Raw genomic sequence first — 72089 nt, forward strand, 5'->3', positions numbered from 1 at the left:
CCCACCCACTCATTCATCACCCACTCATTCACTCACCCGCCCACACACCCACTCACCACTCATTCACTCACCCACTCATTAACTTACCCACTCATTCACTCACCCATCCACCCACTCATTCACTCACTCACCCCCACTAATTCACTCACCCACTCATTCACTCACCCATCCACCCACTCACCCACCCACACACCTACTTACCCACCCACTCATTCACCACTTACTCACCCACTCATCACTCACTCACCACACACACACCCACTCATTCACTCACCCACTCATTCATTGCCCTCATTCACTTACCCATTCATTCACTCACCCACCACCCACCCAACCACTCATTCACTCACTCACCCCACTCATTCACTCACCCACTCATTCACTCACCATCCACCCACACCCACTCACCCACCGACACACCCACTTATCACCCACTCACCCACTTACTCACCCACTCATTCACTCACCCACCACACCCACTAACCCACTCATTCACTCACCCACTCATTAATTTGCCCACTCATTCACTTACCCATCATTCACTCACCCACCCACCACCATTCACTCACTCACCACACTCATTCACTCACCCACTCATTCACTCACCCATCCACCCACACACCCACTCACCCACCCACACACCCACTTACTCACCATTCATCACCCACTTACCCACTCATTCACTCACTCACTCACCCACACACCCACTTACTCACCCACTTACTCACCTACTCATTCACTCACCCACTCACCAACTTACACCCACATTCACTCACTCACCCACCCCCACACCCACTCACCCACTTACTCATTCACTCACCCACTTACTCACCCACTCATTCACTCACCACTCACCAACTTACTCACCCACTCATTCACTCACTCACCCACCCACAACCCACTTACCCACTTACTCATTCACTCACCCACTTACTCACCCACTCATTCACTCACCCACTCACCCACTTACTCCCCACTCATTCACTCACTCACCACCCACCCACCACACCCACTCACCCACTTACTCACCCACCACCCACTCACCCACCCACCCACTCACCCACCCACACCCACTCACCACTCACACCCACACTCACCCACCACCCACTCACACATCCCACCCACCCACTCACCCACCACCCACTCACCCACCACCCACTCACCCACCCACCACGTCAGGCTAGAAGCCCACCACGCAACGCTGTGGGCGGGGCTTCGAGCTCCACGTCACGACCTCCACCCCTCCCTATATAAGCTCCCGCCCGCGGCGGCCCATCAGAGCTCCCTCTTCTCACCACCCTCCTCTCGATTTCCCGCCAACACCCACTCGCCTCTCCACTGCTACCGTGCGCCGTTGCCGCCTGTGCTTTTCCAAGTTATATTCTCCCTTTCTCGGCTATCGTTTCCTCATCTACCCAAACCTCACCACCAACTCCCCTCACTCGCGTGTTGCCAACATGCGGACCCGAGTTTCCAGCGTCATCGCCTGGGCTCTGCTCGCCGTCGTTCTGACAGCCTCAGGTGATTTTCCACCACCGTCACCCGTGCCGTGCCGTGCTAAGCGAGAACGCCTGACGAGGCTGGTGGTGGTGGTTCTTGTTGTTTGGTTGTTGTTGTTGTCGTCTGCCGCGGCGTGGGTCGCGATAATTTAAAAAGTTTTGAAATCGCCGCCCTCCTCGTCGCCGCGTTTGCGCTTTCGCGCGTGGCGTCGTGAGTGCACCTAGCCTGGCACGGGCGACGCAAATGAACGTGCGGATGCGGACTAAGGCAGGCGTCGGCAGGTGAACGGCGGGTTCACGCCGGGGCATCGGGAGATCGAATTGCAGGTGTGAGCGAGTGTGGGTGGTGAGTGTGTGATGTGAGCGAGTGTGGGTGGGTGAGTGGAGTGAGGGTGAGGGGGGGAGGGTGAGTGGTGGGTGAGTGGTGAGGGGTGAGTGGTGAGGGGTGAGTGGTGAGGGGTGAGTGGTGAGGGGTGAGTGGTGAGGGGTGGTGGTGAGGGGTGAGTGGTGAGGGGTGAGTGGTGAGGGGTGAGTGAATGGGTGAGTGAATGGGTGAGTGAATGGGTGAGTGAATGGGTGAGTGAATGGGTGAGTGAATGGGTGAGTGAATGGGTGAGTGAATGGGTGAGTGAATGGGTGAGTGAGGAGTAGTGGGGGTGGGTGAGGGGTGGGTGAGTGGGGGTAGCGAGTGTGGGTGAATGGGTGAGTGAGGGGTGAGAGTGAGTGGTGAATGAGAGTGAGTGGTGAGTGAGGGTGAGTGGTGAATGAGGGTGAGTGGCGAGTGAGTGGGGTGAGTGAGCGCGCGGGTGTGAGGGTGAGTGGTGAGGAGTGAGTAGTGGGTGGGGGGGTGGGTGAGTGGTGGGTTAGCGAGTGTGGGTGAGTGAGTGTGGGTGAGTGGTTGGTGAGGGGTGACTGAATGGGTGAGTGAGGGTGAGTGGAGTGAGGAGTGGTGAGTAGGGGTGAGGGGTGGGTGAGTGGTGGTTTGGTGAGTGTAGGTGAGTGAGTGTGTGTAGGTGAGGGGTGGGTGGGTGGGTGAGTGTATGTAGGTGAGTGGTGGGCTGGGTGGGTGAGTGTGAGTGAGTGTGTGTAGGTGAGTGGTGGGTGGGTGGGTGAGTGTGTGTAGGTGAGTGGTGGGTGGGTGAATGTGTAGGTGAGGGGTGGGTGGTGGGTGAGTGTGAGTGAGTGTGGTAGGTGAGTGGTGGGTGGGTGGGTGAGTGTATGTAGGTGAGTGGTGGGTGGGTGAATGTGTAGGTGAGTGGTGGGTGGGTGGGTGAGTGTGTGTAGGTGAGTGAGTGTGTAGGTGGGTGGGTGAGTGGTGGTGAATGAGGGTGAGTGGTGGTGAGTGTGGGTGGTGAGTGGTGAGGGTGAGCGCGCGGGTTTAGAACAACAACAACAACGCGCGCATGGTCAGTGACTCAGGTGCGTGTCAAAGGAGGAGGTGGAGGAGGAAGACGGTCCCACACCGCCCTTCCTTGACATTGTCTCTCTCTCAAGTATAACAAGTTGGCGTTACTAACACGCGGAGCAGCACTATGCACACCTTGGCTGTGTCGCCTGACGAAGCACGTTGTGGTTCCTGGCAGCGAAACGTCGAAACTCGGACCGGTGGTGCTGTACTCGTAACGAATTATCACGTTCTGTCTACGTGACACAAACCTTCAAGTTGCATTCATTAGGTATAGATAACCCTGGTGAGTCTGATGCAACCGCAACAAGCAAAATATGAACAGAGAACATGTTAAAGCGACTACGCGCTTCAGATACATCCTGGATAAACCTGGCAAATCTTCCAGAAAATAAAAAAACGTATTACAACGCTGTGTGCGAAAATCCCAGTGTAATGCAAGTCAAACAATAGCAACAATGAGACAATTTAGATTAAAGTTATCGGGCCAACTCCGCGTTTCCGCAAGAAACATGGCTTAAACCATATGTTTTAGAAATCAACAAAATAAAGTTATTAAATACAATGTAACAACAGTTATCGTAGGATTCTAGATGTGAAGCTTTCGTGACTGCAAGGATTCATACTCTTAGTTCTTTCGGTAAAGTCACGTAGGTAAAAAAAAATTAAAATTAATAAAAATTAAATACAAATCACGACGTTTCGGAGGCAACACAAGTCTCCGTCATCAGGGGGGACCGTCACAGCCAGATTTGCTGCATCAAGTGAGGCAGGGATTCAAGATGCAAGCTCTTAAATACAATTCTTTGGGTTTTTTGGTAAAGTCACGTATAAAGATAAAATAATAAATTAAATAAAATGCATGCTATTATTTAATTTATTATTATTTTATTTTTATACGTGACTTTACCGAAAAAACCAAAGAACAATTCCTGCAGTCACGAAAGCTCCAAAATTAAGATTGAACCTCATAAATACAAGTTAAGGGGGGAGGAGAGGGGGGGGGGGAGCTTATCAGAATGTGGTAGCCAATGAATCGTAGGAACTTTGATTCAAATGTAACAATAAACTATATACATAACATGTACGACCAAACTTGCAGCCATATCTGGCAGCTCATTGGCTTGTGGTGGCGGGTTCATCGACACATTTATATTTTAACGCGATCGAATCCCCCCAAAAAAAATCTGTATTATGGTTGATAAGTGTTAACTATCGGCTTGTCGCCTGACGAAGCTGGTTGTTGGTATGGTTGTTTGGTTGTTCGGTTGTTGTTATTTAAGGGAGTAGCGTCACGGTTGCTACTCGAGCTGTACACGTGGTGGGCTAAAGTAACAAAAATTGGCGCGTGTACTACATTTCTCGTGTTGGTGGCGGATTTAAAGACCACGATTATATATTTACTCGATCTAACACAACACCACCCTCGCCAAAAACAACAACGACCACCTCACGTATAATGGAAATAATAAAATAATAAAAATAAAACATAATAAAATATAGTTCTTTAGGTAAAGTCACGTAGAATGGAAATAATAAAATAATAAAAATAAAACATTTATTTGTATTATTTTTTATTATTTCCATTCTACGTGGCTTTACCGAAAGAACCAAGAAGATGAATCCCTGCAGTCACGAAAGCTTTAAATCGAAAACAACCACCTCTGTTGAGGACTACAAGTTGTGTGTTCGATGCGCCAATGCCATATCACAGCCGTGTCAATCAATATGGTTTACCCTGTATTCTTGTACAGGGAAATTGAGTTTTCAGGTCCATATGGTGTAGAGCCGTTTCATTACGGGCAACAAAAAAATAATCATATCAGTCTATTTGTTTGTGTGTATCTCCTTGTGAATGGGACTTTGTAGAATGAACGTTGAGATTTATGAAGGGGCACGGGGTGACCAATAAGGTTTGAATTGGTTGCTAATAATAAGGGCACTGATAAGGGGTTGACAGGTATGAACTACACTACTAAACGCTACACTATACACTACACTACTACATCATACGTGTCAACCGATACGGTTTAACCCTGTATTCTTGTACAGGGAAATTGAGTTTTCAGGTCCATATGGCGTACGGCCGTTTCATTACGGGCAACAAAAGTGGGTTTGTTTGTGTTTCTCTCTTTTGATGGAATTTTGTAGGATGAACGTTGAGATTTAAAAGGGGCAAGGGATGACCAATATGATAGGAATTGGCCTGTAATAAAGTAGGCACTAATAAGGGGTTGACTGGTATGTCATCGCTGTACTGTAACTCAAATAAACACAACCCGCTGCTTATTAAACTCGTTAGAATTTCGCGCATATGCCTACAAAACATTTTTTTTGGTGGTTGTGGGGCCGACAATTGTTGGAAATCTGTTGGATCAACTTTTTACCCCCCCACCCACCCACATCTGGGTCCACTTTCTATAACTTTTTGATTCAAGCCTTCTGTAAAGGCTCTCAAATCATTTAGTTGATGGACAAACGGAACGTTGGACTTTTAGAAGAGATTATGCCGGAGCGTTTTGGTTAATTCCAGTAGCACTACGCGGCCAATTTGAGAACAACAATGAACACACACACAAATTTAAGTCTTAAGAGTTCAGATTGTAATGGCTGGAGGCACCTTTTAAGGATTCTTAAGGAGTCGATGTTAATGTAAGGAGTGCTTCTCGGCCATACTAAGGCACGGTGAGGAATTTCACGGTTCATTGTCAATTGTTGAGAGACTCCAGGAGGCAATGCGAGGCAAAATTAATGGATTCTTAGGATTCGTGTTTATAATTCTTGAGGCTCATAGAGACGGACTAAGCCAACTTTAAGAATCTTAGATATGTATCCCACGTAACCAGAGCAAGGCATATTTAAGAGGTCCTGACGGTGTATTGTTTGTACTGTATAATGCTCATAGAGCCACACTTTGCATTCTTGGGGTACTGTACGTATTGTGTTAATGTCAAGGGCTCGCAGTGGCAAGGATATGTTTACAACTGCGTCTGGTATGCAGAAGATCGTGGGTTCGACCCCAAGCCTGACGCCTGCTGCTGTATATTTGAAGTTTGTGTGTTTCTCTCCCCGTGGTCGTGGGGGATTTTTCACCGGGTCCCCACCGGGTTTTTTCCCCCTCCAGATTTAGCATCAACATCATGCCTTTCGAGTATTTGGCAGCCGTCCTCAGGTGAAGACCAGGTCTGTCGGGGAGACAGCGTCTGAGGACGGCTGCTTGCGTTGTGGCCGAAACGTTGTGAGAATTATTTTATTGTGTTTTATTTTTATTATTTTATTACTTCCCTTCTACGTGACTTTACCGAAAGAACCAAGACGATATTTAAACGATTTTATTTTCCTAGGTAAGGCCCACTAAGCTATATAGTTATTTTTCAGAAGCGACCTCGCTATCACAAATTATAGCTCGGCGAAGTATACTTATACGATTATAACTTGTACTTATAATCGCGTGGAAATGTATGGCAGCCAAATACTCTAAACACACGTCGGTTCTGAACGTGGAGGGAAAAACCAGAGGACCCGGAGAAAAATCCACGCGAGCACGGAGAGAGACACGCAAACTCCAAATATACAGGCGGCAGGGTCGGGATCGAACCCACGGCCTCCTGTATACCAGGCGAGGTAGTTAACATCTCCTAGCCGCCGTGATGATGATGAGAGAGAGACACGCAAACTCCAAATATACAGCAGCAGGCGTCAGGGTCGGGATCGAACCCACGGCCTCCTGTATACCAGGCGAGGTAGTTAACATCTCCTAGCCGCCGTGATGATGATGAGAGAGACACGCAAACTCCAAATATACAGCAGCAGGTGTCAGGGTCGGGATCGAACCCACGGCCTCCTGTATACCAGGCGAGGTAGTTAACATCTCCTAGCCGCCGTGATGATGATGAGAGAGAGACACGCAAACTCCAAATATACAGCAGCAGGTGTCAGGGTCGGGATCGAACCCACGGCCTCCTGTATACCAGGCGAGGTAGTTAACATCTCCTAGCCGCCGTGATGATGATGAGAGAGAGACACGCAAACTCCAAATATACAGCAGCAGGCGTCAGGGTCGGGATCGAACCCACGGCCTCCTGTATACCAGGCGAGGTAGTTAACATCTCCTAGCCGCCGTGATGATGATGAGAGAGAGACACGCAAACTCCAATTATACAGCAGCAGGTGTCAGGGTCGGGATCGAACCCACGGCCTCCTGTATACCAGGCGAGGTAGTTAACATCTCCTAGCCGCCGTGATGATGATGAGAGAGAGACACGCAAACTCCAAATATACAGGCGGCAGGGTCGGGATCTAACCCACGGCCTCCTGTATACCAGGCAAGGTAGTTAACATCTCACCAGCAATCGTATAAACAATGAAAAAGCTTAGCTATGGAAGATATCTGTCGTAAGCGCACATCTGGAAAGTGCATCTGGCGGTGAGAGCAGTTTTTGTTTGTATTTTAGGAAAACGTATTTTTCGGAAAAGTTTGAACTTGATCATGAAAAGCGATAATCCTTTGTGTGCCTAAACAAGCACGTTTCATTTGGTGACTTCATTTGTTCATCATTGGTAAAAAATTAACCCGTAAAAACAAAGTTTTTCACTATAAATCCTTTATATGCGTGTTCAATGGGCCACACAACCCAGACCACATTGGTCTTTGAAACGGGTGGCTAGAGTCCTCTCGTCCTCTGGCTTGAGATGGCTGCCACCTATGGGTTAGATGATTGTGTGCCAGCATTAACCAATTGGTAAATAAATATTTTAAAAAAATTCCCTAAACAGTGTACAATTTTGGAAAAAAAATTTCACGAAAATGCATTGTCACGCACAACGAGTCTGTGTGCAAAATGTCAGCTCGATTGGATCACGGGAAGTGGGTTAAAAATGACCGAAAGATTTGCACGGTCGCAAGCAAGCACGCAAGCAAGCAAGCGAACTTAATATAAAGAATTTAAAAAGGGTGAAAAGTGTGCGGAGAACCGCGGAGAGCGTTGGACGCTTCGAGACTGAAATAGCAACATGTACATTGGAGAACGAACATGAGTTGTGTGTGTGTAATATGTAAGTTTTTACCATTCAGATCAGTGTGGCCTTGGACGAGGACACATCATGGCCATTATCATAATCTTTAGACTGTAGGAGAAGCTCTTTCACAGATTTCCAATGTTGGTGGTTCGGGAAAGTTACAACAAACATTAACAAGACGGTCCCAAGACCACACCAGGATAATAACACCACAGTGGTAGTCCCTCAATAAAAATGGCATATTAACATTGAACTATCGATACTACACGGGTAAGGAACGAGGTTACAAATCACATTTGCAAATGTGGCTGCTGTATTCAGCGCTAATCTTCTGCTTCACGATGTATTATGGTTGAGAATAATGATGGAGTGGCAGCTACGGGAGGCAACACACCCACCGCGATGAAACAACACCTTGTGGTGCCGGTACTTTATGGATCATCGCGTCATGAGAATTGTGGGGCGATTGTGATGACTTAAAGTTTCATTGATTAGGTACTAGCCCTGTGAGCCATGCGGCTCTTGAGTCGGGCGCAACCGCAACAAACTAAATATGAACACAGACCATCCCAAAGCGACGACGCGCAACAGAAACATCCTGGAATAAACCAGCAAATATTGCCAAAAAAAAACTTATTAAAACGCTGTGTGCAAAAATCACAATGTGGTACAAGCCAACAACAACAAACATAAGACAATTTAGATAAACCATATGTTTTCGAATCGCCAAAATAAAGCTATACAAACAATGACTTTTGGGGAGGGGTGGGGGTCTTCATCTAGCAGTGGATAAGTCTTGGCTGACGGTGGCGTCGAACTCATTGTTGAAACTAAAAGTTTCGTTTTCTAGGGAGAGGTGTGGGGGGGAGACGCGTTTTTTTATTTCATTGTACCAAATGGCGTGTGAATAATAAACTCTCCCACGTTAGGCGAGTTGTAACCTGCAACGTTTGCTAATGTTGTGATGACAGCGGTGTGGCGTTTTCAAGTCTGCAGGTAAAAATACGCCACTGCCATGGAAACCCTCGGTTTATTCAAGTTCTAAACCCTGCAGAAGGGGGTTGAACTGCGCAGTTGGCAGTCGGTACGAGTCGTCAACATGATACTGGTGTAGGAACCACCTGATTCCACCAGCCCACAGGGGATTATTGTGTCCGTCCGTCGTGCATCCAGAAATGGGAGGGGTGAGGCTGGGTGGAGAGGGAGGGAGGGGTGGGGTGCGGAGGGGCTGGGTGGGGAGGGTGGGGCTGGGTGGTGGGTGGGGCTGGGTGGTGGGTGGGTGGGGCGGTGGGAGGGGTGGGGCTGGGTGGAGAGGGGCTGCTCACCCCGTGGTGCCCTTATAAAACTCAACGTTTAACCTACTCACGCCGGCATGTGCCCGCCCTCACAGTTGGCCATATTTGCGGAATACACCACGCCGCCGTTGACCCTGCAGGCCATTGACCGAGCAACCCAACGTTCCTACCAGCTCCCTCCGCAGGAATGTGTTCATCGCCGATTCCCTTCCCAACAAGTTTACCGACCCGTACATGGATGATGCCGACTCCCCATCGGCACCCGTCGTGGGGGTTGTTACGCATACTTGGTATCACGCTGCTCGGTGTGGGTTTGCGGAAGGGGGAGGAGTTGGTTGCCCACGACCACTTCAGTTATCGCTCGCCGCTCACGTGAGCTGTGGTCAGGAATCTAATCTGGTTTTTGCCCCATTTTCGTATGGCCCAATGTGTTAACCACTTGGTCACCGCTCCCCACTTTAAAGAGCCTTTTGTTTGTCATCGATTGATAGCCGAGGTATTATAGAAATGTGTGGTTCACATGCCAGTGGAGAGAGACTCATTAAACGGCCTGGCGGAGCTGATGGAAAATTGCGTTAAAGGTTCTCGGCCAGTCTCAAATAGATTTCCGCAAACATTTTAAATTGTGCCCTGTCAGTCTAATCTCCTCCGACTGGGAGTCTCATCCACGCAGATTTTCGTTCGGGTTCACGGCACGGTGAGAGAAGCACCACTGCACTACACCATGGCAGCTTGATGGCAAATTAGTTTGGAATTTTGAGTGTTTGCGATCTCTGGTGTTTTTCTGGTTGTACGCCTCCCCTGTTGTCGTTCAGTTTCAGAAGAAGCTTCCAACGTCACACATGATGGCTGAACAACATACAGTACAACCCGAAAACAGAGAGAGACATACAGCACAACCGTGAAAACATGGTTGAGCGTTAGGCCCTCATACGTGTTTATCACATTGGGTTCCTCCAAAGCACATCCCGTGCCAACCCATACTGTTTACCCCGTATTCTTGAACGGGGAAATTGAGTCTCCAGGTCCATACGGTGTACAGCCGTTTTAGTACGGGCAAAAAAGTATACTTTTGTCTTTGCTTGCGTTTCTCTCTCGTGATGGGACTGTGTTGGATGAAAGTTGAGATTTTTAAGGGCACGGGGTGACCAATGAGGTCTGAATTGGTCTGTAATAAGGTAGGCACTGATAGGAGGTTGACAGGTAGGCACTACACCATTAAACGCTACATGACTAAACACCACTACTAAACGCTACGCTACACTACTATACCATACCTGTCAAGCCATACTGTTTACCCCAATATTCTTGTACAGGGAAATTGAGTTTTCTGGTCCATACAGCGTACAGCCATTTCAAAACGGGCAACAACCAAAAATGTCACTTTCTCTCTTGCGATGGGACTTTGTAGAATTAACGGGGTGACCAATCGGCTCTGAATTAGTCTATAATACGGTAGGCACTGATAAGGGAGTTGACAGGTTTGAAACGCAGAATAGTTAATAAAGGAATTGACCAACACATTGCAGTGCTTAGGACCCTATAAACAAAAATACTCGGTAAAGGTAAATTGACTTTACCGAAAGAACCAAAGAGTAAAGGTAAATTATTATTGACATTCAGGCGTGAATTCTGTGAATTGTGAAATTGTGTTTTTCTGGGTGACCACGTGCAGACACTTTTTTTTGTGTGACTGCTTTGGCATGATGACGCATAAGCACGCGTGTTGGTTTAACCAGAGCAACTGGGGTCTGTGCTTTTAAAAGCTCTGCACGAAAAACAATGTGCCATTTGGCAATGTCAGACGTGTAGACTTTGTTTGTATTGTTTTGAATTAGACCGTGTCTTTTACAGGAATTAAATCGATTTCTTGGGGGGGCACGGGTCGAATTCAAAGGTTGCAAACAATTCCCTCCTATTTGTTCTGGTACAGTTTTGTTTCAATTACACTCGAACTTGGAGTTGGCACGCAGCAAAAATAGTGTTGTCACGTGTTGTGTGGGTTGTTGCATGTCGCTGGGAGGGACTTTTCTCAATGCAGTGCTTGATTAAAATCCTGCCGGTAAGCTGGTCGTTGGGTGGTTTAAATACCAGCATGCAGTGTGGACCTAATGGCATTTGTGACATTGCTAATAGCACAAGGTTTACTGTCGGCGTCAAAGCCCAAATCGCAAGTTAAAACATACTTGTGACCCTGGGTGCAGCCACACTTTGGATGTTGGGTGCGTCCAACTAGTACAACAACAAGAGGAGAGCCATGTTCTTAGAATTCGTGTAAAAAAAAAACTACCCAAATACTTTGAGGGGCGCGTGAACGCGAGACTGGGCCGTATTTTTTTCGTAATCGCTATTTTAAGAGCAGCACACGCGCGCTCTCGATTGTTTGTAATGGCGCATTACAAATTATTGTTGGGCTTTGAGACATTTACCGTTTATCGAAAATGATTCGGAGGGGTTAGTTTTTTTTAAATTTACTTAACAATTATAGTGTCGGGAGCCATGAAGCAGTCCTTGAAAGAGCCGCAGGTTATCGACCTCTGAACTAGGAAATTCTTCGGTGGCTGTTACTTGAACTACAGATGAGAAGAAAACCCTGTTCTGGGGTGTCGAGTCTGCGGTATTTGGCATCGTGGCCCTCTGAACGCGAGTTTGATGCTTTCACACCATTGGAACCTTCTTTGCCAGTAGCAAAATATGATAATTGTTTTTTTACCCTTTTATCTAGCAACAAAACTGACACATTTTTTACAAGGAGTCATGTTTGCATTGACCACAATACCTGCGATCAGAATGCAAACAAAAAACACAACTCTTATGTATGCACTGTCCTTGAAATTGATTGGTCCACACCTGAGACAGCTTTTCTTAGAGCCTAGCCTTTTGGCGTCATCTGGTCCAACACCATGTGAGACTCGGCGCTAAGAAAAGCTGTCTCGGGTGTGGACCAATCAACATCAAGGACAGTGCATACATTATCAGAGTTGTGTTTTTTGTTTGCATTTTGACCGCAGGTATTGTGGTCAATGCAAACATGACTCCTTGTAAAAAAATGTGTCAGTTTTGTTGCCAGATAAAAGGGTTAAAAAAAACTCTTATTATTTGATGCTTTCGTTACTGCTCAAGTGGTGACATTTGAGCGTTGTTGCGCCGTTAATAGACGCACTTTTTCCTTGGGGCATGACAACAAAACAGGGGGTAACCTGCTTTGAGGCCTCTCTAAATTCATTAGTCGTGGAAATGGTGATGCAAATATTAACGCTCACACGATGGCCTGGTGACTGAGCGGCCTGTGTGAAGAGTGTGAAATCCTTGTTGGGCGGGGTGGTCGACTCTGCCCATTATCTCCCCAGGGGGGTCATAAAATAGGTACCACTTTGTGGAAAAGTTTAATGGTCGTTGCCTCAATGCTCATTTGAGCAGATTATTGTTTCGTCATTTTTTTGCTTTAAACTTATAACTCTAATGTCAACAGTAAGGCTTGTTTATATTACGATTGTATTAAGCAAGCTTTTTCATTTCTTTCTCTTAAATTGATTTAACCCGACCACCGTTTGTTTTAACTGCACGATGCTATGAATATTCTTACCCCACTGTACTTTGTCCACCCTAAACCGCATCCCCTGCACAAACCATGGCAGCAGATGCGGCTAGCTGATGCACAAATAGAACATTAAAAACTCTCCCGTAGTGGTGCGACTGGTCATCCAGAGCAGGACTGTGCAACGTATAACGACTCAATTCCCCGATCGACAGCGGCGATGATACACCGCTGCTCATGACGCAGTCTTAGCCACGTGAATGTGAAATTATAGTTGTTCTGGATCTACATGAGCCGTACGAAAGAAGAAGACCACTGTTACACCATCGCAAGGAGTTGTTTCACTTCTCCTAGCCACACGTTTGGGGTGTGTGCACATCTTTGCGTAACTTGGCACCTGTGTTTACACATGTAATTGTATACCCACTCGCACAAGCGTCTAGTGAAATGCTCTGGTGGCACAGTGGGTCGCAACGGCAGTCAAGAGTACCGAGTTGGCACCGCTGACACATCCAGGGTTCAATTATGGCTTTCATCATCAGCAGCAGCAATGGTCAAATCCACTGCTGAGTGAGGGCTTTCCCCAAGCCGTCGCCAGCTCTCGCAGTCTTGCAATTCAACAATCCATCTGGCACCTGCGTACGATCTGATTTAATCGACTTTCTGTTGGGTGTGTTCCTTCCCGGCTGCTACTCAGTTTCCACTTCTGTCACCCCCCCCCCCCAAGGCAGTCGGCCATCAAAGACATTATCATTAACCTTGAGTAAAGCAATCCAAATCGTTTGTCAAATTCTTAGGGCGGGTTGCATGAGTCATGTTAGTTTGAGTAAATATCCCCTTGATCTAGGTCATTCCCATCTACAGTTGACGTCTTAAAGATATCACTCACTGTACATGACCTTTACGGCCAGGTAAGAGTCCACTGGGACACCAAAAATAAAGCTCTCTCTGAGGGTGTGACCAGGTATGCTGGGTTAACGCCGTGCGTTGTATTTACCTAGCACAGAGGATTAAAAAAACAACAAGATATAAAATGTGTAAAAGGCACACGTGCGTATCATCTGGTATTTATTTTTTATGCAGAGGCACAATGTCTGTGTGCCTTTTTACCCTTTCACGTCTAGTTGTTAAACTTCTGTTTTTTGCACCCTCTGCACTATTATTCTGTTGTGGAATGTTTCATAATTTACACACAATTGATATCTGTTGACACTGACGAATGCAAATATAGCAGGGACGATGTTAATAATTGCCCTGGTGGTCTGTCTGGCATATACAAAATAAAATGGGTCGAAATAAATATAAAAAACATTCTAGACTTCAACATAGTTTCCGTATCTGCAGGCTTCCTTCCGTCTTTGGTAAAATGTCTTCTAAGTCTCCCTGTAAAAATATTCTGCGTTTGTGCGGGCAAGTGTGTGTGCTATTGCCACTCGCTCACAAAATTCAGTGAGCTTAAATGTAGTCTTCGCACATTTTTTGTGACGTAGGAAGTGGTTTATGATGCCTTGTATAAAGGTGTCAGTTTTGTACCAGTTTAAAGGGTAAAAACCTACTACTATAGTGGTTTATGATGTTTTCTGCTTGAGCTTCTCGTTGTATTGAGACCTGGGGTGTAAAAGTTTTCGTAAATAATTCTCCAGACCGATTTTCATTATCCCGACTGTGTATAGCACTTAGCGGCTATGGAGAACTGAAAGTGCTTCCCCTTGTACAGTGGTTGGTGCCAGCATTCCTGTAACTGCTTGGAACCCCTCAGAGCTGCTGTTGTATTAGTGTTAAGAAATACTGCAATCATAATAACTTTAATAATGTGTGTAATGTTGAAATACTTTCGCACCGTACGTAGCCAACTACGAATCGGAGGAAGGGTGAGTGTAGTGTGTGGGTGAGTAACCATCTGAATCTATGTATGTACGTTGAACTTCTTTTGATCTGTACGTACCCAACCGTGCTAATCGGACGATAAACTAAAGACAAAAAAAATAGTGGGGTGTTGCAACATACACTATATACTGGTCTGGCCTTCATCGATTCATCTTTTATAGAGGGATATTTCCCTTCTTAAATCACTCCTTGCATAATAAATGGTGCCGTGCCATAGTGACACACCGCTTGATAACGTAGGTTTAGTGAAAGGCTGCCGCAGGGTCTGTTCAGATTTCACCCGCCGCTAATATTACCAATGGCCTGGAATACAAACACAGGTAGCCAGATTCATGACGCTGGCTCTAACCCCCCCGAGGCCACCCATATTGGGCAGAGATCAGCCGGGGTTTGCCAACTTCTCTGTCGACTCTATTGAAACTTTCTTTGCCAGTAGCAAAATATGATAATTGTTTTTTTACCCCTTTTATCTGGCAACAAAACTGACACCTTTTTTACAAGGAGTCATGTTTGCATTGACCACAATACCTGTGGTCAGAATGCAAACAAAACTCTGATAATGTTTGCACTGTCCTTGAAATTGATTGGTCCACACCCGAGAGACAGCTTTTCTTAGAGCCTAGTCTCACATGGTGTTGGACCAGATGACACCAAAAGGGAGTCCAGTTTACCATGGGCATGGGTCGGCAACCTGCAGCTCTAGAGGCGTGTGCGGCCCTCTAAGAACTGATTTCGTGATGGTATTTTATTCAGGTCCACCGTCCCCTATTCACCAGGTGCTTTGGCAGCTCTTGAAATGATAATTGGTTTTTTACCCTTCTATCTGGCAACACAACTGACACCTTTTTACAAGGAGTCATGTTTGCATAGACCACAATACCTGCAGTCATAATGCAAACAAAAAACATAACTCTGATAATGTGCACTGTCCTTGAAGTTAATTGGTCCACACCCGAGACAGCTTTCCTTAGAGCCGAGTCTCACATGGGTTGGACCAGATGACGCCAAAAGGCGCACTTATCAGAGTTATGTTTTTTGTTTGCATTATGACTGCAGGTATTGTGGTCTATGCAAACCATGACTCCTTGTAAAAAGGTGTCAGTTTTGTTGCCAGATAGAAGGGTAAAAAAACAATTATCATATTTTTACTGGCAAATGAGGTTCCAATGGAGCTCTTGAAATGTTCAGGTTTCTGACCCCTGGGGCCAGACCAGGCGAGAGCTGGCATCTGAATCCTACATGGGGGTACCCTACCTTTGCCTTCATGAACCCCATGGTGCACCACTCCCCTGTGTTGTATGTTCCCCCTTAGCTGTTCGCATACCCTTAGGTTGTAATCTTTTTGCAACGGGTCAAGAGAAGCCATAACCGATCGGAGTTCAGCCGCGCGACACGTATCCGCTTCGGTGGGGCCATTCTCTTGTCGCGAAGGGTCGCGCTGCGCTGCCGGAGTTGCCGAACGGATGCTTGATTTTGGTGACGTGACACCGATAGCACGGGTCGGATCAAATCGAGACTTTGTTATTGTAATAGGTTTTTACCCTTTCAACTGGTACAAAAACTGACACCTTTATACAAGGCATCATGTTTGCAATAACCACAACACAAGTAGTCAAAATGCAAACAAAAAGAAACAACTCTGATGATGTTAATGATATGCACCGTCCTTGAAGTTGATTGGTCCACACCCGAGACAGCTTTTCTTCGAGCCTAGTCTCACATGGTATTGGACCAGATGACGCCTCGGGTGTGGACCAATCAACTTCAAGGACAGTGCATATCATTATCAGAGTTGTTTTCTTTTTGTTTGCATTTTGACTGCTTGTGTTGTGGTTATTGCAAACATGATGCCTTGTATAAAGGTGTCAGTTTTTGTACCAGTTGAAAGGGTTAAAACCTATTACTATATGTTGCCACTGGTAAAGGAGGTCTCATAGCGAGAATTTGTTGTTCGCAAACGCATCTCGAAAAACTTGTGTGAACGTATAAGGAACGAGTGCCCCACCCCACACCACATTTACTCGTGGTGCTTATGTAATGAGCCCATTGTACCTTGACCTGAGGCTCTCTTTGTGCTTGGGCAAACATAGGGTCAGCTCAGTTGAAACCTGACAGGTCGCAAGCATTTTCCAACAATGTCATCTGTGTATGGAGGTAATATCACTTGCACTGATATTACGTTTGTGATTGGGAAACGCAATTATGGGAACTGAAAACCAACTGTGTATTGTTTAGACTAAACAAGGTTGTGTTTGTTTTAAAACGCCCCATTAAAAAAAATACTTTATTTGACCTTAATGTCTTTCTAGGTTGTGCTGGTAACAATTTGTACCAGACAGTTCTAGTGAAAAGCAGCTGCTGCTGCTACTAAACATACCTGAGATGCCCTGAATGTCCAGAGAAAGATTACAGTTTTAAAAAAAGTATTGAAACATTTATAATTCAAACAGACTATCTATCGACACAAGAAGGCAATGTCTATCATGAGTTATTTTTTTTTAGGCTTGACCGATTTTTACAATCGATGCATGAACGATGCTATGTAAAACTAAACTTAATTATCTTCTTGGTTCTTTCGGTAAAGTCACGTAGAAGGGAAATAATAAAAATGAAACATAATAAAATTCTCACGACGTTTCAGCCACAACACAAGCAGCCGTCCGCAGGTGAAGACAGAGCTGTCTGAAAGACAACGCTCCAATGAACACTGCCAAGCTTGGCAGCGTATTTTAGTTATTATGATTGCACAGACTGAAATAATCTCCGCTACCATCAACATTCACACTGCTAGCAAAACACTCTACTTTCAACGAATGCTTTAAGGAATGGCCTTTCTTGACTGGCTCTTTGAGACCAGCTTGGGGGATGTCTTTCTGAGCAGCTGAGAATAATAATAATAATTTAATTTAAAGCGCGTGCAAATTTGCGGACGTAACGGCCGCAACTCGGAGGCGCGGAGCCAAGCTCAGAGTCGCTCAAGCGCGGTCATAGAGGTGAGTTTTTAAGTCTCTCTTCGAATGAGGCGATTGAGGTGATGCTGCGAATGTGCAGAGGGACAGCGTTCCAGACTGTTTGGGCTGCCACCGAGAAGCGGCGCATAGACACGATGGCCATCCTGGATCTTGGTATCAAGAGGAGGTCGTGAGTCGCGCTGCGCAGGCATCTGCCGTGTGCTGAGCTGCAAGTTGTCAATAATGAAGGGTCATTCCTCACAACGTTAACCTCGTGTCTTTGTTTCTGTTTAAAGGGGGGGGGGTGTCTTTAGCCACTGCCAACACGGTCCCTTTTTTAAATCCTTTATATTAAGTTCGCTTGCTTGCTTAGGACCGTGCAAATCTTTCGGTCGTTTTTTAACCCAATTTCCGTGATCCAATCGAGCTGACATTTTGCACACAGACTCGTTGTGCGTGACAATGCATTTTCGTAAAAAATTGGTCAAAAATTTTACACGGTTTAGGGAAATTTTTTTAAAATATTTAATTACTAATTGCTTAATGCTGGCAGACAATCATCTGACCCATAGGTGGCAGCCATCTCAAGCCAGAGGACGAGAGGACTCTAGCCGCCACGCATATAAAGGATTTATAGTGAAAAACTTTGTTTTTACGGGTTATACTTATTAAAAGTGTCAACGTAATCCATGTTAATCAGTTCTAAGTGCTATCGCCAGGCTTGCTTCAGACCCATTCCCTGGTGTGCATCCTCGTAAACTCCTCGGGCTGCCCTTCTTATTCCTTAGCTCCTGCTGCACGACCTTCCAGTCTCCTCTTTCTCTCTCATCATACGCTTCTTCTTCATTCGTAGGCGGCTGATCAGAGCAACGACTACGACTTCACATTCAGGTGGTCAAACCAGAAATAACCGCTTCGGCAGCAGCGGAGGAGTGTGTGTCGCCGTGACATCTCCGCATTTGTGGATCGGGCATTGCTGCGTTAGGCGTTGTCCGGTCCTGTTCTGGATGATCAGTCGTGCGTGCGTTGGAGTGTTTTTCATTTTTTAAATCCTTTATATTAAGTTCACTTGCTTTCTTGCTTACGACCGTGCAAATCTTTCGGTCGTTTGTTAACCCACTTCCCGTGATCCATTCGAGCTGACATTTTGCACACAGACTCGTTGTGCGTGACAATTAATGTTCGTGAAAAAAAATTCCCAAAATTTTACACTGTTTAGGGAAAACAAATTAAATATTTAATTACCAATTGCTTAATACTGGCAGACAATCATCTGACCCATAAGTGGCAGCCATCTCAAGCCAGAGGACGAGAGGACTCTAGCCGCCACGCATATAAAGGATTTATAGTGAAAAACTTTGTTTTTACGGGTAAATTTTTTATTTGCCGTGGTTTGTGCAGTGGATGCGATTTGAGGGTGAACCATGAGCTTCATACGCTCATTCCCTCCTTTGTATTCCTCCGGGCCTAGCGACCGACGCAGGGAAGGAAGGATACGTTCTTGTGGACTAGAGGCTCGGCAAGTTTGGGACATAGATGTACAGAAAACGGATGCTCGCTTGATTAAAAAAAACTAGTTTTGAAAGCGTAGCTCAGTCAGCAGGATAGATGAGGTATATCTAGAGGCCAATTTTAAACCAGACCCCTTCAAGAAAACACCCAAGGAGAGATCCAGGGTAAATTCTAAGAGATACAGGTGGAAGGGTGAGTGTACGAAATAAGTGCAAACTTAGAATGCATACAGAAAAAATAGTTTAAAGCGCCTATCCTAGCGTGTAAGTTTTTGTAAAAAAAAAATGACATTTTCAAAGGCTGGGCGGTACACATTTCATTGCAGTTTGGCTGAACATTAACTCTGCAAAACTGTAAAACACAAACATTACGCATTTGTGTGTTTTTACCAAGTCACTTTATGTCCAGCCACAAACTGGTGAACACCTTTCAATTTGGCAAGCTGTATGGCGCGGATGGCCAAATGTTTAGCTTCACCTTGGCGAATATTTGTTTAAAAACTCTTGACGGAACTAACAAGGGAACGAGTTTTGGGGGGTTAAGCTGTGCAGCTTTACTGGGGCACATTGTCGTGCTCTGGTTTGTCGCTTACCACAACTCGGTGGGGAGTGTTGTGGGGGGGAAATAGTTGCTGCGCGCGTGCGTTATGCAACTTTAAAACGTTGTTGTCGAGGTAGCCGGATGTGTGGCGCAGAGGTCAGAAGACTGAGCTTGGCACTGCCGAGACCCCGGGGAGGGGGGCGGTGGGGGGAGAGGTTCAAATCCTGCTTTGGCTATTAAATTGTTGTGAATGGAAGTTGTTCAGTCCGAGGATATTACTGGCCTTTCTCTTCATTGGCTTATGAAATGGTTTGGCGTCATCTGGTCCAACACCATGTGAGATTAGGCTCTAAGGAAAGCTGTCTCGGGTGTGGACCAATCAACTTCAAGGACAGTGCATATATTATCAGAGTTATGTTTTTGTTTTCATTATGACTGCAGGTATTGTGGTCTATGCAAACATGACTCCTTGTAAAAAAGATGTCAGTTTTGTTGCCAGATAGAAGGGTAAAAAACCAATTATCATATTTTTACTGGCAAATGAGGTTCCAATGGTGTAAATGCTTTACCCAGAGCTCTCATACTCTGATGGTGCATTGTCTTTGAGTTGTGCGCCTTTTGGCGTCATCTGGTCCAACACCATGTGAGACTAGGCTCTAAGGAAAGCTGTCTCGGGTGTGGACCAATCAACTTCAAGGACAGTGCACATTATCAGTTATGTTTTTGTTTGCATTATGACTGCAGGTATTGTGGTCTATGCAAACATGACTCCTTGTAAAAAAGGTGTCAGTTTTGTTGCCAGATAGAAGGGTAAAAAACCAATTATCTTATGAAATGTTGTTTTCATGCATCTTGAAACGTATTCTATTTTCTTGGTTCTTTCGCTAAAGTCACGTAGAAGGGAAATAATAAAATAATAAAAATCAAACATAATAAAATAATTCTCACGACGTTTCGGCCACAACGGCTGCTTGCGTTGTGGCCGAAACGTCGTGAGAATTATTTCATTGTTTTATTTTTATTATTTTATTTTTCTCCACGTATTCTATTTTTGACATCTAACATGAGCACTGGGCCATCGTGACCACACCTTTTGGCAGCACTGCGATGCCACGAAGGGCAATTGTTTTTGTCTCGGCTGTGTTGGAACTCGCCTATTAAACCACTGCAGTATTTTCCTTTTTCATTTTAATTTGCCGTTGCTTGATGGCGTTTCGGTCAGGATTGGGAATTTTTTCAAAGTTTTCACAACTTGATTTTAGAAGGTCGCGAATTCAAATCTTGTTTTTAAGGATCGGTTCATCCCATCATCGCTTTTGTGGTAAATTAAAATGAGCGCTGCATCTTGGCATGTCGGCAGTCGGTATGTGTATTGTGTTGAACTTCTTTCGCACCGTACGTAGCCAAGCGTGCTAATTGGAGGATGGGCGAGTGGTGTGGGTGAGTCACTGCGAGTGTGTGTGTGTACGTTGATCTTTTGCACCGTACGTAACCGACCGTGCTAATCGGAGGTACGGGGTTGTCTTAATGTACACACTGGCTCCTGTGAATGTACATTGTGGTGGCCAATGTTAAACGCCTGTATTCTTGCAGGAGTTTGTTTAATCCTGTTATGAAAAAAAAACACCAGAAAACGCAACACACGTATGAAGAAGTATGCATATTATTTGTAGACATACTTAACCGTCAGTTCTTGCGATGCTTGGCCCAGGTTGACGAGAGACTCAATTATGGACCATTGTTACAAAGCGGGGAGCAACAAAGCTGTTTACGCATGGATGTTGCCCAACTGCAACAGTGCGGGAAAGCAGTGGGGCAAGATGTTAGCTACCTCGCCTGGTACGCAGGAGGCTGTGAGTTTGATCCCGACCCTGACACCTGCTACTGTATATTTGGAGTTTGCGTGTCTCTCTCTTTCATCATCATCATGATGGCTGGGAGATGTTAACTACCTTGCCTGGTATACAGGAGGTCATGGGTTTGATCCCGACCCTGATGCCTGCTGCTGTATATTTGGAGTTTGCGTGTCTTCCTCCCCGTGGTCACGTAGATGGATTTTTCTCCGGGCCCTCCAGGTTTTCTCTTCACATTTTAGAATCAACGTGCTTTCGGCTGTACATACTTGTAACGTACATACGTTACAACATGATAATCATACTTCGTTGAGCTATCATTTGTGGATAACAGGTCGCTTCTGTAAAATAGCTGTAAAGCTCAGTGGGCCGTACCTGGTAAAATAAAAATAAAAGTTTTTCCAATGCCCTTAGGTTTTTGCACAGCTAATAACGTATGTCCCTATGTTAAAAATAGATTTTTTTTCCATAGCTAAGACATCTCTTGACGTTTTAAAAACTGCACTGTACAGTGTATTAAACAGCTTACCGCTTAGAACTTTTTGTACACTGTGTATGCAATATTTTTAGGTTTACGTAAATATATGTAGGTTGCACCTTTTTTAGGCAGAATACGGAATGTAAAACTTACAAGCCAGTACAAATGGGACTGTTTAAACAACAACATTATTATTTAATTGGGTACAGTATTTGACTTGTATGCACGACTGCTTGCAAATTTGTACAAGAATCGGCCAAAATCTGTTGTAATGTTTCTGTAACTTGTACCGGTGAACGGTTTTTAAAAGTACTAATTTTGTCCCAAGCCAAATGTCCCACGTCCATCCCCCCCCCCCTCATCCCGTATTTTTCCTGCTATGCTTGACCAGTTAAGGGTTTTTCTTCCAGTGAGCTGTGGCAGCATCAGAAGTAAAAAAAATACCACGCGTGTTTATGTTCTGTCGCGGCTTTAATCTGCACAGAGGGAAAAAAAACATGAGCAGAGGAGGTCTTTATGGATTCCACAACTATTGGCAATAGCAGGAAGTTAAAACTAAAACAAACAAAACTATTTTTTAATTTACCCAGGTAAGGGACCCACTGAGCTATGTAGCTATTTTCAGGAGCGACCTTGCTATCACAAATGTTGGCCCAGCGAGAAGTGGATTATCGTGTTGAATGTATGCCAGCCAAATACTTTAAACGCTTGATGTTGATTCTGCATGTTGAGGGGAAAAACCGGAGGACTCGGAGAAAAACCCACACGACCACGGGGAAGAACATTCAAACCCCAAATATACAGCAGCAGGCGTCAGGGTCGGGATCGAACCCACGACCTCCTGTATACCAGTCGAGGTTGTTAACATCTCACCACGGAGAGAGAGAGAGAGACACGCAAACTCCAAATATACAGCAGGTGTCAGGGTCGGGATCGAACCCACGACCTTCTGTATACCAGGCGAGGGAGCTAACATCTCCTAGCCACAGTGATGATGATGATGATGAGAGAGAAACACGCAAAATCCAAATATGCAGCAGGTGTCAGGGTCGGGATCGAACCCACGACCTCCTGTATACCAGGCGAGGTAGTTAACATCTCCTAGTCACCGTTATGATTGAGAGAGAGAGAGACACGCAAACTCCAAATATACAGCAGGTGTCAGGGTCGGGATCGAACCCACGACCTCCTGTATACCAGGCGAGGTAGTTAACATCTCCTAGCCACCGTGATGATGATGAGAGAGAGACACGCAAACTCCAAATATACAACAGCAGGCGTCAGGGTTGGGATCGCACCCACGACCTCCTGTACACCAGGCGAGGTAGTTAACATCTCCTAGCCACCGTGATGATGATGAGAGAGAGACACGCAAACTCCAAATATACAACAGCAGGCGTCAGGGTTGGGATTGCACCCACGACCTCCTGTATACCAGGCGAGGTAGTCAACATCTCGTCGCCACCGTGGCGTGCAGGAAAGCCCCGAGAGTGCTCGTGATGTTTTGGTCAATTTCCGTTTTGAGTTTTTTTTTACACACATGCGGTTGGAACACGAAGTGCCAAGAGGAAGCCAACAGATACAATTGTGTACAAAAAATGTGAGGATAGTAAGCGGGGGGCGTGGGGGGGAGAAATTACAATTCTCTTAAAGTTTGTTTTTAAAATAAGAATATCATCGTTATCGCCAGCCCGTGGCAATTAATGCGCATTTGAACACATCCACATTTATTGGCACAGCAATTGTTAATGTTCACTGCGTCTCGCCAGGTGACAATGCCATAATGCTAAACTTGCCGTTTGAAAGTCGTAAGTTTTTAATTTAAGGTCGGAGGTCGACTTGGCTAGTGTTTCAGAAAAGGAGTACCACTGAACATGAAAACATGTTTGCCTTTTTACACGCTTTTATTTAACTCTCTCTGTGTTGTTGTTGTCTCAAATCTTGTACTGTAACTCAATTTTAACCCACTTCCCAATGTGGTATCGACTGCAAACTTGGTATACTTATGTCATACTGATGACAATACCATATTCTATCATAAAAAATATATATTTTGAATTTTTTTTATATGTTATGTTTCGGCTTGGGTCTAATTGTCCACGCTCAACTGACGTTGGCTGTAATTCACCATGGCCCCTTACGTTATGGCAAGCTTCGGGGCCACTTCCTGGAGTCGTGTAGTTCTTCCATTACTAGTACGGTACATTTCATTAACGCGTGTTTTACATTTTTTAAAAATATTACTTATTCCCCTATTGCATCCCGATTTGTGCACGTGCATCTCTCAGCAGTTCAACTCTTCTTGCTAGAGAATTGATGGTGGATACCTAGGAGCTATCTCCAAGATCCTTTTTTAGTGACCTCAGACCAACACTGTCCCACCCCTGCTACAGAGAGTAGTGTTTATAATGTGTATTTTTATCCTGTATATATAAAAAAAATGGAAATTTGTGAGTGTGTGTCTGTTCGAAATGTTTAGCATACTTTCCAACATGCTACAAACTTGAAATTTGGCATGTGGGTAGTTTCCAGACTGTACACACTGCAAAAAGTATAAAAATAGACTTGTATTTTTTTTGGGGGGGTGCAATAATGGATACAATATATTGCACGGCAAGTGAGCGGTGACGTCGCATCTGTGATGTCACCCGCATGCGGCAGCGTCACGCAGTGTGCCTGCTGATGTCACGCATCCCTCCCCCCTCTGCGTAGGCCGTGTATTAAACCAAGACAAGCTGGGTAGTAAAGCTAGTTGTGTATATATATATTTTTACCAGGTAAGGCCCACTGGGCTATGTATCACTTTTTCAGAAGTGACCTAGCCATCACGAATGATGGCTCAACGAAGTGGCTTATGTGAAAATTTATATCAGACAAATACTCTTAAACGCGTGTTGATTCTAAATGTGGAGAGAAAAAACAGAGGACCTGGAGAAAAATCCACACAGCCTCGGGAGAGAACATGCAAACTCCAAATATACAGCAGGCGTCGGGGTCTGGATCGAACCCACGACCTCCTGTATACCAGGCGAGGTAGTTAACATCTCATTACGACAGTCAAATACTTTTTTTAGATTCAGAACTATAATTTATATTCTTGGTTCTTTCAGTAAAGTCATGTAGATAAAATAATATAAATATAAAACAATAAAAATTCTCACTTTTTATTGTATAATTCTCACTTTTTATTGTACAATAAAAATTCTCACTTTTTATTGTTTTATATTTTTATTATTTTATTATTTCCCTTCTACGTGCCTTTACCGAAATAACCAATAATATGAATCCCTGCAGTCAGGAAAGCTTTGAATCTAAACTATTATTTAATTATCCTAGGTTAAGTTCGGAACCACATTTAATGTGATAGTATTTTTTTGTACGTTCAATGGTGACTCTTCTTGAGACCCATTCATTTCTGGAAGGTGGGCAGCATGGTTCTGGTGGCCTGGACAGGAAGTTGCTAGCACTTATGAGAGGTGGTAGTCCTGTGGGCGTCCGACACCAGCTCTTAAAAAAAAAAACACAGCTTTTTGCAAAGGTACGAAAATATTATTTTAATCGCAGCCAGCCACTTGAATTATAACTGTTGAGAGGTGCCAACTTTGCACTCTGACCTCTGAGTGACCCGGCCACCTCTCCAACTTTCATCTTCCTGGTTCTTTCGGTAAAGTCACGTAGAAGGGAAATAATAAAATAAAAAAAATTAAACATAATAAAATAATTCTCACGACGTTTCGGCCACAACGCAAGCTGCCGTCCTCAGGTGAAGAACAGGTCTGTCGGGAAGACAGCGTCTGAATGAATCGTTCATGAAACATTATTTTATTATGTTTTATTTGTATTATTTTATATGCTCCCTTCTACATGACTTTACCGAAAGAACCAAGAAGATGAATCCCTGCAGTCACGAAAGCTTTAAATCGAAACTCTCCAACTTTGTCAAAATTAAATGTGAAGCCCTCCAGTGTGAGTGTCCTGTGGGTAGAGCATTGTAACAATAATTTAACAGTAGATGCTATTCTCCTCCTAACGCCGCGTGTTGTTTTCATAACGCGAACGAGCGAACGGAACTATGTCGCGCGAGTAGGAATAAGCGGTCGTACAGCTGCCTCGGCGGAGCATCACACAAGGCATTGGGATGCTGCTGGATGCTTGTAGATGCTCCCGAGCATCATACAACAAGCCGGGATACTGCTGGATACTTTTAGATGCTACCTAGCGTTGCACAACAAGGCGGGATGCTACTTACTGCTACGTAGCGTCACAACAAGGTGGGATGCTGATGGATGCTACCCACGCACCTCGGTCTTTGTGCAGCCTGCGTACGCATCTCACCCATTATCCCAGACTGTCCTTTACCCTCTACATTATATAAAAAAAATTACAAGATTTTCCCACAACGCTGTGTTCTTCAGGAACGCAACTACTGCCGTGTTATACGAGAACCGACTATCCATATTAATAACGATGTGGAATTTTCACAGCTTGTTCCAAACTGGCAGTGCAGATGAGCGCGGTGCCTCGGTCGTGCGAGCATGTCGACGATTAATTATCAAGTACAAGTTTGTAGAACCAGGCGAGAACTCTGAAAACTGACAGCAGAGTTTAATTTTGCAAGAGTGACCCGGGGTACTAAAATTACAAAACCAATTCGATAAAGTAATGAAGCAAGTTTAAACCGGCGCAAAGACAACATTTGCATCGGGAGGAATTTAAAATGGTGCACAAACATAATTCAAGATTGAATAAAAAACATTTTCGGTAACTTAACTTTGCTCGGACAAATTACTTTTACTTGTCTGCCATCGTCGCCTTCCCCCACCCACCCTCGCCAATGATCCCTTGATGGCGTTCACCCCGGTTTGAAATTTGCTGATGTAGAAAACAGGAAGCTGTGATGTAAACACGGGTAGTACATGGGATAAACCTACACAAAGACGATGAAGAGAAAGGTCTCCCGTGTAGCCTTAACAGACTGTTAGGATAAGTGCTGTTAGCGGGCACACAAAGACAAAGATCCCTCGTGTAGCCTTTAACAGACTGCTGGGGCAAATGCTGTTAGCGAGCGCCTATGAAGGCTGGTACGGTACGTAAGGAAGTGGGTGGCCAGCACCACGCCCGACTGCCCTTGCCTCTCGAGTGGCGATGCTTACGCACCACCCCAGGTACTCGCTTGAGGCTGGGTCGACCTAGAGGAGGACCAGGACCAGTTTAGATAATCGTCACTGGTGTTGGCCTTGAACAGGAATCTAACTCTGATCGCTAGGCTCTAACCGCGACACTTCTGCCCCCGCACGCATGCTCACACACATACTCGCACATGCCCAGACTCCATGTGGTGTGTGGTTTTGGCGGAATGTTCCATCCAATACCCAGACTTAAATCCCATGGAAATATACAGTAGAGAATGGGCAGTTGCCTTGGCTAAGATCTGTTAAACGTCTTTGTGAAATAACTTGTAGCATTATGATTAAAACTACCGTAATTTCGGGATTATTGGATGCTCTCTTATCCCCCTGTATTTTAAAGCCCATAGTTGGAGGTGTATCATCTTACTGTCCGAAGCATCGCACAATCTGGAGTATACCGTCATGCGTTTAGGAATTTTAGATTATGGAAATTAGTGACGCTGTAATTGCAAAACACCGACACCACCACAAGTACTGTCGTAGGAATACAAATTATCATGTGCAGTGCACACACATTTGCTCTTGGCTGTAAGTATATATTTGAGTATCATCCCCTCGTGTGTGGGGTGCACTTTGGTTTTGTTTCCCACGCACAAAAGTAAGAAATGTGTCAAGGCGAACAAACCCTCCTGATAAAAAAAGTGCGATTCGTTCATGACCAAATAAACTTAATTGTGCAAAATCTTATCAGATTTTTTTAGAAGCTACGATGTGGGACTACTTAAAACTATCAAACTGAAAGCGAACACACTTTTTTTATATCAGGTAAGGCACACTGAGCTATGCAGCTCTCTTTCAGAAGTTATCTGTCCACAAATGATCCTCACGGCGGTACCCTGGGGTATCCAAATAATACAAAATGGCCGAGGCAATTAAATATTTTATTTCTGGGACTTTTTTTCCAGGGGTATACTTTACTCCGTGACTGGGGTACCAATCGATCCGAAATCGGTGCTACTCCGATGTCGAAATGCAGCGAGGACGATTGCACTGAAACCCTGAACGCTCGTACGTACCGTAGTGGTGCATCGTGTACAGCTCGTCGATGAGTCGATTGCCGCATCGCCGACCATCAACAGACTAAAAATTACCATCACGGACATTGTGCGAGAGCCGGGGTTCTGTGGTACCCCGGGGTACCGCCATAAGGTTCAAATTATAGCTCGGCGAAGTGGCTTATGTGGATATGTATAGCAATCAAATACTCTAAATGCGTGTTTTATCAATGTGGAGGGAAAAACCGGAGGACCAGGATAAAAATCTTAGGGAGAACATGCAAACTCCAAATATACAGTAGCATATTCTTAGGTTTTTTTTCGGTTAAGTCACGTAAGTAAAACATCACTTTATGCAGCTAATTCGGCTGTGACGGTCCCACCTGATGACGGAGACTTGTGTTGCCTCCGAAACGTCGTGATTTTTATTTTTATTTTATTATTTTTATTATGATGTTTTACTTGCGTGACTTAACCGAAAAAACCTAAGAATATGAATCTTTGCAGTCACGAAAGCTTCAAATCTAGAATTATACAGTAGCAGGCGTCGGGGTCTGAATCGAACCCACGACCTTCTGTATACCAGGCGAGGTAGTTAACATCTCGCCACCGTGATGCGCCTTGATGGGCAGCAGAGGCTAGTTGCAGTAAAATCAATGGCTCTACGTTGATTTTATGCTCCGTGCTTTCACAAAAGAACCGCGATGACCCGCCTGAACATCACTCTAATAGAGCAGCACGCTCGCACTTTCAACTTGCGCATTCAAAAACGGTTTGTGTGACATCTGCTTGACAAATGCAGCACTCAGGATAATTACTGCAGCATCCGGAGGGCCGTGCCGTTCTGCGGCTTGTGTGGCCGTGGTCGGGTATGATTTATTTTGGCCATGGTGATGAAGGTGGAGCAGAGAGGCACCTGGTCTCGCTTGCTGGGGTAGTTGTCTGTGTCGGAGATGGGAAAACGAACACCGCTCGGCACCTGGATTTTGAGTCTTGGAACTGGATGCCTCGGGCGGCTTGACGCTCGAGGCGTAGACATTCAACCGCACTGCCCCTGTGCATCTAGGTTCTAGCCATGGTGCATCCTTGGACCATACTAACATTTGGTTTGACCAAATAATGAATACAGCCGCTTCTGTAATGCGGTAGTTGCGTACCTGAAGAACACTGCGGTATGGAAAAAATCGCGTTATCATAAATGATATATGATATGGGGGCAAAGCACGGTCTGTGATAACACGCGAGATGCAGGCTGAACAAAGACTGAGGCGCGTGGGTAGCATCTAGAAGCATCCAGCAGCATCCCGCCACGACACAAAGGCAGCCGTACAACTACTTGGTTCTACTCGCGTGATCGTAGTTCCGTTCACTCGATTGCGTTTATATCCCAATTGCATCCGCGTTCTAAACAAACGTGTTCCGTCATACATTCAATCGCGTTATGAAAACGCGGTGTTATTGGGGCACACAGACTATGTATGTGAAACAAAATCTGAGGTATAGGAGGAGCAGGGAAATTGCCTAGGGGGTGTACAGACAGGGTAGGGTGCACATGGGGTTGGGAAGGACGGAAGCAAGCAACAGCAGCGGTGTGTTTGCATTTCAAAATATGGTCGTCTTTTTCCCCTATTGCATCCCGATTTGTGCACATGCATCTCTCAGCAGTTCAACTCTGCTTGCTAGCGAATTGATGGTGGAAGCGGATACGTGTTTTTGTGTGTGTGTGTGCACGCGTGTACTGTGTGTTCAGTTGCAAATACCTGAATGAGTTCTGGGCGCCCTCCCCAAGGTGAATCCGGCATCAAACGAGTACCTGTTGCGGTGTGCACGTGTCACAGCGCAAGCGAGCCAAAAGCTGCTGAGCTTGGTTTGTGGCCAAACTAATCGCTCGTTTGCCACGCAGGTCTTATCCATAATGAAGGTTTTTTTCGGGGGGTTAGATGGAGGTAAATATGAATGCGGTCGTTAAACCCGCCACCACCCTGACAGCCAATTAGTAATGTTTGTCACGTAATGATAAAAATGCCAATTTCGTTACTAGTTCAGCATAGGTAGGTGTGTTGAGTAAACCCACAACATTTGCAATTCGATTACCGGCCTCATCGGGTGACGTCTAATTGTGGAGAAATCCTCCTCCTGTTTCCATCTTAAATAGAGGGCTAAATGTGATGTCGTCACTGTTACCCAATCAGGTGTGAAGACCAGGGGGGGGGGGGGGGGTGATGTAGTCATTGAAATTAAAATGGATATCTATAATTAGTTGGATTATTCGGGTCTTAATGTAGGTCTTTAATATGTGCGTGATAACAGCACTTGCCGCAACAGTCTTACATTTGTCTACATGGGTTGTTTTGTGCAGTGTGTCTTTGTTACGTGGTTTTGTATTGTATGTGTCTGTATGTATACTGTGTTGTGTTTACGTTCATGTGTGTTTTTATTTTATTTTTTGGTAGTGTAGCGGTTGGCGCGTTGTGCTACGAACTTGGCGACCCGAGTTCGATTCCCGCTCACGGCCACAAACACCAGTTACCATTGTCTGGACCGGTCCTGGGCCTCCCCTAGGTCAACTTGGTCTCAAATGAGTACCTGGTGTGGTGGGTAAACATCGCCACTGGGGAGACAAAGGCGGGCGGGGCTTGGTGCTGGCCACTAACCCCCTTGTGTTCCGTGCCGGCCTTTATAGGTGCTACTCTCTATAACGGCACTTGTTCCCACAGTCGATTAAGGCTATACGGGGGATCTTTGTCTTCGTTGTTCACTTTGGGTTATTGGCTTCAGTTCACCACGAACGGTAATAACCCTGCCGGATTGAAGGCCTCGGCGTGCCGCGTCGATTGACGGTGTTTTGACTGTTCTTCGCCACGCTGGACCGTGTGGCATTCTTGCAGGGGTAGCGGGCATGGTCTGTGCCATCCTCTGACCAGCTACTCCACTGAACAGTGGTTAACGAAGGAAAATCATCTCAATTCTCTGCGGATCAACATGCCAACGTGAAAGCCATCTATTGTAATCTTTGTGTTCGCCAACACCTGGCAAATTCGTGCGTAAGTTTTACTTCGCAAATACGTACCGTCCAAAAAACCAGCGCGGTGGTTTGTGAACTAAGCTGTGAAAGCCTGCTGTGCTGCCACCTTGACAGCCGCAGTTCAGAGGGTTTTTTTAACGGTTTTACTTAACTTGAGTCCTCTGTTTGTCGTGGTCAAATCTTGTAATCAAAATTTCGTCCACTTCCCGTTGTCCAATCGATTCCACGTTTTGCACACGTACTCGGATCCGGTGACGATGCATGCCTGTATCAAAAAGCAATTTACATTTTGTATGGGCGCCTTATTATTTATATATATTTGTGTAGGTCAAAACGCCCTCGGTCCCTAAACTGTGGAATCGGCTCGCACAAGAAGCAGGCGCCGTGTGTCTCAGGCGCTATTGACGCACTTCTCGACTGGGAGTTAAACGAAGTTGTTAATAAAACCGTTGTTTAAAAACAACTTTTTTAAAGTTTTTTTCAGTGTTTCCGAAAAATCTTCATGCTCAACCTAATCGTTGCTTCCGAGAGCGGCGGATTTCGGGCTTGTTTTGTTTTACCCCCGCGCGGCACGTCTGATTTTACAGGAATTTATACAGCGCCTTAACCAAGGTGCTTTTACAGATAATTGGCAACGTTACTGCATCCGAATGCGATGGTGGAGATGAGGTTAATGGAATATAGGAGAGGAATCAATGGGGGGCGAATCTGTGATGCGTGACATCGGTGAAAGCGAAATAGATGACGGCAAACGATGATGCGGGGGGGGGGGGGGGATAAGTGGTAGCCATGTGTAAGTGTTGCTCCAGAGACACTTTGTAGAGGGCACGTCTTAATTATACACACGTGCCCTAACTACTAAACATCAACTCCTCGTACAGTCTATCTCGAGTACTTCCACTCGGTATATTATACGCCTCCTACGTAGCGTGCCTACCCTGGCTACGCTCCAGGTCCTCCGGCTATAATATCCTATGGAAGACCCAGGGGTCCACCACTGGCCTCACAGAGCTCCGGCCCTTAAAAGAGCGGCGAAGCTAGGGGTCTAGGGTCCTATTCTGGCAGGTCTTCTTGCTTCAACTGGTCGTCTTCAACTGCCTGGACCTCTCCAGAGGTCCGCCTTTATATACGTTTCTCAGCCGAGGTGCGGACCTCCGTGAGGGACGCGGGTGACCCCCAGAGTCCCTCACCGAGGGTCCGCATGTCTGCCGTTGCAGCCCAGTACATCCACAGCCCCCTCCGGCTGTTGGGAGTGTTTGCGAGGGATCGTAGGACCCCTCAACCCTCAACCGCTTCTGGGCTGTCTGTCGTTGCCTGCAAGTGCAGCCCATCCATGGTATAATAATTATTAGAATAATATAGAATTATTATTATAATTATTATTCTGAGTAATTCTGATTGTAAATGATGATGAATGGATTTAATGAATGGGGTGAATGAGTGATTGCCATGCAATGAGATGATTAACGAACAGTAGTAGTGGTTGTTATGAGGGGGAGATTAAAGGGGTCGTGGGGTGAGCTTAGGGGTAACGATAAGTGAGTTTTGAATGAGGAGCAGAAGCTTCATGGGCGAAGCTGACTGTTTAATCTGGCTGCCCGTGTGTGTGTGCGCGCACTGGCCCATTCGCGCGCTACGAAGCGTGAAACGTTATTCCTCCACTTGGGCCTGCGACCACGTTGTGTGCGTATCGTGTTCTCCCGTCGCTGCGTGCTTGGTGTTTTTATGAAATCGCGTGCAGCGTGACCCCAGGGCCCTTTGAGTGTTGCTTATGATGCACAAAAACTGGAGGCTCTCAATGCTGCTTGCTGGCTACTCATTTCTGGTGACTCTGCTGCTGCAGAGTGCGACGACGCAACGTTGCGCCGTGGTTTTATCAGCAAGCCTTGCGTGCCGGCGAGAAGTGACATTGCCACGTTGCAGGTGTTCACGAAAGAGCCCGGAGGAAATTAATTTTTCCCCATTTGAGTTTCTTTTTTTGGGGAAGTACTTTGCAACGTTATTGATTCGTTGGCTGATATACAAGTGGTGGTATCAGCCCTTTGCATCCGAAGTGTGTGAGGTATAAGAATAGGTTTTACCCTTTCTGGCAATAAACTAGTCTTAAGATATTCATATTATTGGTTCTTTCGGTAAAGTCGCGTAGAAGGGAAACAACACACTAATAAAAGGGGACGTACTTTAAAAGATGGATAATAAATTTGACGCAAGGCCGTCAGAAATCCAAACCTCCCAATAAACAAGGGCATCTCCATGCCGCCACCACCGCACGGGCTCATTTATAAGGATCTGACCGAGCAAGGAAGATCCTGGTTCCTCCTCGAATCGGATCTGGACACTCCATGAACAATGTTCGGGACACTTTCTCCATCGATGGAAACTTTACGAGAGTCCAGTTTGTGACTGCGATGGTGCGACATTTCAGACCGTCCATATTAGAAGTTTTTTTTGGGGTTAGATCGCGTGAATAATAATGTGCCGTTTTTAAACAGTCCACCACCCGGCACAGCCAAATTATTAAGGTTTATCACGTAAACAAAACATGCCAGACAGTACATCATGAGGCCTCCTTTGCCAGTACCAAAATATACTAATAGGGGTTTCCCCCTTTTTTCTGGCAACAAAACTGACACCTTTTTGCAAGGAATCGTGTTTACATTAACCACAATACTTGCAGTCAAATGCAAACAAAAAACATAACTCTGATAATTTATGCGTTGTCCTTGAAACTGATTGGTCCACACCAGAGACAGCTTTTCTTAGAGCCTAGTCTCATATGGTGTTCGACCAGATGACGCCAAAAGGCGTGTAAACATGATTCCTTGCAAAAGGTGTCAGTTTTGTTGCCAGAAAAAGGGGAAAAACCCTATTAAGTATGCCAGACAGTGTAAACATATCGTCAACGACTGCCGAATAGGATTATTCGACAGCGATCTCTAAAACAATTCCACGTGGCTTCACCTGAAGCAGTGGCAGAAGAAGAATTGGACGTTGAATTTTTTTTCTCAAGACCGCTACGGAGCATAAAAGAATGCGAATGAGCCGGGTGATACATTTCGAGCTTCTGTACCTAAAAAAACCACGATCGCCATATCACAATAGTTTGCTTAACTTGTTTTGAGAGAAGCGCACTCTTCACGCTCTATCAGCGATGTCTTCCCTGCGGCGTGACGCTCGCCACCTGGTTCTCCCTTGCCACAGCACTTCTGTGGCAGGCGTCTGAGCCGGAGGGGGGGGGGGGGTGAATGTGCGTTGTAGATTAACTCCAACCCGTTGGAAACAAAAAAAAAACAGTTTCCTTGTCGATTTTCCCATTTGCATCACGGTCGGTCGCAGAGTTTGCTGGAAATGGGGGGGGGAGGGGGGTGGCATTGTGCAGGAGACCAGAAGACGGGTAATGGGGGGGGGGGACATTTTTCTTCCTGAGGACTGAATAGGACTTTCTAAACTAAAACTACTGAACAATTTTTAAATCCTTTATATTAAGTTCGCTTGCTTGCTTGCGTGCTTGCGTGCTTGCTTGCTTGCTTACGACCGTGCAAATCTTTTGGTCGTTTTTTAACCCACTTCCCGTGATCCAATCGAGCTGACATTTTGCACACAGACTCGTTGTGCGAGACAATTAATGTTCGTGAAATTTTACAATCTTTAGGGAAAACAAATTATATATTTAATTACCAATTGCTTAATAATGGCAGACAATCATCTGACCCATAGGTGGCAGCCATCTCAAGCCAGAGGACGAGAGGACTCTAGCTGCCACGCATATAAAGGATTTAGAGTGAAAAACTTTGTTTTTACGGGTTATACTTATTCGTTTTACCAGGTCAGGGCCCCACTGAGCTACGTAGCTCTTCCTCAGAAGCGACCTGGCCGTCACAAATGATGGCTCCAACGTAGTGGTTCTTAAATTTTTATTTAAAGCTTTCGTGACTGCAGGGATACTTATTCTTGGTTCTTTTGGTAAAGTCACGTAGAAGGGAAACAATAAAATAATAAAAATATTATTTTGTTTCCCTTCTACGAGACTTTTTTATTGTTTCCCTTCTACGTGACTTTACCGAAAGAACCAAGAATATGAAGTGGTTTTTGTCGTCATCGCGTGGAACACTTCTGGCAGCCAATAAACACGCGCTTCGTTCTAAAACGCGGAGGGGGGGAAAACCCGGAGGGACCCGGAGGAAAAATCCACGTGACCAAGAGGGGAGAGAGAGAGACACGCAAACTCCAAATATGCAGCAGCAGGCGTCAAGGTCGGGATTTTGACCTCCCACGACCTTTCAACTGTCATTGTCCCTTCTCACTGCAGGAAACCCTTGCAATAACAGAAGTTTTCAGGCTATAAAAATGTCCCTCTGGTATCCATTCAGTGCAGCTAAAGATGCTCGCAGTGATGGGTAAATATTGTTTTTGGACGGCCTTGTGGCCATATGAAATTAAGTTGCGCGCCAAACCTCGCCCCCCCCTACCCCTGCCATAGAATTCCTGTCCAGGTAGCGATTTGTTGTCGGCATCCCCGGACACCTTTGATCTTTATCCTGATCGAAACTGCAGTTTGCATTGCATCGTCTACACGCTACACCGGGAATTTTTATCGGTGGGCTTTTGGCAACATTCCGCTGATCAACGTTGCATTCACAAGTTGTCGTGTTTTGCCTCATCTGTTGGCTCCGTGTCATTTTGTTGTGAAATGGGTTTTTACCGAGATTCTGGAAAAATGCGTGGTGCGAAAAAAATCAGTTCGGACGGACGTAGTTTAGTTGAGGAATTTTATTTGAGCACTTATGAGGTCGAAGGCACGTGGCCACGTAGCTGGGATTATAAGCGTAGCATCGTGTTGTGACAGCAGTCCAGTACGGAAGGTAGGTAGAGTCCTTGCGATACAGAAGTTCAACAATATTCACAGCCAGGATCAAGCAACTGAGCACACTGAGTGGCTGGCATGTGACCCATCCGGCTTTATGAGCTGGTGTGTGTCGGAAAGGTCCTGATGCATTCGGTGCACAGATTAAAATCTGAAGAGATGTGAGGTTTTTAAAATATGTCTGACAGAATGGAACATTGAGTGATACGATCAAATACGTTTTTTGTAAGTCCAATTCTCATGGTTACTGTATAGTGATCTGTGACCTCTCCAGCATGAGGGGCTTTCCTCGAGAAAACTATGCCAAGGAGTAACGATGTTGCTGCCAGCAGACCTGGGTGGATGACGACTTTTGGTGGTGGTCATCACGGCTGCTTGAGCGTTCCCACGAACAGCCGGCCGTAGTTTTACCCATAGCGAGTCCTTGTTTAACGCGGTCGATGCGTTCCTGAAAAGTGCCGCGTTACGCGTAAACCATTTTATACTCTTGGGTTCATTCGTATGATACACAGTATGATACACATTAGGGTGGGTAGAATAATACATAGTGTTATATTAAAATGGATAAGGCAGCAACTGCAGCAGCAGCAGCAAGTGCAGCAGCAGCAGCAAGTGCAGCAGCAGCAGCAAGTGCAGCAGCAGCAGCAAGTGCAGCAGCAGCAGAAACTGCAGCAGCAGCAGCAACTGCAGCAGCAGCAGCAACTGCTGTAGCAGCAGCAACTGCTGTAGCAGCAGCAACTGCAGCTCCCTTTGATGCTGTTAATCCTGCATAATGCACATGCATATGCAGTACTAATCACATTCCTGCATTTCCCATAAATATGCTAAATTCCTTTTGATATGCAAATTCCTTTGTCAATGCGCCCAGCTTATATATATGCTCCAAGCTCGTGTGCTGTTTCATTCAGTCACGTAGAAGGGAAATAATAAAATAATAAAAATAAAACATAATTAAATAATTCTCACGACGTTTCGGCCACAACGCAAGCAGCCGTCCTCAGGTGAAGAACAGGTCTGTCGGGAAGACAGCGTTCCAGATGACCGCAGAAGCGCATCTGAAAGCGCGCGATGCAGTGACCATCTTTGTTCGATCGCCAAAAGCCGCTGCGAGGATGACCGGAGTTTGTGATGATTGTTTATGCGCCTTGACGAAATCGGCGAGGTATCGTGGTTCATTTGTGGCGAGCACTTTGTGTGTAATGAGTGAGACTTGACAATGGATTCGTTGAGCGACCGGAAGCCAACGCAGCTCGGAGCGCACTTGACGGACACGGTCGGATTTTGAAGTGCCCGTCACGACACCGTGCCAACGAATTTTGTACACGCTGCAGCTTGGTAATGTTTTTGGCAGGTGTCCCGTCGAAAGGAGTTGCAATAATCGAGCCTAATCGATATATTACGCTGCACGCCACCGTGTTGGGTGGTGTCAGTTAAGCGAGGGTAATTGGCATTTGTGAGGAAATGTAGAGTAGCTAGAGGAAACAACAAGATGTAAAATCTTCTTGGTTTTTTAGGTAAAGTCACGTAGAAGGGAAATAAAATAATAAAAATAAAACATAATAAATAATATTTTATTATTTTTTATATTTAGTATTTTATAATATTTTATTATGTTTTATTTTTATTATTTTATTTCCCTTCTACGTGACTTTACCGAAAGAACCAAGAAGATGAATCCCTGCAGTCACGAAAGCTTTAAATTGAAATTTAAGATGTAAAATGTACACATCACTGACCGTCATTAAGTAAAGTATTGCCTCGTTATTCACGAACTTTCAATCTGCGATTTTGGCTATTCGCGAATCACATCTGTAACTCACGACTGCATCGAGAGCGAGGTAAATTGATGAGAGAAAAGTAAGTTAATAAAAAAAACTGATTGAATTTATTTTTATTTTACGTTTCGGATAACCAATTTGTTTTATTGCCGTTATTATAATTTTCACGTATTTAATATCTTATTTACGTATTTATTTTAGGTTGATTCATACAAAAATGTAGGTTTTTTTTAAAGCCCGTGCACTATGAATTTACACGTGCTGATAATAAGCCACTTCGTTGAGCTATCATTTGTGATGGCCAGGTCACTTCTGGCTATCACATGATAAGGCTCAGTGGTAAAATAAAAAATATTAAAGTTTTTTTTGTATTTTGGATCAACTTTAGGAGAGTTATCAAGACTGCGCCCCCCCTGATTACGACATTCCTTTTCAACGCTGTAGGTTATTTGATTAGCCATTTTCAGTGACCCCTGGGTGTGATGCAAATGAGACTTATACAGGTAGAAACAACAGTTCCACACTGCCCACCAGAGATTATTTGTCTGTCTGTCGTGCATAGCCACGCCCTCTATATATTTCATAGAAGAGCGCTTCGGGCGGGCTCATCACCACGTGACGCGCCGCCCCACACAGCTTGCGCCGCGTGACACGGATCGCACGAATGCGCTGTCCAACCAAGTTCCTACCTTTCGATTTAAAGCTTTCGTGACTGCAGGGATTCATCTTCTTGGTTCTTTCGGTAAGTCACGTAGAAGGTGAAGACCAGGTCTGTCGGGGAGACGGCGTCTGTCTCCCCGACAGACCTGGTCTTCACCTGAGGACGGCTGCTTGCGTTGTGGCCGAAACGTCGTGAGAATTATTTTATTATGTTTTATTTTTGTTTTATTTCATTATATCACTTCTACGTGACTTTACCGAAATAACCAAAGAGTGTGAATCCTTGCAGTCACGAAAGCTTCAAATCGAAATTTAATTATGTTTTATTTTTATTAATTTATTACTTCCCTTCTACGTGACTTTACCGAAAGAACCAAGAAGAAGTTCCTACCTGCCCACTCCGAAGGAACGTGTTCCTGGTCTCTTGATTTCTGCTGTACACCCGTGAAAACTCCCGGGCATCTGTGGGAAAAAGAGCTTCGTAGCTCATCGGATTCTTCCGGTATAAAAAAAGTTCCTATTTCTGATCCCTCTCGCCTGGTTCGCGTTCGACCTCCGTCGGAAAGCGTCTTAACCACCAACTCTTGTCGTGAACCCCCACGCCAGATTCCCATGGAGATGGAGCGGGACCAGGTGCATTGCCGTCAGTCTCTCCTGCCACGACGGCCAATGCCTCGACTGCGATCGCCCCCAACGTCACCGCTGCGCCCACCACAGCGAACGGCACGCTGACGCCACCCACAGGTGAACGTGCGGGGTGGTGGGGGTGGTGGTGGGCACTGATGCGGCAGCATGGGGCAGAGGTCGCAAACGGGTTTTGATTCCTTACCCGTACTCGGCCGCACCAGGGTCGCAAACGGGTACCCGTACCCTACCCGATACCCGGCTGCCCGTACCAGAAAGCTTCAAATCAAGATTGATACATTTGTTTACTTCTCAGAACCATGTTGTGTCAGGCAAAGAGGGTACTCTGAAACAATTCAAGAAAGTACCCTACAGTAGCCCAAAAAAGGTTGAACCACCGGTGGTAGAGCATCTCTATTTCCTATTGCATTTGAAGAACTGAAAATGTTATGTATGGATGCATGTTGAACGTCTTTCGCGCCGTACGTAGCCAACTGCTGATCCGAGGTTCGGGGGAAAGATGACAAAACTAAACACAAAAAGCAGTTCTCAAGAAATGAGTTTTCACTCGAGATTTAAAAAAAAAGTGCACAGCTCCAGCGGCTTCCTAATATCGGAAGGAAGAGCGTTCCAGACGGCCGTAGAAGCGTGTCTGAAAGCGCGCGATGCGGTGACCATTATCTTTTTTCGATGATTAGCCAGAACCTGCTGCTGCTGCGAGGATGACCGGAGTTTGCGTGACGAGATGAGCGAGGTATTGTGGTTCATTTGTGGCTCGCATTTTGTGTGCAATGAGTGCGAACTGCTAACGTATTCGCTCGGCAAATGGAAACCAATGCAGCTCCAGGGAGCACTGGACGGACACGGTCGGATCTTGCAATACCCGTCACAAAGACTTTTGTACACGCTGAAGCTTATAATTAACTGTGTGGCAAGTTTGGTAATCAATTCGATGGCATCAGGAGTTTATTGATGTATAGTGTTTGTGTAGCGAGTTGGGTAGGGGTGTGGAGGTAGGGGATGGCGATGGATAGAGGGTAGGGGATAAGGCGTGTGGGGTCAACGAGTTTGGGGGTAAAGGAGGGTGGGGGGGATACAGAGTTGAGAATGGGGTGTGTGGGTAGAGGGTGGGTGTGGGGCATGGGGGTAGAGAGTTGAGGATATGTTGTGAGTGTTGTGAGTGTGGGGAATGGGGGTGCCGCGTGTATGAAGATATGCCGTGGGGGGGGGGTAGGGGTTTGGGGTGTGGGGGTAGAGTTGGCAGTTGAGAGGTTGGGTTGGAGCATTGTGGATAGGGTGTGGGCTCGTGGTGTGGGAATAGCGAGTTGGCAGTAGACGCTGCGTTGAGGGTGTAGTGTGGGGGGTAGAGGACGCGTCTGAACGACGTTACTGTTCCCCCCCCGCCCCCCGTTGTTCTCTCGCCTCTCAGCAGCAAACGTAACGCAGAGTGCGAAGCCCTCTCCTGCGAACAGCACCGTGCCGCCCAGCTCTGCCGGCCCACACAATGCCAGCACAGCCGCGTCCAGCGGTAACACACACCGCACACACACCGCACACACACCGCACACACACCGCACACACAACGCGCACAACGCGCACAACGCGCACAACGCGCACAACGCGCACAACGCGCACAACGCGCACAACGCGCACACACCGCACACAACGCACACAACGCACACAACGCACACAACGCACACACCGCGCACACCGCGCACACCGCGCACACCGCGCACACAACGCACACACAACGCACACACACCGCACATACCGCAGGGGACCCAGAAAATAATTTGGTGTTTTGCACGTGAGGGCCACAGGACCACGAAGGGTTTATTTTCTCACTCTATTTTCCAGAACAATGCCAGGCAGGCTAGGAGTAGGGATTTGTCATTGTAATGCACGACCACGAGAGTGCAAGATATGCATATCCATAATAAACTAATATTATTGTAGCCTGTATTCTTAAGGACTGGCTGTCCTTCAGGACATCTGGTAACCCTAACCACTATTCGCACTCTTTTTGCACCCCACAACACACACACACACCCCACCCCACACACACACATACACTACGGCATGCACACAGCACCGCACCAACAACAACAGCTGGCATTCGCCGCAAAGTATCGGTGATGTCACCGCGGTGTTTGTGCCAGGCCACGTGAATTGTCGAAGGCTTGCTGATAGGACGTCACGGGACAGACATGTGCTATGGATTGGCTGACTGATATGACGAGCAGATGCACCACCTGTGCCCCCCACTGTGCCAACTTTCTGTGTTTTATCTGCCTGGCGCTCAGCTTATTGTTGTGAGCATCGCTCCACTGCCCTCTGCTGTTGTTGGAGGGCGACTGCATTCAACTGCCAATTGGCGTCCTTCACGAGCCTCCTCCATAGAGGCCAAACTTGACACCGCTGGTACCAGTCTTCGGCAAGTCTCACTCGGCTCCACATCTTCCTGTACCGCATCGGTCCATCTCCTCTCCAGCCCGTGCTGTGCCCGTTTAGCCCCCTCTATGCGGGCAAACAGAAGCTGCTTGGGCATGCTGTGGCTGGGCATACGGGCTACGTGACCCACCCAACGTACACCACCACTCAGAATCGCGAGAACAAAATAAGGCGAAATAGATTTGTTTAACACGTAGGCTTTCGCGACCAATATTATTCATAATCAACGTTTTTGGGTTTAGATCGCGTTTATTTATAAATGTGTCGTAACCCTCCACCACCCGACACGGCCAATCAGTAAAAAATGTGTCACGTTGACAAAGACAAATAGTTCACTGCTTTAGCCCACCGGTGTGTTGAAGCCATTCTGGCGAATTGCCCGATGATGCTGGATGCAATTACCAGCGACACGTCGTACTCAAATTGTAAATGTTGTGGCTTCAACACACCGGTGGGCTAAAGCAGTGAACTATTTGTCTTTGTCAACGTGACACATTTTTACTGATTGGCCGTGTTGGGTGGTGGAGGGTTACGACACATTTATAAATAAACGCGATCTAAACCCAACAACGTTGATTATGAAATAGATTTGGCGTGCCAAAATAATTCCCCGAACAGTGCTCCAGACTATCCCGGCTTAAATAGTCGATTACTCTACCCGATTTATAATTTTGATTACTCGACGAATCTGATTACACGCAAGTCTCACCTCTGTTTTCCCCGTGTGCGCCTCTGGATGGGAGGTGATGGGTAGGGCTTGAGGATGTCGACAGTCGGTCGTGTCGCGCTGGACATCCCTCGGGAGACGAAACAAAAAAACTATCAAACTTTGTTTATTTTATTTTGCCACGTAAGGCCCACTGAGCCATGTAGATCTTTCAGAAGCGACCTGGCTATCACAAATGATAACCCAACGAGAAGTGGCTTATTGTCACGTGGAAACATATATAGCAGCCAAAAACTCTTACATCCGTAATGTTGATTCTAAAAAATGGAGGAAAAAACCAGAGGACCCAGAGAAAAATCCACACGACCATGGGAGAAAGACACAAACTCCAAATATACAGCAGCAGCCGTCAGGGTCGGGATCGAACCCACGAGCTTCTGTATACCAGGCGAGGTAGTTAACATCTCCTAGCCACCGTGATGATGATGAGAGAGACACGCAAACTTCAAATATACAGCAGCAGGCGTAAGGGTCTACGTGACTTTACCGAAAAAACCTAAGAGTATGAATCCTTGCAGTCACGAAAGCTTCAAATCTGGAAGTAAGGGTCGGGATCGAACCCACGACCTCCTGTGCACCAGGCGAGGTAGTTAACATCTCCTAGCCACCGTGATGATGATGAGAGAGACACGCAAACTCCAAATATACAGCAGCAGGCGTCCGGGTCGGGATCGAACCCACGACCTCCTGCGTTCCAGGCTTGGGTAGCCAAGATTTACAAGCCACCGCAGCGCCCGACCGTAGGATCTGCCTTGGTAATCGAAGACGAAGGGAGTCTATTCGATAATTTTCGGGCCATTTGATCGACGTCGGTGTCCCCAGCTCTTCCTTGAGACTCGGCGAGGCACTCTCCCTCGTGAGGTGGATCGCGCAGTACACTTGGGGTGTCGTTTGTATGCACTGTGAGGCCTGTTTGTGTATGCAACACAAGCTGCAATCTGGAATCCTAGCCGCTCTCGGTGGTATAACACGGCCATTCTGAGTCCTTGGGAACCACTCGGCTATCCTTAAAAACCCGCCTCCTTTTATGTACGTACCTTGAACTTGCTTCGCACCGTACGTGACCGTGCTAATCGGAGGATGGGTGTGTGGGTGGGTGAGAGTGTGTGGGTGAGAGTGTGTGGGTGAGTGACTGTACGTTGAACTTCTTTTGCACCATACGTAGCCACCCGTGCTAATCGGAGGATGTCTAATCCCTTGTGGTGTCCGCGATGCCGGACCTTGTCTGACTCCTCCACAGTGACGCCCAACAACGCCACCAATGGCACGACGTCTAGCCCCGCGGCCTTCTCCACCGCCCCCGCCCACGCCTCATCCACGGCCTGTGAGTACGCACGGCGTCACGTCCGCCGGCGAGCTCGCGATGCGTAGAGACGCTTGATGCTGTGACGAAGCGGAGGCTAACAGCAGGCGTTTAATGGGTGCTGGCGAGTCGTGCTAGTTGATGCGTGTGTGTAGCTGGCGATGGGTGTGGCACCATCGAGCGGGCAGGTGGCAAGATGTTAACTCCTTCGCCTGCGATGCCGGAGGGCGTGGGTTCGATCCCGACTACTGACGCCTGCTGCTGTAGAATTTGCATGTGTGTGGTGCGAATAGAGGTGCTTGTGGGGAGTGTAACTAGAAACTGGTGCGAGTTAAGTCGTGCTATGAACTCAACGACTGAGTTAGATTCCCGCTCCAAGCCGATAACAGAGGTGAATATTTATACCAGTCCTGGGCCACCTAGTTCTGGTTGACTCGAGGGAGTTGGGTGGGTGCTGGCCCACCCACCCACCCCTCGTAGGTGCTCCTCGCATCACAGCACTTGCCCCAATAGTCTGTTAAGGCTACACGGGGGATATTTGTCTCTGTGCCTGTGCATGTGTTAGCCGGTTGGTGTGGGGTTCCACCGAGGTGAGTTGGTGGAGCGAGTCTGAGCACGTGGGTGCGTGTGTTCCCGCGCGCGCGTGTGTGTGTGTGCTCGCGCGTTGCTGGCCACCCACCCCCCTTGTGTACCGTGCCGGCCTTTGTAGGTGCTCCTCGCAAATATCACTTGCCCCAACAGTCTGTTAAGGCTACACGGGGGATCTTTGTCTTTGTTGCGTGTGTGTGCGTGTAGCGGCCGCGGGCGTCGTGCCGTCGGACGGGTCTGTCCGCTCGTTCGACGCCGTGAGCTTCGTGGGCGGCGTGGTGCTGGCCGTGGCGGTGCAGGCGCTGCTGTTCTTCGCCTTCAAGTACTTCCGTACGCGCAACCCGCGCTACCAGCACCTGTAAGTGGGGTCCGCGCCACCGCGAGGTTCGTCCCCACGGCTCGCCCTGCTTATTCTTCCTCCTCCTCCTGTCTGCGTGTGTGTGTGTGCGCGGGCTCGGGAAGAGACGGAATGATGTGGAGCTGAGCGGACTTTGGCCGATGTCCGGTACCAGTGGTGTCAAGATCGGCCTCTGCAGATGAGGCTCGTGAAGGACGCTGCTGCCTGGCAGTTGGAGGCAGTCGGTCGCTCTCCAGCAACGACGGAGGGCAGAGGAGGGACGCTCGGAACAACGAGCGGAGCGCCCAGGACGGTTAAAACGCAGCGAGTTGGCATAGGAAGGGGGGAACAGATGGCGCATCTGCCAGTCATCTCGGTCAACCCATGGCACTCCTGGGTCTGTCACGTGACCTGCCGGCGCACGTTTGACAATTCACGTGGCCTTTCAAAGTGCGCGCAGACTGGCACAAGTGCCGTGGTGACGTCACCGCCACTCGGTGACGAACGGCGGCTGTTGTACCTGCGGTGCACCTGCTGTGTTGTGCTTCTGTAACAAATCACTTTGTGTGGCGTCTCCGTTTTGTTCGGATGTCGCGTTTATTTGACTCGTCGCACGCGGCAAATAGTCGGTAATTTTTTAGCGGTCGGAAACTAAATGAGCGCGCGTGAATCGCAGAGCTGTCAATCCATACGGTTTGCCAGTATTCTTGTAGAGGGAAATTGAGTTTTCAGGTCCATACGGCGTACATCTGTTTCAATACGGACGATTTTCTTTTGTCTATTTGTTTTGTGCTTCTCCCTTGTGATGGGACTTTGTTAGGATCATGGGTGGAAAAAACCCGATTTTTCCAGCGGCAGGCATCGGGTTTTTCATTAATACAATTAAACCCGATTTCGGGGAATTAGAACCTGGTTTAATGAATACGAAACTCTGATAGGCTTAGGCTGCTTCCTCGTCGGTGCTGCTATCGTACTCGTGGCCATCGGGCACGGGATAGTCGTAGAATGCAGAGGTGGGACAAAGTCATTGTTATGCAAGTCCAAGTCGAGTCTCAAGTCATCAAATTCATGACTCGAGTCTGACTCGAGTCCAAGTCACATGACTCGAGTCCACACCTCTGGTAGAATGCAGCGGGCAGGTTGGTCTTGATGAACACGAGCTTCTCCTCCACACTCGTGGGCGCCAGTGAGTTCCTTAGCTTGGAATGGATGAAGCCCATCGTTGAGAAGTTGGCGAAGTGCGGTTCTGCAATTAGAACCGATTAAACCGGATTTCTCCCAATCTCAGATGATCGGGTTTAATATAAAAAGACAATTAAACCCGATTGTAAAAAACCCCGACTGTGCCACCCTTGGTATGGATCAACGTTGAGATTCGTAAGGGGCACGGAGGTGACCAATAAGGTCTGAATCGGTCTGTAATAAGGTAGGGCGCTGATAAGGGGTTGACGGGTACGGGATCGCGAATGGGTGGACAAAAAAAACTACAAACAAATGAAAGCAAGAGGTGGCCAGAAGAGAAAATGAGGTGCCTGTCCCAGTAATCTCCTATGTTTTGGTTTACTAGGGGACCTAGAGATGGGGATTTAAGAGAAGGGGTGGCAGGAACAGAGCTGTAAATGTGCAGCAAGGGTAGTCTATAAAAATGTGGAGCAGCAAAGTCGAAATGTGTTTTCTTATCAAATGGCATTGTAAATTGTGTATCTAAAAATGCTGTCTAATGTTGTACAGCTATAAGTGTTGTCGGAGGTAAGTTGGATGTATCCAGTAGGTGGTGCTAAGCGGGGGTTCTAGTTGTCAGGATTAGCCCTTGGCCGCGCCTCCGATTTTAGCACGGTTGACTACGTACGGTGCGAGAGAAGTTCTAGACACATGCATACACTCATCCACTCACATAGCCACTCACCCCACCACCCAATATAACCAATGAGTAAGGGTTGTCACGTAAACACAACGTGCAAATTGGTTACTAGTTCAGCATGAACCGGTTTGTGTTGGAGTGTAAACCCACTACAACATTTACAATTTGTGATGTTTCACAACTACAACCAGTATCATGAGACGTACAGCCAGAGTCCAACACAGCGGTGCGTGGCTGAGCTAGTAACAAATTGGGGGACGTTGTCTTTACGTGACAAACTTTACTTAATTGTGGCAGGGTAGTGGCGGTTTTAACGACACATTTATATTTACGCGATCTAAAACAAAAACCTCGAGTTTCCATTGCGGTGATTTTAGCACAGGGCGTGAACTCGTAGCTTAGGTTTGCCGCGGCACGGTGATGCTGAATCGCACGATTTAAATGTCCACTATAAATGTCTTGTTCGTTTTGCAAAATATCGTGACGGGCATTGTATTTCTATATTTTAATATTCTGTCTCTGGTCAATAAATATATGTGAAATGACAAACTCCCTAATTAAGGTAGTAAATAAATGGCTATTATCTTTTAAATGTGTGCTTGGTAGAATGTTTGCCAGAACAGTTGACGGCGGGGGGATTATTACGTGACCTCAGCATTTTCGTAGTCGGTTTAATTAATTTTAGCTTACCTGGCGGCATGTTGTTTTTTAGGCATGCTTTTATTAGCGTCATAAGTTGCAACGAGATTCGGAAGACTTGCACCGGTCGTACGTTGATCGAACTGCAGTTTTAAGAGCTTTTAAATCGCCTTTATTCGTTAACAGCGCAGCAAAGCAACTCTTAACACGGTAAAATAAAAATTTACCGTACAAAGTTACTTTAACCGATAATTGCGACAATCGCCATGCTGTAAAATTTGACGTGGGCGTCACGTGATTTTAAAAGTGATGCGAAAAGTTTATTGTTGTGGCGACTGACGGTATCGTGAAGTTTGATTTACGTCTCGAATAACGACCGATTGATGATATTTGGCGGACAGCCGAGGGGTGTGAACGTGCGGGTTTTGCTCTGTAACGAGACCCCCCCGATTAAACTTTCTTTTTTTGTCTCCAGGGGAGACACGGACGCCATCATCTGAGACGACGGACACTCAAGTCTGCGGAGATGCTCCTTGTCCTCCCCCGTGTCTCCTCCTCCTCAACCCTCCCCGTCACACACCCTGCGATGGCACCCCTGGGTTTAATTGTGCCACCCCCTACGATGTCACGCCTTACCGCTGCGGATAATTGTGCCACCCCCCCCCTACCATCACACGCCTTGCGATGGCACCGCTGGGATTAATTGTGCCACCCCCCCTACTATCACATGCCTTGCGATGGCACCGCTGGGGTTAATTGAGCCCACCCCCTACCATCACATGCCTTGCGATGGCACCCCTGGGATTAATTGTGCCACCCCCCTACTATCACATGCCTTGCGATGGCACCGCTGCGGTTAATTTTGCCATCCCCTACCATCACACACCTTGGGATGGCACCGCTGGGGTTAATTGTGCCATCCCCTACCATCACACGCCTTGCGATGGCGCCGCTGCGGTTAATTGTGCCATCCCCTACCATCACACGCCTTGCGATGGCACCGCTGGGATTAATTGAGCCCACCCCCTACCATCACACGCCTTGGGTTGGTGCTGTTGGGGTTAATTGTGCCATCCCCTACTATCACACGCCCTGCGATGGCACCGCTGCGGTTAATTGTGTTACCGTGGGGAAAACTGTAGTACTCCTCAAAACCGTTCACAAATCATTGGGCTCTGTTCTTTTACTTCAGGTGATTTTTTTTTCTCTCTCCAACGAGATTAACGTTGGTCTTTACTAAGCAATGAAATAATGTTGATGTAGCCGCATAAAAGAAAAAAATCGGTGCCAACGGCACCTTGAAATTTGCTTTGGGATTCGCCTTAAGAATTTGCTGCGCGCGTCGATTTGATTGTCGTAAATTAGGCGGTCGCTTTGGATTCTGCTGTTCTATTTCTTTATTTTCTCCGAAGCAAACTTTTTTTGGGGGAGATGGGATTATGCGGGATATACTTTATGCAAAAAAAAATAATCGCGAGTGAAAATCATAATCGTATCGTTACCAGAGATTGTTTTTTTTCCTTCCAAAGACTTAAATAAAAAATAATGTATTTAAACAATTACTTGCCGTTGATTTGTGATACTGTCGTGATGTATTGAGTAGGTGAGTGACTATCTGAGTGGGTGACTGTGAGTCTGTGTGTATGTTGAACTTCTTTTGCACCGTACATAGCCAGCCGTGCTAATCGGAGATGGGCGAGTGTGTGTGGGTGAGTGACTACGTGAGTCTGTGTCGGCATGATTGCGTTGTGCGTCGGTGTTTCTTTTGTCGCTGGCATTGTCGGCACAAGCTCCGATTTTTTTTTCCTGCACGGTTTCCATGCCGCAGCCTTGCTTCCCCCCCCCCCCCAATCTGTGAAAACGTGTGGGGTTGGGGGCAGCTTGAGCGCTGCTGCGTTCAAAATCAGCAGTGTCTGTGGCACTGGTCATCCACAAGGGGGCGCGTTCCATCCGCCAGACAAGTGGAGGTTGAATGAAAATTCTAGATTTGAAGCTTTCGTGACTGCAAGGATTCATACTCTAAGTTCTTTCGGTAAGGTCACGTAGGTAAAAAATGAAATTAAAATTAATAAAATAGTTTTTATTTTTTTATTAATTTTATTTTTACCTACGTGACTTTACTGTTGAATGAAAAGTTTTTTTGTTTCCCCCCCCCAGCGATTTCTCTGCACAGATGCCCGCATTTTGGAGAAGAGAAAAAAAACCTAGATTTGTTTTTTGAGTGTTCTTGGGTTTGTTATTACCGCGTGTTTGTCGGCATTGGATGTCCGATGGTTCGCTCCCTGGAAAAGCTTATCAGCACGCGGAGCGAAACGTCGGACAACGGTGGAATCCGTGCGCACGCGGGATGGTGCCCACTGCATGGCGGCAGCAGCAACAACGGCCAACGCCGTCAATCGAATTCGTGCGAGCGCCGTGAATCCATTTCGTGTCTCTTTTGAAGCAAGGAGATTTCTCTTGTTTTTTTCGGTAAAGTCACGTAGAAGGGAAGTAATAAAATAATAAAAATAAAACATAATATTATATTATTTTATTATGTTTTATTATTATTGTATTGCTTCCCTTCTACGTGACTTTACCGAAAAAACCAAGAAGATGAATTCCTGCAGTCACGAAATCTTTAAATCGAAATTTAAAGCAAGGAGATTGTCGCAAACCAAGCGATTTAGACGCGGCGTGGCGTTATCGCGTTGAACACCCGCACCTGCGATTTTTAGCACGGTTGGCTACGTACGGTGCGAAAAGTTGAAAATACGCACAAAAAGACTCGCATAGTCACTCACTCATCCACTCTCATAGCCACTCGCCCACACACCCATCCGATAGGCACGGTTGCGGCTACATACGCTGCCAAAAGTTCAACGTTTGTACGTCCACGATTTGTGTTCTCAAGTCCAGAGAGTGTCAAGGCCCGAAGACGGTTTCTCCTTGGGTGTGTCATAGATCGTTCATAAAAGCTGACAACAGCCCCACCTCGTGCACACGTCACGAGTCGCCACTGCAACTGAGACTCTTTCCGGAGGCGTTAACACATTCCTGCGGAGGGAGCTGGTAGGAACGTCGGGTTTCTCGGTCAATGGCCAGGGTCAACGGCGGCGTGGTGTATTCCGCAAATATGGCGTTTTGCCCCTCAAATTTTGCGTTTAATGTTTTTTTGCGAGCGTATTATTTTTTAAACGAAGAGGAATACTTTCGTCGGGTTGTCCAACCAATACATTCTCGCACACGCTCACCGACGCGCAAGCGAGGGGGTGAAGATGCTGAGACAGCGAGATGATGATCATGATGACTATATTTTTTTACCAGGTAAGGCCAACTGAGCAATGTAGCTTTTTAAAAAAAATCAGAAGCGACCTGGCTCTCGCAAATGATTGCCCAACGAAGTTGCTTCTAGTGTGCACATTTATAGCAGCCAAATACTCTAAACGCGTGGTGTTGATTCTAAATGTGGAGGGGAAAACCGGAAGACCCCGGAGAAAAATCCACGCGACCACGGGGAGAGAGACACGCAAACTCCAAATATTCAGCAGGCGTCAGGGTCGGGATCGAACTCAACCTCCTGCATACCAGGCGAGGTGGTTAACATCTCCTAACCACCGTGATGATGATGATGAGAGACACGCAAACTCCAAATATTCAGCAGGCGTCAGGGTCGGGATCGAACTCAACCTCCTGCATACCAGGCGAGGTGGTTAACATCTCCTAACCACCGTGATGATGATGATGAGAGACACGCAAACTCCAAATATTCAGCAGGCGTCAGGGTCGGGATCGAACTCAACCTCCTGCATACCAGGCGAGGTGGTTAACATCTCCTAGCCACCGTGATGATGAGAGACACGCAAACTCCAAATATTCAGCAGGCGTCAAGGTCGGGATCGAACTCACAACCTCCTGTATACCAGGCGAGGTAGTTAACATCTCCTAACCACCGTGATGATGATGATGAGAGAGAGATACGCAAACTCCAAATATACAGCAGCAGGCGTCAGGGTCGGGATCGAACCCACGACCTCCTGTATACCAGGCGAGGTAGTTAACATCTCCTAGCCACCGTGATGATGATGATGAGAGAGAGACGCAAACTCCAAATATACAGCAGCAGGCGTCAGGGTCGGGATCGAACCCACGACCTCCTGTATACCAGGCGAGGTAGTTAACATCTCCTAGCTACCGTGATGATGAGAGAGACACGCAAACTCCAAATATACAGCAGGCGTCAGGGTCGGGATCGAACTCACAACCTCCTGTATACCAGGCGAGGTAGTTAACATCTCCTAGCCACCGTGATGATGATGAGAGAGAGAGAGGCACGCAAACTCCAAATATACAGCAGCAGGCGTCAGGGTCGGGATCGAACCCACGATCTCCTGTACACCAGGCGAGGTAGTTAACATCTCCTAGCCACCGTGATGATGATGATGAGAGAGAGACGCAAACTCCAAATATACAGCAGCAGGCGTCAGGGTCGGGATCGAACCCACGACCTCCTGTATACCAGGCGAGGTAGTTAACATCTCCTAGCTACCGTGATGATGAGAGAGACACGCAAACTCCAAATATACAGCAGGCGTCAGGGTCGGGATCGAACTCACAACCTCCTGTATACCAGGCGAGGTAGTTAACATCTCCTAGCCACCGTGATGATGATGAGAGAGAGAGAGGCACGCAAACTCCAAATATACAGCAGCAGGCGTCAGGGTCGGGATCTAACCCACGATCTCCTGTACACCAGGCGAGGTAGTTAACATCTCCTAGCCACCGTGATGATGATGATGAGAGAGAGAGACGCAAACTCCAAATATACAGCAGCAGGCGTCAGGGTCGGGATCGAACCCACGACCTCCTGTAGACCGAGCGAGGTGGATGACATCTCCGAGCCACCGCGATCGCAGACGGAACTGCAGTGAAACCCATTCGTGTTGCTGGGCGGACAGAGGCGACGGTGGGACGAGGGATGTGGGGGTTGCATACCTGTCAACGACTTCTTGGTTCTTTCGGTAAAGTCACGTAGAAGGGAAATAATAAAATAATAAAAATAAAACATAATAAAATAATTCTCACGACGTTTCGGCCACAACGCAAGTGTAGGGATTATTACTGGAGAAACGGCGGACAACAAACACAGGGGTGTTGGCACTCACACACACGGGTGGTCACACCGACGTCCGCATCCGTTATTGCCCACGCCCCCAGCCCTCGGAGGTGATCCCTATAAAAGGTCGGGAGCCAGAGAGCTCGGGGCAGTTCTACACGAAGCGGACCAGTGAAGATCGAAGGCTCGGAGATTAGGCCCTGGGACTCCCCGGTCTCGCCGTCCTTATAAGGGCCGAGCCGGGTAAGCCAGCGGCGCGGCCCAAAGCTCCCAGACCGCTGCCCTTATCAGGGTAAGGCTGGTTAGCTGGTGCCGAGATCTGTGCTTGCCAGGGCCAGATCAGTCAGCCTCCCGTAGCCCAGTAGAGGAGGACTGGGGAACAGGACAGAGGGCTTAGTACTAGGGTGGGTTTCCCATAGTACGGGTGAAGGGGCCCGATACCCCTTCAACTATTGTGCCTGTCCCTGGGTTAATAAACAGTGTGCCTCAACTCCGACATCGTCTCTAACTTACTACACAAGCAGCCGCCCTCAGCTGTCTCCCCGACAGACCTGGTCTTCACCTGAGGACGGCTGCTTGCGTTGTGGCCGAAACGTCGTGAGAATTGTATTTTATTATGTTTTATTTTTATTATTTTATTATTTCCATTCTACGTGACATTACCGAAAGAACCAAGAAGTTGTATTTAAGGGCTTGTCTCTTGGAATTTTGCCTCACTTGATACAGTAAATTTATCTGTGACGGTCCGACCTGATGACAGAGACTTGTGTTGCCTCCGAAACGTCGCGATTTATTATTTTATTTATATTATTATTTCTATTCTTTTTATTATTTATTTTTACCTACGTGACTTTACCGAAAAAAACCTAAGAGTATGAATCCTTGCAGTCACGAAAGCTTCAAATCTAGAATGGACATGAAAACTCAATTTCCCTGTACAAGAATACGGAGTAAAACCGCGGTCTGCGGTTTGAAAAATTTATCCGTAAAAACAAAGTTTTTCACTAAATCCTTTATATGCGTGGCGGCTAGAGTCCTCTCGTCCTCTGGCTTGAGATGGCTGCCACCTATGGGTCAGATGATTGCCTGCCACCATTAAGCAATTGTTAATTAAATATTTAAAAAAAATCCTAAAAAGTGTAAAGTTATGGAAAAAATGTTCCACGAAAATAAATTGTCACGCACGAGTCTGTGTGCAAAATGTCAGCTCGATTGGATCACGGGAAGTGGGTTAAAAATCGACCGAAAGATTTGCACGGTCGTAAGCGCGCAAGCAAGCAAGCAAGTGAACTTAATATAAAGGATTTAAAAATGGTGCCCATTGCTTCAGCTTTCTGCTGCGAATCCGGCGGACGAAGATCTTCACTCAAAACTGTTCTAGAGGAGTTGTACACCCCTAGCTGCCACTGCTATTCAGTGGCCTAAAATAAAATGTTTCGCTCCGGATGACCGCTGCAAAGTATGATCTTGTGTTTAGATTTAGTGTGCTGATCTTTAAAGGTGCATTGAAAAATGTTGATACTCCTACTGATGCTCCTACTGTTGTGGAGTGACTCATGCAGCCAGCTGTGGCTACAGGGTTTGGGTGGTACGTGTTGTTTGTCGTTTATTGTGAAATTTTGGTCACTGTTCCTATGATCACTGTTTCATTGCTTTTATGGCTTTATTTTGGTGATTTATAAAAGTTTTTTGGTTTGGCCATGTTTGTTTGTTGTAGTACGGAGTTAGAACGATGGCCTTAATCTAAGTTGTCTTGTGGTTGTTTGTTGTTTGACTTGCATCCTACTGGGATTTTTGCACAGAGCGTTGGTGTAATGGTGCTTTTTTCTGGAAGATTTTTTGCTGTTTTTTCCTGGATTTTTCTGTTTGCGCTTAGTCACTTTAAGATGTTTTCTTGTTCATGTTTTTGTTTGTTGCGGTTGCGCCCGATTTAAGAGCCGAATGGCTCACAGGGCTATACCAAATAAATCAAACAATACTGAAACGAGAACTATCTGTACACCGGCCCTTGTTGTGTAAACTGCCTTCGTTTTCCCAGTTAACAGGGATAAACATGTGTTAGTGTCTCAGTCAAAAAAGAAAAAACGTAAACTTTCGCGACCAATATCATCCAGATTACAGGTTGTTTAAAAAAAAAAATTGGGTTCGATCACTGCTATACACTACACTATACACTACACTTTTTGGGCAATCTAACAAAAAAAACACAATCAGTCCTATGGAATTGTTGTTGTGTTTGTCTCTCTATGCTTTCCATGTACGTGCGGGAAACCGCTAACTGGTTTTAACCGTTTTTTAAATCCTTTATATTAAGTTCACTTGCTTGCTTGCTTGCGCGCTTACGACCGTGCAAATCTTTCGGTCGTTTTTTAACCCACTTCCCGTGATCCAATCGAGCTGACATTTTGCACACAGACTCGTTGTGCGTGACAATTTATTTTCGTGAAACAAAAAATTCCAAAATTTTCCACTTTTTAGGAAATGTTTTTTTCATATTTAATTTAAAATACCAATGTGATAAAAATGAAACTCTTACTCAAGAAAAACAGAAATGAATAATAAAATAAAACCGATGCCACGCATATAAAGGATTTATAGTGAAAAACTTTGTTTTTACGGGTTAATTTTTTACTTCTTCCATTCGGTTACCAACAATCCTCTGACAGCAACTTTCACCCCCCTCCCCAATTCTAACCAGTCGCGTAAATCGTAAATCTACGAATCGATACCAAATCGTGATTCCAGAATCGATTGCAGCTGTCGTGTGTTGCGTTGCGGAGGGGGGTGGCGGTTGGTCACAATTCCCCGATTCCAACAGCGGTTCGAATCGATTCCGACCGTTGGAATCGATTCCCGCTGTCAGAGCTCTAAGCCCCGCCCCCTGGGCGCGGAGGGATCCATCCAGAGACAGCGGGAGATCCGCCGGACGTGACGTCACAATAAAGGAGCCAAAACATTTGTTCGTGACGCTTTCCGCTGTTGCTGTTGTTGTTGTGTCCGTCCGTGCCGGGCAGACAACAGCAAGACGCGAATTCGCGCTCGTCTCTTTGGGGCCGTCCATAAATGACGTCACGCACCTAGTGGGGGGGTGGGGGGTGGGGTCAGACATTTGTGACGATGTGTGACGAGGGGGGTAGGGGGTTGAGAAATGTGACGTCACATCAAAATGCGTAACTTTAAATAAATATAGACAACACGTTTTACTTAGTTAAATAGATTGGAAGCTTTCGCGACTGCAAGGATTCATATTCTTAGGTTTTTTCGGTAAAGTCACGTAGGTAAAACATTAAAATTAATAAAATATTTTTTATTTTATTTTACTTTTATTAATTTTAATATTTTACCTACGTGACTTTACCGAAAAAACCTAAGAATATAGTTAAATAGACTTTTTAATAAATGTTTTCTCCTACAACATCAGAGTGCAGCGCCACATTAAATACTCACTACAATGACAACAGTTTAAAGCGATTTGAAGCATGTTTTATATTTTTTTTTGGGGGGGGGGCAGAGCTTGGTGACGTCATATTTGAGAGGGGGGGGGTCTGACTTTTTGTGACGTCATGTGACGAAGGGGGGGGGGGAGGTAAAAAATCGTACAAAATCGCGTGACGTCATTTATGGACGGCCCCTTTAACGTTGCCGGTTAAATGGATTCGGAGTGGAGGCGCGACACAAACTCTGGGCGGTTTGTGTCGGCGGGTCAAAGACGTTCATCTCGAAGTGAGCGGACTTTGTCTTCACCTCCAACACCCCCCCACCCCAATTACTCTGCTCACGCCACTCAAACCCCACCAGCTACTACAGCCCGCCCCCAACCCTCCACCATAAGCCCCGCCCCCCAACCCCCCCACACACATTGAGCCCCGCCCCTCACGCTCACCCCGCCCCCCAATCCCCACAATTAGCCCCTCCCCCAACCCTTCACCATAAGCCCCGCCCCCAACCCTCCACCATAAGCCCCGCCCCCAACCCTTCACCATAAGCCCCGCCCCCAACCCTCCACCATAAGCCCCGCCCCCAACCCCCACCATAAGCCCCGCCCCCAACCCTCCACCATAAGCCCCGCCCCAACCCTCCACCATAAGCCCCGCCCCCAACCCTTCACCATAAGCCCCTCCCCCAACCCTCCACCATAAGCCCCACCCCCAACCCTCCACCATAAGCCCCGCCCCCAACCCTCCACCATAAGCCCCGCCCCCAACCCTCCACCATAAGCCCCTCCCCCAACCCTTCACCATAAGCCCCGCCCCCAACCCTTCACGCTCACCCCGCCTCAAATCCCCACAAGTAGCCCCGCCCCCAACCCTCCACCTTATAAGCCCCGCCCCCAATTAGCCCCGCCCCCAACCCTCCACTTCAAGCCCCGCCTCAAATCCCCACAAGTAGCCCCGCCCCCAACCTTAAGCCCCGCCCCAACCCCCCCCCCCTTATAAGCCCCGCCCCCAATCCCCACAATTAGCTCCGCCCCTTCAGCTGGCTTTTATAGGCCCCGCCCACCCAGCGGTGCCACGCCCACCACTTCCGCCTTAGGCCCCGCCCACCCAGCGGTGCCCCGCCCACCGCCTCTTGCTCCGCCCTCCCCCTGTCGCTTTTACATTTGGGCGAACTCAGCGAAATCTGCCTCTCGCTTCGCTATCAAATGTCCAAGTGGTGATGCAGAGCCCACTTCGTTGAGCTATCATTTGTGGTAGCCAGGTCACTTGAGAAAAATAAGTTGATGGGTGGCCTTTGATTAGTAGGAAGGGTGATGGTTTGGTTGTATTTATCTTCTTGGTTCTTTCGGTAAAGTCACGTAGAATGGAAATAATAAAATAATAAAAATAAAACATAATAAATTCTCACGACGTTTCGGCCACAACGCAAGCAGCCGTCCTAAATCGAAATTTGGTTGTATTTGTTTGGCTGATGTGTTCACCTTTCTTGTACTTTGCACTCCTATCGTGTTTTTGTATTGTTTGTTATTGTAACGTTCTGACCCCCACCTGACTTAACGCCTGTGAAATAAAGAGCTTTACAGCTCATCGGATTCCCCTTGCAGCTCTCACAAGCCCCGCCCCTCAGAAGCCCCGCCCATAAACCAGCTGAATAAATTCCAGATTTGAAGCTTTCGTGACTGCAATGATTCATATTCTTAGGTATTTTCGGTAAAGTCACGTAGGTAAAAACATTAAAAAGTAAAATAAAACATGTCTTAATTCACCGGCCAGGTGGTGTTGGTCAGAAATGCCATGGGCTCTGTGGTATAGCGTTTTGATGAGAGAATTCTTTTGAGCTGTTTCTCCCACTACACAGAAACAGCCACATGAAACTCCGACCAAAACCATCACGTTACCATACATAGCAGGCGTGACCAAAAAGATCTCCAAAATTCTAAACAAACATAAGATCCAAGTCCGATTCAGTACAGTGCATAAAATCCGTGATCTGATTCCATCCAGGGTTGCGATTTCGGCATGGAAAATGCGGAAGGAGGGTTCAATTTTTCCCGCATTTCTGCTAATGTCAACCGCAAACGGTGGAAAGACTACTCCTGTGACCGCGCGCTTTTAACAACACGTTAATGCGTTCTATTGGAAAGGATATATGCAAGGCCCAACATCACGCAGGGCTTTGAGCTACTGATTGCAATGAATATATGATTTCCGCATTTCCGCACAAGAACCACATACTTTATTCAAATGCAGAGCCGTGATTACGAGCAAATGTACTTTATTCAAAGGCAGAGCGTGATTACGAGCAAATGTACTTTCTCTTCTTCGCATTCTTCCAGCGCTTCATGTTGTCTTCGGCATCAAAGTTGCTGAGTTTTGGTCCGTCGCGGGCGCAAACCATAAGCGCGTTCAACTGCTTGCACGTGAGGAGCGACCGCTCCTCGGTCTTGATGTTGTTTTGCAGAGAGAAGGCCCTCTCGCAGTCGACAGACCCGTGCTCTCGTCGCAGCTGATCGAGAAGAACTTGGCCTCGCGCATCTCGTGCACGGTCTTCTCCAAGATGGACGTGCTGCAGATCTCCACCATGTCGACTGCGCTGTCGCGCGAGCAGTATGAGCCGTAGGTGCCGCTGGCAGTGGAGAAGGCCTGCTTGCCCGCATACGAGTTGATGCTGGTCTGCACGAGGCCGCAGATGTGCTCCATCATCGAGTAGGGCAGACTGTGCTTGGCAATGAAGTAGCCGCACCGCAGCGCGTGCGAATGCCAGAGCGTGTAGTCGGCGGCGCCCGACTCGCCGGCCGCCGCGCCCATGCTCTTCTGCTCCTGCTCGCCGCTGCGCTGGAAGGCCAACTCCAAGGCCGACTTCGCTCGGAGCGTCTCGGCGGCCTTGAGGTGGCCGATGCTGTCGCCGTGGTCGACGATGCGGTCGAGGGAAAACTTGCCCGAGACGCCCGGGGTATATCCTTTGTTGCCCTTGTGGAAGATGCACGACCTCGGCCCGGCGGCAGAGCACGTGGTGCAGAAGAAGGCGCTTTTCTCCTCGTCGTACATGAGCCACAGGCGGCCGAGGAACCAGCGCTCGAGGACGATAGGCTTGCTCTTGGTGGTGGGGGTGCTGCTCATTTTTGAATCTGTGTGTGATGTTATGAGCTATTATCGTTAGCAGTAAAGTGTATTTATTTGCAGGAGGTATAGAGTAGCTACGGCAGAGGCAAGTGGGTAGACGCGAGATATGTGCGCCAACCGCACGAGTACGGCACCGGTATAGGCGGGAATCGAAGTCACGATTTGCGGAAGTCTTCCCAGGAATCACCGCAAATTGTGGAAATTTGTGCGGAAGAGGGTCACAGAAACTACCGCGAAATGCGGTCGAAAACAGCATGTTTGCGGAAATTGGTGCGCAAATCGCAACCCTGATTCCATCTGTGAAGGATGTTGTTCCTGACTTACAGTATCCTGGAGTCTACAAATTGAGTTGCATTTGTGGTGATTGCTACATTGGAGAACGAAACGTCATGTTGCTGATCGTGTCCGCGAGCACAAGTCAAATCTGAAACACGGCAGAACTGATTCTTCGGCCGTTGCCGATCATTGCTACAACTCGGTGGGCTCTCATGAAATTGTCTTTTCCGAGACCAAGGTTCTTTGCAAACCTCCTGGCTACCATCAAAGGTTTGTACACGAAGCCATACAAATATAGAAACACAGACATAATTTCAACCGTGATGACGGTTACAAACTGAGTAATCATTGGAAAGATGTGATTAACCATGCAAAAAAGATTTAACTACACTTATTTGCCAATCTTATTTGACAGACAACCATCACAGTTTTACCATGCCTAATGGTGGTCTCCCTGTTACAGGTTGAGTCACAAACCGCACCTCTCCATAACAAAGGCTCAGCCTTTGTTATGCAGTCTATTCTTAGTCTTAAGCCTCACCTTACCATATTAATAAAAGTATGCGGCTCTTGCTGCACCACCTCCTCCAACCATTATATAAACGGAGTGGTGGCTTCTGCAATCTCTCATTTACTTGATACAGCTGCCGTGGCTGTGACGGTACCACCTGAAGACGGAAGCTTGTGTTGCCTCCGAAACGTCGTGATTTTTTATTTTATTTTACTTTTTAATGTTTTTACCTACGTGACTTTACCGAAAAAACCTAAGAATACAGCTGATTAAACTCAGGCTCCGCCTATTTTTTTATTTATATTTCTAGATTTGAAGCTTTCGTGACTGCAAGTATTCATATTCTTAGGTTTTTCGGTAAAGTCACGTAGGTAAAAAAAATAAAATTAATAAAAGTAAAATAAAAATAAAATAAAAATCACGATGTTTCGGAGGCAACACAAGCTTCCGTATTCTTAGGTTTTTTCGGTAAAGTCACGTAGGTCAAAAAATTAAAATTAATAAAAGTAAAATAAAATAAAAATCACGGCGTTTCGGAGGCAACACAAGCTTCCGTGTGTGGGCCTACCTTGGCTCCTCCCACCCTCAACCAATATACAGTATATACAAATACGGTTTTCTTGTAATTTCTCTCACTTGATACAGCTATCGTGCTGTGACTGTTCCACCTGAAGACGGAAGCTTGTGTTGCCTCCGAAACGTCGTGATTTTTATTTTGTAAATTTTAATTTTTACCTACGTGACTTTACCGAAAAAAACTAAGAATATTTACCGAAAGAACCAAAGAATAATCCCTGCAGTCACGAAACCTCCAAAATCAAGTTTGCAGGCTACTGTCTCATAAGCCACGCCACCGACTTGCCCCGCCTCCGTTCGCCCCTCCCCCTTTCCCCTCGGAACCGCCCCCCCCTTTCCCCTGGGACCCCCCCCCCCCACAAGTGGTGGAGGGGGGGGGGCGGCTCCCTACGTCTCGCGCGCCGCTTCCGCTTGTGTCGCGCGCTGCCGAGAGAGCGGCGGGGAGGGGTGGGGGAGAGATAAAGAGAGAGGGGGGAGAGATAAAGAGAGAGTGGGGGGAGCGAGGCGGGGGTGGGAGAGCGAGAGAGGGTGGGGAGATAAAGAGAGAGTGGGGGGAGCGAGCGGGGCGGGGGGGAGAGTGAGAGGGGTGGGGAGAGGGTGGGGTGAGAGGGGCGGGGGAGAGGGCGGGGAGAGTGAGAGGGGCGGGGGGGAGAGTGAGAGAGGGGTGGGGAGAGGCGGGGGAGAGGCAGGGGCGAGAGGGTGGGGGGAGAGGGTGGGGAGAGTGAGAGGGTGGGGGAGAGAGTGAGAGGGGTGGGGGGAGTGAGAGGCGGGGGAGAGGGTGGGGAGAGTGAGAGGGGCGGGGGAGAGCGAGATCGGGAGAGAGGCGGGGGGAGAGCGAGAGGGCGGGGGGAGAGAGAGGGTGGGGGGAGAAGGCGGGGTGGGAGGGTGGGGAGAGCGAGAGGGTGGGAGGGAGGGTGGGGGGAGAGGGCGGGGGAGAGGGTGGGGGGAGAGAGGGCGGGGGGAGAGGGCGGGGGAGAGGGTGGGGGGAGAGGGCGGGGGGAGAGGGCGGGGGAGAGGGTGGGGGGAGAGGGCGGGGGGAGAGGGCGGGGGAGAGGGCGGGGTGGGAGGGCGGGGGGAGAGGGCGGGGGAGAGGGCGGGGTGGGAGGGCGGGGGGAGAGGGCGGGGGGAGAGGGCGGGGTGGGAGGGCGGGGGGAGAGGGCGGGGGAGAGGGCGGGGTGGGAGGGCGGGGGGAGAGGGTGGGGTGAGAGGGCGGGGGGAGAGGGCGGGGGGAGAGGGCGGGGGGAGAGGGCGGGGGAGAGGGCGGGGTGGGAGGGCGGGGGGAGAGGGCGGGGGGAGAGGGTGGGGTGGGAGGGCGGGGGGAGAGGGCGGGGGAGAGGGCGGGGTGGGAGGGCGGGGGGAGAGGGCGGGGGGAGAGGGCGGGGGGAGAGGGCGGGGGGGAGAGGGCGGGGGGAGAGGGCGGGGGGAGAGGGCGGGGGGAGGAGGGCGGGGGGAGAGGGTGGGGAGAGCGAGAGGGCGGAGCTAGAGGGTGGGGCGAGAGGGAGAGAGGTCCCCTCCGCCTGTGAGGCCGAGTAGTGCAAGTGGAGAGTGAGAGAGAGCGAGCGAGTGAGTGGAGAGCGTCTCCTCTCTCGCCTCTCGGCAGCCCCGGGGTCCGTGCTGCTGCTGCCGCTGCCGCCGCTTTCCCGCCAACGCCGTCTCGCGCCGTACGGCACCCGGTGAGGAAAGTTCCCGCCAAGCACAAACACACATAGACCACACACACATAGACACACAACATATACACACATAGGACACACACACACATATACACACATAGGACACACACACACAATACACACATAGACACACACACACATATAACACACTAGACACACACACACATATACCACACCTATCCACACATAGACACACATATACACCCATAGGACACACACACACATATACACACATAGCACCACACACACATATATTTCTACACACTATACACAATAGACACAATATACACACATAGACACACACACACACTATACACACATAGACCCACACACACATATACACACCATAGACACACACACACATTACACACATAGACACACACCACACTCACAACATATACCCACATAGACACACATATACACAACATAGACACACACACACATATACACACAGAGACACACACACACAATTATACACACATATACACACATAGACACACATTACACACATAGACACACATAGACACACATAGACACCACACACACAATCACACTATACACACACACACACACACATATACACACATAGACACACACATATACACACATATAAACACATAGACACACACACATATACACACATAGACACACACATAGACACATAGACACACATAGACACACACACACATATACACACATAGACACACACATAGACACACATAGACACACATAGACACACACATAGACACACAGACACACACATATACACACATATACACACACTAGCTGTACTACCCGGCTTCGCCCGGGACTTGGATCCACCACGCCCGGCCGCCTTTGTCTCCCAAGTGCCGATGTTAATACGCCACACCAGTTACTCGTTTGAGGCTGAGTCGACCTAGGGGAGGTTCAAATAATCGTCACCGGTGGTGGCCATGAGCGGGAATCGAACTCGGTTCGCCGGGTTGGTAGCGCAGCGTAGCGTTAAGCACTACACCCACCGCTCCTCACACACCACACACGCACAGACACACACACAGACACACGCAGACACACACAGACAGACACAGACAGACACACACACACACAGACACACAGACAGACACACACACAGACACAGACAGCACGCTAAGCACTACACTACCGTTCCCCCTACACAACACACGCGCGCGCGTCCATAGGTACACATACACGCGCTTGCTGCAGACACACACGACTTTCAGGGTGCGTACGGCAGTAAACGACTGCAATAATAAAGCGGCAATGCTGTGCGAGGAACGCCTTAGACCAGCAACACATTTGTGTAATGCGAGCGTAAACACACAAACACATACAAACACATACACACACATACATACAACAACAACAACAACCGCCATTCGCCACTAAGTGGCGGTGACGTCACCACGATGCTTGTGCCAGGCCAAGTGCACCACATACATACACACACATACACACAAACACATACACACACATACACACACATACAAACACACAGACATACACATACACACAAACACACACATACATGCACACAAACACATACACAATACACACACACATACATGCAGACACACAGACAGACACGTAACACACATACATACACACACATACATACACAGAAACACATACACACACATACATAGACACACACATACATACACACAAACACATGCACACAAGTACATACACACATACATAGAGACACGCAGACATACACATAAAGACATAAAAAAAACCCACATACATACACACACACATACACACAAACACATACATACACATACATACACACATACATAGAGACACACAGACATACACATAAACACAGACACACATACACATGACCCGGCTTCGCCCGGGACTTGGATCCACGATGCCCCGCCGCCTTTATCTCCCCAGTGACGATGTTCACACACGACAGCAGTTACGCTTTTGAGGCTGAGTGGACCTAGGGGAGGGCCAGGTCCGTTTCAAATAATCGTCAGCGGTGGTGGGCGTGAGTTGGAATCGAACTGGGGTCGCTCAAGCAGCTTAATGACTGTTTGTACAAAGAACATATAAAGAATCGATTATAATAACCAGGCAAGAGTCCACATTATAGACTGCCAGTACACGCACTCAGCTTCATAAGCAGGCTAGAGTGTACATGATAGAGTGGCAGTACGTTCACCGAGCTTAATAAGCAGGCTACAGTGTACATGATAGACTGGCAGTACGCTCACCCAGCTTAATGAGTATTTGTACAGTGAACATTAAAGTAATCGATTGTTGGCGCGTTGGGTTTAAAAGTAATATGAATAGCACACATTGTGGTGGGGGTGTAGTGAAGAGTAGGAAAAACTTTGATGAATTTACCTCAGAGTGGCGTGGTGGGTGTCGAGGCCTAGTAGCGTGCAAAGCCTGCGGCCTCGCCTAAAATTGTCGGCTTGGAAAAGGCAGGGTACGGGTGGCGTTCCTTCCCCCCCCCCCCCTAGCGCTCCAACAATACTGTGTAATGGCTATTATTTAATTAAATACGGAGCTTATGAAAGTGGCGAAGGCGTGGCTAGCCGTTGGCAGGGGCAACCGCCGTCCAATGAAACTGCAGCCCTTGGCGAAGGCGTGGCTAGCCGTTGCCAGGTCCAATGAAAGCGGCGAAGGCGTGGCTAGCCGTTGCCAGGGGCAACCGCCGTCCAATGAAAGTGCGTATGGGCCAAAGTCCACACACACACACACAGACAGACAGACATGAACGATTTTATATATATAGATTTCCCTTCTACGTGACTTTACCGAAAGAACCAAGAAGATGAATCCCTGCAGTCACGAAAGCTTTAAATCGAAACCTTCAGTTTAATTTATTTGGTAAAGCCCTGTGAGCCATTCGGCTCTTGAATCGGGTGCAACCGCAACAAACAAAAACATGAACAAGAAACATCTTAAAGTGACTTGGCACAAACAGAAAAATCCAGGAAAAAAACAGCAAAATCTTCCATAAAAAGCACCGCATATCAATGCTGTCACAATCTGTCAGATAAGTTATTGACACCACTAACCAGAGGTCGCAAACGGGTTTTGATTCCTTACCCGTACCCGGCCGCACCAGGGTCGCAAACGGGTACCCATACCCGTACCCTACCCGTACCCGGCTGGGTACGGGTAGGGTACGGGTATCGGGTACCTGATTGCGACCTCTGGGATGAAGCCATGTTGCAGGCGCGGGTGGGTTGATTCTAGGAACTTGAATTGTGAGAAGAGACAAGACGTTGGGAAATGAGTGACAAACGGTTACTCACCAGTGACTCACGGTCTACCCGTACCCGTACCCGGCCGCACCAGGGTCGCAAACGGGTACCCGTACCCGGCCGGGTACGGGTAGCCGGGTATCGGGTAGGGTACGGGTATCGGGTACCCAGTTGCGACCTCTGCCACTAACCGCCTCACCTTTACACGTTACTACCGCTCACCACCACCACCACTCGTGTCATTTCACCGATTATCGCTATACCACGTTGCCATCACGACGAGCCCGGTGCGTTTAGTTTATCTCGAGTATTTCGCTGCTATACATTTTCACGTGATAATCCCACTTCGTTGAGCTATCATCATCATTTGCATAGCCCCAGGTCGCTTCTAAAAAATAACTCAGTGGGCCTTACCTAGTAAACTAAAAAAAATGTCTTCTTGGTTCTTTCGGTAAAGTCACGTAGAAGGGTGAAGACCAGGTCTGTCTCCCCGACAGATCTGGTCTTCACCTGAGGACGGCTGCTTGCATTGTGGCCGAAACGTCGTGACAATTATTTTATTATGTTTTATTTTTATTATTTTATTACTTCCCTTCTACGTGACTTTACCGAAAGAACCAAGAAGATGAATCCCTGCAGTCACGAAAGCTTTAAATCGAAAAATAAAAAAAAATGTGTTTAGTTTTAGTGTGGGTCTCTATCAGTCTGTATGGGTCTCTGGATCTCTGCGGCTTTCTTAGTTTTACATTTGCCGATAACACCCCACATGTGTATGTAGAGAACCGCAGAGCTTTGGTGAAGTGTGGGCTTTGCCCGCCTGTCGTACAGCTTTGCCTGAGCCCAGTGAAAAAAATTTGCAGACTCTCACAAGAACAACCAACACATGGCCGTTGAAATGATACTTATTTCTTAACATTGCATTCGTCTGTGTGAAATTGTCGTGCCGCATTAACGATTCAACCTCCGTCATGCACACGTGTTGCTGCCTGTCAAAAGTCTGGATTTAAGAGAGGGTCTTGGCTCCTGTATTTTTGGGTGACGTCTCTGCTTAAGAACACACAATGTTGGGTACAGCACCGACTGAATTCGACGGTCTAACACAGGGGTCGGGAACCTTTTTGACTGGGAGAGCCATAAAAGCCAAATATTTCTAAATATATTTCATTGAGAGCCATATAGTATGTTTAACGTATAATAAATTAAATATGTCTTACTTTTAATGCGACTTCTGGTGCGGCGTGGTTTTGCTGATGGCCTTGTAGTCTGGTTCATACGTGGTGAAGGTTGAGCTTCGTGCAGGCGTGACCCGTGAAATTTATCTTCAAAACTAATTTTTTCTACTTTAAAATGACACAGTATTATTAAGCAATATCATAAGTATTTTAAAATCAGTTCCAAACTGATTTTTATTTTATTTTATTATTATGGAAGAGCCATATATGGCTCGCGAGCCATAGGTTCCCAACCGCTGGTCTAACACAACCCATTCTAAGTCATTGTACGAGTGCAGCCATTCTGTCAATCCACTGCTGGATGAGGGCCACTCCCCACGCCGTGCTGTGGGTCGTGAGGGTTACTTGGGGTCGGGTAATTGCAAACACAGCAGCAATGTTGGTCTAACACGACACCTCTTAACAATTTAGAATTGGGGTTTAAATCGATTAAGAATGACACAATTTTGATTTAGTCCGGCTCGGTTTACTGTACTTCACCGCGCTGGTTTATTGCAGGGTTGGTTGAAGGCGGCATGAGGAGTAGACACGGGAGCATATAAGTGTAGTACAGCACTGGATTTTTGTTGCCACAGTGCCCCTGAATCATCCCTAGTGTTTTAAGCCTCACTTCACGAAGATGGCATTCAGCAGTACTTTGGCGAATTGCCCGATGATGCTGGATGAACTCAAAAACTGTTAATGTTGTGGATTCACTCTTCAACACACCAGTGGGCTAAAGTAGTGAACTAAAGCAGTGAACTATTTGTCTTTTGTCAACGTGACACTTTGTTGCTGATTGGCCGTGTCGGGTGGTGGAGGGTTACGACACATTTATAAATAACGCCATCTAACCCAAAAACGTTTCTTATGAATGGCATGTCTCGTTCACATTATCTCCTACACAGGACAGATTTCCTTGCCTGCCCCTTTTGTTGCCCTGATAAGATCGGGACCTGATGTGAACTGTGGGTTTCTGTTAGGGTTGTCATGATATTATTTTTCACGGTATGGTAGTTCACAATTTAACGATCACTGCGATGTTATTTTCTCACAACGTTGTAATTGTGTGAGAGAAAAAAAAGCCTTTTGTTATTCTGCTTTTGCCGTACTTCCACCGTGAATAAAGATAACGATTGGAGTTCACCAAACAGGCCAGCTGCCATCCGTCTTATGAAATCTGTCGCGTTGCAACCCGCAACAACCTTAACTCGCACGCCGGCAGTTACACAAGAAAGCGATAAGTGAACTCGTACAAATGTCAAGGCTTACTTGATGTGGTGATACAGGAAACACATTTGTTTAAGGGGTAATATAGCCTATACTCTTTGGTTCTTTCGGTAGAGTCACGTAGGTAGAAATAAAATAAAACAATTAACGACGTTTCGATCACAACACAAGCAATCTTCATCAGGTGGAATAACCACGGCAAGAAAATGCTGAAGTCGGCGAGAGAGCTGCTAATATAGCTATTTATAACATTCGTAATTGCGTTGTTAATTTCACGAATATATTTTTTTGGGCAATAAGATATTCAATAAATGGACAGCGATAATCACGGTGTCGTGACATTTTAGAAAAAAACTGGCGATATGATAATCGTGGATCTTGTATCTATCGCTTTATCAAAGTTACTATCGCCATATCGCGGTGGTAGCCCGAGGTTTATTTTGACATCTAAAGATTCGTCACCTTTTTTTACACGTGGCAGCAAGTCCAGTCCCTGACCTTCTTCAAAGTCGTGCCATTTGTTGTACCGTGTTAATATTTTGAAAGCGCCACGTAGAGATGTTTTGCGACGCATCAGCTGGTTTTCTACGCGGACGATTTTCAGCCGTGGGAATCTCGCGTGGGTCAGGAATTTGTACTGCTTTTTTTAAAGTGACAAACACCTCGTAAAATACCCGATGACGCAGAAAATCCATGGCTTGCATCTCCGCGAAGCTCACGGGTACAACCCCTAAACTCTACCAGCACACAGACCATTGCAGCCGATGCCTGATACTTGATGCACAAATCGAAAACTCTTCGGCAGTGTTGCGACTGGTCACCTCGAACACACACCCCGAAAATATAAGAACAACTCAAGTACAAAGGGGGAGGCATCGTCATTATCGTCATTGTCGTCATCGTCGTCGTCATCGTCGTCGTCGTCATCGTCGTCGTCGTCATTATCGTCATTGTCGTCATTGTCGTCATCGTCGTCATTGTCGTCATTGTCATCGTCATTGTTGTCATCGTCATTGTCGTCGTCATTGTCGTCGTCATAGTCGTCGTCGTCATCATCGTCGTCATTGTCGTCGTCATCATCTTCATCATCTTCATCATCTTCGTCATCATCATCATCTTCGTCGTCATTATCATCTTCGCCATCATCATCTTCGTCATCATCATAATCGTCATAATCATCACTCTGCTCCCCCTGATGCAATTATCTGGCTCATCAACCACCTCCATGTAAAATGATAATCATAGCCGTCGCCCTAACATCAGCTTTTGCCCCCTACATCAGCATCAGCTGTACAGAGAAGAAGACTGGGGTTTTTTTATTTTCAGAGTGATAAAGGCAAGTCTGTTTGGCTGTAGAGCTGGTCGGGGTGTGATGGGGGCAGGCTGTGGTGAGTGAGAGGGGCGGGTGTGGGTTACAGACCAGGGCAGGTTTTTATCAAAATGTTGAGCTCCTCCCCCCCACAGCCATCTGTGCTGTCAACTTCCTGCCCCCTGTTTAATTCCAGCCTCACGACCTTCCTCTTTACTTCTAGCTGTGACTCTCTCATTCTCTCTATCATTTATATATATATTGTTCTTGCATATGTCATTGTGCTCAGGAGCTAAATACCAATGTCGAGGTCTCCTGGCCACGACAAGAAGGCTTCAGGAGAGAGTTTGTGTAGTTTTGCTGACCCTTCTCTTTTGGAGCACAGACATCAACGTTACTGCAATCTCTCATTTACTTGATACAGCTGTCGTGGCTGTGACGGTACCACCTGAAGACGGAAGCTTGTGTTGCCTCCGAAACGTTGTGATTTTTATTTTATTTTACTTTTTAATGTTTTTTGACCTACGTGACTTTACCGAAAAAACCTAAGAATATGAATCATTGCAGTCACGAAAGCTTCAAATCTAGAATCGTTACTATATGGTTCATAGTTTGGTTTGAATGGCCATTTATACATCTTATATGGGCCTTACATGTCAAAATGAAAGTAGTTTAGTAGATATAATACCGCCTACATTACGTAATGTGCTGTGGTGTCACGGTTAGCAGTGGATTTTGGTGAGCAGTCAATCATCATGTCGTGTATGAAGATTTTCATCTGCTCGTCGTCATCGTCGGCTGAAATAAAAATACTTTGGCTAATTTAGTTTCACAGAAAAACAAGGTAATCGCCGGATTTGACCCCCCTCTCTTTTAAAACAAAAAGATTGTGGCTTGCGTCTCTGAATGCGGTGAGTGATGGTCGGACATTCTTCAGTGGGCCCTTGGAGTATTTTTTCTCCACGGGTCTCCGTGCCCTCACAGTCATCGCTGGCTAAAGTAACATAAACAATTCTTGCCTTACCACAATTGTTTTCTCTAATTAGGGTCACGACAAGAATGACGACGCACCAGCTGTGCCGTGTCCCGTGTGACCGCAAATCCCTTGTCCCGCGGTGGTGAGGAGATGTTATCTCCCTTGCCTGGTATGCAGGAGGTCGTGGGTTCGATACCGACCCTGACGTCTGCTGCTGTATATTTGGAGTTTTAATGTTTCTCTCTCTTTCTCTCTCCCTGTGATCGCGCGGATTTTTTTCCGGGCCCCCCCTGTTTCCCCCCCCTCCACATTTAGAATGGATGCCACGCATTCAGAGTATTTGGCCGCTGTAAATGTCCACGTGACGAGAAGCCACTTCGTTGAGCCACCATATGTGATAGCCCAGGTCGCTTCTGCAAAAAAAAACGAGCTATGCAGGTCATAGTAATAGGTTTTTACCCTTTCAACTGGTACAAACACTGACACCTTTATACAAGGCATCATGTTTGCAATAACCACAACACAAGCAGTCAAAATGAAACACCAATGGAGACTAGGCTCTAAGAAAAGCTGTCTCGGGTGTGGACCAATCAACTTCAAGGACAGTGCATACCATTATCATCATCAGAGTTGTTTCTTTTTGTTTGCATTTTGACTGCTTGTGTTGTGGTTATTGCAAACATGATGCCTTGTATAAAGGTGTCAGTTTTTGTACCGGTTGAAAGGGTAAAAACCTATTTCTATATTTTGCCACTGGAAAAGGAGGTCTATGCAGGTCAGTCGTGGCCTTACACTTGCTAGAATAAAAAGAGGTAACAGTTTTAGTTTTAGTCACCGCGAGAGAACGCGGGGCGGTACAACGCCCTGCCGGATGCAATCGCCGCGCCGGCGTTGCGATGGGCCCCGGGGTCCGCGTTGTCAGGGTGTGTTCGAGGGCTCCTCGCCCCTTTTCCTTCGTCGCTTGAGTGGCGGCTGCTTTTTCAGAAATTAGGGGGGTAACGCGAGTGTGTAAAGATTAATTATTAAAACGAGGGCTTTCATTCTGTAGCGCGCCAGGCAGAAGTGCGTGTAACTATGGCCACTGGTGCCCAACAGCTATTGATCTTCATGTCCTTCTCAACGGCCATATGTCCTCGTTAGAGGCTGCGGGGTTTTTAGTTTCCACCCCCCCCCCCCCCCCGTCGAGGGAGTGACACCGCTACTCTCGGCCACGTTTTAAATTTGTGCGTATCTTGATGCGAGCTCATTACGTGTAGAGCCTTATGAGTAAAAGGATATATTACGTTTACGTGGAGCGTTCTTGCCAGTGACATCTGTTAATCCGGTAGCGTTTTGTTTCACAAGCCTGACTGGCCATGAGACCCGGAGGGTAGAAACCAATCTAGTTTGTAATGCTTAGACCAACTGCTGCTTGATAATATTGTTCTGGAAAGCCAATAAGCTGATAGATTGCTTTAAAAAAAATAGTATTTATAAGTGGAGAGATAGAATGGAGTCCCGTTAATAAATGTATCTAGACGGGTTGTTTAACTGCAAGACCTATGTTGAACTGCCGATGCCATCTGTTGTGTGTTTATATATAGATATGGGCGGTTCTGCACATGTCAAAATTCCAGAATCATCCCATGAATACACACGAGGTGTCATTTTGAAGGTGATTACGTGCCGTTGCGGAAACCGTGGCTCCTTGTCGGAATGAGTCGCTGGTGGTTTGACACGTGCACGGGATCGAGCGTGCCACCATCATCCCCGTGTGGATGACAGCCAGTTCGTTGCACAGAGTCCCCGACATGTTGGTGGTACTTTGCGAGCTTTTCTCCCTCTGTCTAGACGAGGTGAACGAATAATTTACGTCTGAATCGCAGTTCTCAGGATCGCTTGATATCCTTTGCCCCGATTGAAAAGCCACTCCGTGACCGGCGTTAATTAATAGCCGCAGCTGTGTGAAGTTTCTGAAACGGTACGTCGTTCACAATCCAAAATCCTCGAACCGCCGGACGGTATTTGTGTCTCGTTTGACTGCTTAACTGGATAAAAACGCCCGACTGTTCGAACGCGGCACACACTCCCCCCCTTCCGTGCCATCGAGAAAAAATCGCGTCGCTCGTACATATATCTCGGCGGACGATTTGCTATTTAACATCACACACACGCACGTGTGTGTGTGAGTGTGCTGGGTACAGTGAAGAGTGATAGTGTAGCGGTTAGCGCGCTGCTTTACGAACCTTGCGACCCGGGTTCAATTCCCGCTCTCGGTCAACACCAGTAACGATTATCTGAGCCGGTTCTGGGCCACCCCTAGGTCGTCTCAGCCTCAAATGAGTACATGGTGCGGTGTGTAAACATCACCACTGGGGAGACAAAGGCGGCCGGGCGTGGTGTTGGTCACCCACCCCCTCGTGCCGTGCTGACCTTCATAGGTGCTCG

At 47.2% G+C, this 72089-nt stretch overlaps 1 protein-coding gene and 1 long non-coding RNA gene across 4 annotated transcripts; one reads left to right on the plus strand and one right to left on the minus strand.

The window, feature by feature from the left end:
- The first annotated feature begins 1363 nt into the window (after positions 1-1363).
- LOC133356994 (porimin-like) lies at positions 1364-48577 on the plus strand. 3 transcript variants are annotated; one of them, XM_061574739.1, is made up of 6 exons: positions 1364-1521; positions 39095-39232; positions 40542-40640; positions 43531-43614; positions 44389-44565; positions 47494-48577. In XM_061574739.1, exons 1-5 carry the CDS (start codon positions 1458-1460, stop codon positions 44541-44543), a joined length of 540 nt encoding a protein of 179 aa, XP_061430723.1. In that variant the 5' UTR covers positions 1364-1457; the 3' UTR covers positions 44544-44565; positions 47494-48577. The 3 variants fall into 3 exon arrangements, with proteins under 3 accessions (XP_061430723.1, XP_061430721.1, XP_061430722.1); XM_061574737.1 differs by having other exon boundaries at positions 44389-44539; XM_061574738.1 differs by having other exon boundaries at positions 40545-40640; positions 44389-44539.
- Positions 36240-43514, minus strand: LOC133357003 (uncharacterized). Its single transcript, XR_009756922.1, has 4 exons — positions 43328-43514; positions 42273-42360; positions 38880-38950; positions 36240-36498 (listed from the first exon to the last, which is right to left on the minus strand). It is a non-coding gene; the product is annotated as an uncharacterized LOC133357003 (long non-coding RNA).
- Positions 48578-72089: the final 23512 nt, after the last annotated feature.

This window comes from Lethenteron reissneri, chromosome 56 (genome assembly GCF_015708825.2).
Source record: "Lethenteron reissneri isolate LAM-NWPU_2019-01 chromosome 56, ASM1570882v1, whole genome shotgun sequence".
Lineage (NCBI taxonomy): Eukaryota > Metazoa > Chordata > Hyperoartia > Petromyzontiformes > Petromyzontidae > Lethenteron > Lethenteron reissneri.

Excerpts from the sequence above, each read along its gene's own strand:
- LOC133356994 (XM_061574737.1), top strand. The coding sequence starts at position 1,458 with ATGCGGACCCGAGTTTCCAGCGTCATCGCCTGGGCTCTGCTCGCCGTC. Across the intron at positions 40,641-43,530 it reads CAGCACAGCCGCGTCCAGCG|TGACGCCCAACAACGCCACC; the intron begins GTAACACACACC and ends ACTCCTCCACAG. Across the intron at positions 44,540-47,493 it reads AACCCGCGCTACCAGCACCT|GGGAGACACGGACGCCATCA; the intron begins GTAAGTGGGGTC and ends TTTTGTCTCCAG.